The sequence below is a fragment of the Salvia miltiorrhiza genome, chromosome 8 (genome assembly GCF_028751815.1).
Source record: "Salvia miltiorrhiza cultivar Shanhuang (shh) chromosome 8, IMPLAD_Smil_shh, whole genome shotgun sequence".
Classification (NCBI taxonomy): Eukaryota; Viridiplantae; Streptophyta; class Magnoliopsida; order Lamiales; family Lamiaceae; genus Salvia; species Salvia miltiorrhiza.
In genome coordinates this window covers 6,653,418-6,710,277 of record NC_080394.1, presented here as the reverse complement: position 1 = coordinate 6,710,277, position 56,860 = coordinate 6,653,418, and the positions used below count along the sequence as shown (strand labels likewise).

The following is a 56,860-nucleotide window of genomic DNA, read 5'->3' as shown; positions in this document are numbered from 1 at the left end:
TATTTTTGTATGACTGGCTGTATGATTAATGATGAAGTAGGAGTATCGATCGAATTGAAATGATTTCGAAACAAGTTGGCCTCTTGCTATCTGATTGAAATGAGATGTCAACGAAAGTATAAACCGAATAGACTGATTATGATTATTAACGTTGATATACACGAATATTTTTGTCTAAATTTGATGTTGAAATTGGGGAATTTTGCTTCGTCTTTGCAGTGATAAGAGGAGACAGGTGGTAAGTTAAAGCAGTCGTTTGTGACATGGAATATGTGTGATTTTTTCACCCTATTAGATGTAGTAAAAAATAATAAAATCAAACTTATAATTACTAGTTAAAATTTAACTTGCCGACTTCAACACATATTGGGATGAATTACTGTACATTTTTCAATGACTAAATTATGTATTACTATGTTTTATGTTCTTTTATGTAAGTAAAATCCATTTTTAGAAATTGCACGAGAGGTCCAATCCGAAATGAGATACAAAGCTCACATACATACATACATACATATAAGAAAAACAGAATCATAATATTATCAAAACAATACCAAAATTTTGCTTTAATAATCTTCACCAAATCCTCATCACTTGCCAATATATTCTTGAACACCTTCCGATTTCTATGGCTTCCAAATATGTCAAGCAACACAAATTCGAAAAGCTTTTCAAATCACATAAGTACTTTTTTTTTTCTTTTTCTTTTTTCTATTTCTTGCAAGCCTCGTATCAGTCGTATGTTGTTCAAATTGATAAATTGGGGAATCATGACCAACGTAAGTTCAAACCAACTGTAACATCTAACAAAAATTCTGTGCAAATGTGCATGAAAGAAAATAAATGTTCAACAATTCACATTCAATCTAACAAAATGAGCACAAATTACGACGAGTTGAGAATCCTATCCAAAAGAAATTTCCAACAAAAAGTTGTGGCTTTATTTGGGGCATTTTTATACCAAATTTTCTTCAAAGTACCATTGCTCAAGCACCATTGGTTAATTTGCATTCTTTTCAATCTTCTTATAAGCCGAGTTTGAGTAAAATTCGTTGCTATTTGCCAACCTTGACTCTCTACTGCGGATGCTCTCAGAAAATATATATATATATATATATATATATATATATATATATATATATATATAGGGAGCAGTTATTCAATAAACCATCCTTATTTTAAGAATTACGAACTAGCAAAAATGCATGAATTTTATGTATAACACGCATGAATAAACTGTATAAAGGCATGAATTGCGAAAAATAATTTTTTGCTACCTTTGGGATTCGAACTCAGGACCATGAATTTATCCAACAAGGTGATGAATCAACCGTAGATCTTGATGATCTAAGGGCTGAAAATAGATCCTAGCTAATTTATATTTTAAGAAGTGTTCTTATTTTAGCCTTCCCCTATATATATATATATATATATTTTTTTTCTTCCACACAAATAACCAAGATATAGACAGAACATATTTACATACCTCTCCCCACCAAAAAATATCTTCTTTTTATTTTCCAATTTTCAAGTTCTCAAGCATTACTCACATACCCTTCTTGCACTTATACTTTGAGCTAAACACTATGAACCGAAATGACTCTTTCCACCCTTATTCTCCATCCCCATTTTTCGAAAAGTGCCTTGTATACTAAACCTATCAACTCTTCTAACACTTAAAGCTTCGTCTTCTTTTGATTAAAAGATTTTATTCCAAGCCTTCCACGCAATCTTTTTATTCCACCTTCTTACCCTAGAGAAAGTCTCTTTAAAGTGTGGTAATTTTCAAAATAACACAAATTGTGATAATTCATTAGTTTTGATACTTGTATATAATGTGTGTGTTTTTCACCACACGTGTTAATGTTGGTAAAGGAAGTAAAAAGTAAAACAAGTGGTTTATAATATACTTCATCAGTCTCTGAAAAATATGCACGAGTTTTAAGAAATATTAAATGATTGTATTGTGAATAGAGAATTAGTCTTATTTTATATAGTGTTATGTTACCTTTAACAAAAATAACGATGGATCATATATAATGATTTTTTTTTGAATAAGTATGAAAAGTAGAAATAAAAATAAAAAGATTTGTGGTGGGATAGTATTCAAAAATGAAAAGTGCATGTTTTTTAGAGACGATCAAAATTGATAAAATGTGTATATTTTTCGGAGACAGAACGAGTATATAATTTAGGGTGAGATTTTTATGTAGCACTTTGAATAAAATAAATAAGTTAAGTATCACACCCCATAAAAATATAAGTTTAGTAGCACATTCTTGTAAATGTACAAATATATCCCTAATGGTCCCCACATATATATATATGACTTCTCTCTCAATATCTAATAAATAAAATTTAAAAAAAACGTCCACATCCCATCCCCACAAAATCTGCCAAACAGCACTTCCAATGAAAAAGTGGGTCAAATTTAGAATCTTCTATCAAAATCAGTTTTGTCCTATATTGTCTCTCTCTCTCTCTCTTTGTACACGAAATCAAAATTTTGACAAACCCTAGAGCCGTGTACTCCAAAATCTGCGAACTCTCTGAATTTCCAAGGGAACAATACCGTGTCTCTCTTGTACAAGCTCAAATCGTGTGAGGTAAACGATAATATTCTATCTTCAAACAAATCGTGTGTGGTTTGAAACCGTGTCTCTCTACAAACAAATCGTGTGTGGTTTGAAACCCCACACAAATCGTAGCCGTGTACTCCATAATAGAGCAAAAACAACTTGGTGAATTATTCTATCTTCTCAATTAACAATGAGTGAAACTGAATCCGACTACTCCAGAGAGGAAGAACAGCCTGTAGAACGAGGCCATCGCCCGAGTACATCGAGGAGGGAAAAATACCCGACGCCGAATCCGGTAAGTAACCGTGAACTATATATATTTGTTAAAATTTGAATTTATGTGTTTTGTATTGTTAAATTGTGCACAATAGTTGATTATTAGGTGTTTATGTATGGCATAATGTTGGTAATTTGCGAAATTTTGAATCTGGAAAGTAATTTGAACAACCGTGTACAACCGTGTATGGTTCTTCAGTACACGGTTGTACACGATTAGGTATTTATGTTACACGATTAGTATTAAATGATTTAATATGCCCTAATTATGTATTTTCAACGTATAGATGTATTTTTCGTGCTAGATTTAACCGTGTACAACCGTACACGGTTGTACACGGTTGTACACGGTTGGTCTATAGTCTGAAACGGTTGTACACGGTTGGTCTATAATCGTACACGGTTGTACACGGTTGGTCTAGAATCTGTACACGGTTGATATTTTTTGATACTGATCATCATTTTGAATTAATTGCAGCCTCCGAGGCATGCTTGGTTACGTCCGTGCATGCAAGGTTATGCCGGACGAATCAATCACTATGTAAAGGACACGACACTGAAGGAAGTGGAGACCTGTCTGACGCACTACCAGCGTTTAGAACAATTTAAGAAAGGTCCGTTTGGGCATTTACTTCAGTTGAAGAGGCAGGATAGTGCGAATGCCGCACTGCACCATCTTCTTGCACGGGAGTTGTATGACAAAGCATTCGGTCCGTGGGAGAAGTGGTTCCACGTTGGTGGACACGACATTCGATTCGGCGCAGTGGAGTATTGTCTGGTGACGGGGTTGTGTTTCGGGCCATCCCCGCAGCGTTTTGATCCTAATGTGGATCACCGTGTTGGGAAGCAGAGTCTATGGCACGGAGTTTTGAAAGGCAAGAAGGTGGAAGTGAAGGATCTGCGGAAGCGGTTCGTTAACCGCAGTCTGGGCAACAGTGCCCAGGATTATTTGAAGGCGGCCAATATTCTCGTGGCGTATGATCTCCTCTTCTGTCGGGATTATAAATACGTGCACGATTGGGTGTGGGCACTGGTAGAGGAAGATCAGAAATGGTCCGACTTCCCGTGGGGCTCTTACTCATTCCAGATTTTTTGTCATGGGATGAGTGTGTTGAAGAAGCATCCCAACGAGATTACCGGTAATAGGAAGACGTACCACTTCTATGGGCCCATATGGGCATTACAGATTTGGTCGTACGAGGCCATTCCGAGGTTGGGCCGCGCGTGTGGGATGCGTGACACGAGGTTGCAGATGCCACGATTGGTGAACTGGACGACTTGAAAGTCGGCTTCTGACTTCACCCACTTTTTTGATGCTCATGAGGTAATTATTGTTGCTTTTTACAGTTTCAATCCTTTTATTATGTTATGATTAACGAATAATGAGAAATGATCGATTCATCTTTGTGCAGGCCGAGTGTCACCGGACACTCGAACCGGTCGAGGAGGAGAATGATTCATGGTATTTGCAGACCCTGAGGCATCCAGAGCCTTTTTCTGTACGATACCATCCTGGAGGGAAATATGCCGGCTTGACAGAGCCAGTTGTACCGGAGCCGCCTCCTCCTGTTAGGCCTCCCCCTGTCCCGAGGAGTAGCTCACGAGCAGAGAGGGCTCGTGAGAAGCAGCCTGTCCATGTTGAGCGGCATAGACAGACGTATGTTGATCCGACTGGTAGCCCATCGAAGCGGCCCAGGCCGCAGGAGTTCGATGATTCAGTGCCTCGAGCAGATCCAGATGCTGATTATTGGAGGCGACGTGATGAGGACTTGATTGCCCGTGTCACTGAGAGCGTGACACGGGAGCAGATCGGACCGTGATCCCTGAGGTGCGGCGGGCGATTGTAGACGACGACTCCGAGCATGGACTGGTTGCCAAAATTACACGGAAGGTCGTGGCCGCTGTGAAGGATATATTCGGTGGGCGATCTTCTTCGAGGAAGCATAGATCATCATCCAGCCATGCCAGTCGTCATAGACACGGGAGTGAGGAGTTGGACCAGTCGAGACCCAGTCACAGACGGTCTACATCTCACATTCCTAGTCCTGGGCATCGGGGTCATGAGGATCCGCCTCATGTGAGCCATAGGCACTCAGTTGGAGACCTGGATCGGCAGCATCGGGGTCACAGTCGATCACGGCATGGAGATGATCCACCCCATGCGAGTCAGCGGCGATCTGCCTCACGTCACAGTGAGAGGGAGGCATCTATGAGGCGATCAGCCTCACATCATGCTGAGAGGCAGACATCTTTGAGGCGATCTGCCTCACGTCACAGTGAGAGGTCAGCTCGTCAGCGGAGTCCAGTGACGCCTATGCATGGAGAGGGAGATGACGATGTCCAGTTCAGCTGGACTACTGACGAGGAAGAGGCCCAGGATGTAGGGCGGCCACGACGCCCGATTAAGCCGTCTGCTCTTCTATAGAGTCCGTATGTGACCGATGGCCCACTTGACACTCCTACGGCAAAGAAGGTTGCTTTCCGCAGATTTAGAGAGATGGGCGACGATGCATGTGTTGCTGTAGTGGAGACTGGATATATGATGACCCAGGGCTTTTTTGGGCGTATTTTAGATCGTCGGGCTGAGTTCGATGCTGAGGTATAATATATTCGTAATATTGTATTGTTTAATATGCGTTGTGTTACTAACGAAGTCATATTATTTTGGATGCAGATTATAGACCTCTGGATTTTGAAGCAAAATCGAAGGATCAGAGTCAACCAGGAATATATAGTGCATCGGGCTCGGACTCAACTCCAGCCGGGTATTAGTCGAGTTAGAACTCCAGTGGCTGCAACCGATTTATATGTAAGTTTAATGTGACTTTGATTTATTTTGAGGCTTCCAATATATTGTTACATTCATCATCTCAATTATTCCTGTTCAGGATACCCTATACAGAGAGTATGGTAAGCTGCATCCAGAGGATCCCCAGGGGAATCAGCGGCCACAGCGAGATGCATACACACATTGGAATGTGCCCTACAATCTCATCACAATGTTCCAGGGCACTGATGCAGATCATACGTGGCATTGGTTGGAGGCTAATGAGGTAAGCTTAGTAATTCTTAAGGGCAATGCGACATTACTATCAATGGGGTTTAGTTTCTAAGTTTTTATCGAATCATCACTATCAATGCAGATTCTTACTATTTGCAATGTCAACGCGAGTCATTGGTGCACTGTGGTCATTTCTATCGAACGATGGGAGGTTCGAGTGTATGATTCTCTATCACATGTTGAAGGGATCACACAACGTCGACAAGCTTCAATGAGGTGCATAACTCGTTTGATGCCTAGATTGTTGCACACTGTGGGGTATTGGGATAACAATCCCAACAGGTTTGTCCATGCTGCTGATGCAGAGATGGCGTTTGTGATGATGCCCCACAACCAGCAATTTATGCAACAGGACAGCATTAGTTGTGGTGTGTATGCATGTGCTTACTTAGATCGTCTGATATGTGGAAAACCGAAACGGGAACGGATGAGAACCAATAGGGATGTAGAAAAATATCGCTACATGGTAGCAGTTAGGATATGGGAATTGTGTACCCCAATTCCCGCTGCTTTGATTTGATTATCATTTTGTCATTGATTTGATTATCATTTTGTAATTGTCATTGATTTGATCATTTTGTTGGTGTTTTTGGGGTGAATAAGGGCTCCCTGGGCTCTGTACACGGTTAGGCCCTAACCGTGTACCGTGGCTCGAAACCGTGCACGGAAGAACTCGGAACCGTGTACCGCACACGGACAGACCCTAACCGTGTAACCGTACACGGTTGCGAGTTCTTCCGTGCACGGTTGCGTGCACGGTTTCGTGAAACTGTACACGGTTAGGGTCTAACCGTGTACAGAGCTCATTCAGCCCTTGTTCACCCCCAAAACCCCTGTTTTTCGAATTTTAAAGCAAGTTCAACAAATACCAACAACAAAATCAGACCCCAAACAACAAGTAAACATCCAACAACATTCCAACAATTATTTTGAAGATCAAAGATTCAAAATCACTCACGACCCAACATTTTGAGGACATGCATTCCTAGTGTGTGTTCCACTCCTACAAATGCCGCATTTCTTCTTTCGCCGCCTTCGTGCATCGGGTGGTTGCTCGACACCTTCCACCGGCACGTTCAAGTCCAATGGTCCCACTTGCGCTTTGCATCTCCGGGCATTGTGACCTCCACCCTTGCAACGTGAGCATACTTGAGGTCGAGAATTAGGAGTACCCGAATTAGGAGGACCCGAATTAGGAGGACCCTCAACTGCTGAACGAGCCCTACTCAACTTCGGTCGTCCCGCATGGACCGTGATATCCGGGGGTTTCACAACATAGGCTGATATCTCATCGGGCACATTCCAATACGTAGGATGTGGAACGGGAACAATACGCTCCATATATGTGGCCAACAGCACGGATTGTTTGAAATATCCTCCAACAAAATCCGTGACTTGCAGTCCTGCACGCCTAATAAAATGCAAAGATCAAAAGATAAATTTACAAAAAATTAATTCAATATGCAAAATTTGTAATAAATGAGGTACCTAATAGCGGCACAAGCATGACGACACGGAATGTCATCCAGGTCGAACTGAGCACAACTACAAGTCCGATTCTCGAGATCGACAATGTAGAATGCATGATCATCCTCAATACTAAACATGTGCGTCGTCGTCCCTCGAACGGCCAATTGTCGACCCGCTTCGACAGCCACATGAAACTTTCCCTCTACTACCTCAGTCAACTCATGTGACCTCGATGCAGCCGAGATGCGTCGCCTATCGAACCATTTCTCCATAATGGCTCGATAGGTCTCGATCAATGAAGCAACCGGGAGGCGTCGTGCCCACAACAGTCTACTGTTCATCGTCTCGGCAGCATTCGACGTCATGAAGCTCGTGCGTCGTACAAGGCACTTGGACCTGGCCCATCTCTCCACACCAATAGTGTCGAGGCGTGTGTGCGCGTTGACTTTCAGTACTTGAAGCGCAGAAAAATTCCTTTGAAAGTCGTCTGATCGATAGGAATATGCCGCTGCTTTGAAGACTGCAGCTACATGCTGCCCATAATGCGCGAGATTCTTCTGGATATGGTAATAGCACAACCCGTGAGGGACGTTCGGGTAGACACACTCCACAGCATTTCTGATGCTCTTGTGCTGATCAGACACAATCAAGAGATCATCCGGCTGACCAAAGCAAGTCCGCAGTCGGTGGAAGAACCAAGTCCAAGACCCGTCGTTCTCGATAGGACCAAGCCCAACTGCGAGAGGAAATATTGCTTCGTTCCCATCCTTTGTAACAACGACGAACAAAATGCCGCCGTTCCTTCCCTTCAGATGGGTCCCGTCTACGACGATGACCGGCCTCAAGTAACCCTTCTCAAAGGCAGCCACGCTCTGTCCAAGTGCAACAAACATATGATGAAACTTGCCATCGTCCTTCATCTCAAGGTCGTATAATGTGCCGGGATTACTCATTCTCAGCATATACAAATACGATGGGAGCATCTGATACGAGTTCCCAAAATCACCATACGTCATCTCAATCGCGATGTTTCTTGCACGGAGAGCGAAGCTGTAATTGATCTCAATACCGAATAAGCGCTGCATCTCTGAAATCATCTCCTTCGGCTTCAAAACGACCCCCTCGCCTACCAATTTCTGTGCAAAATATCTTCCAACAACCCTCGCCGGAATCTGTCTCGGGGCAGTGCAATTCAAATCCGTGTGGCAGGTATGATCCATCACCACCTTGATCACTCTCCAGATCGATGCACTCTGAACGGCTCGCAGCATGAACGGACAACCGTTGCCATGCTTGCAAACAAACCACAAACGGGTCGTACTGGAACGATGCACGGCGTACTCCACGTGATTCTCCATATGGTACAGGCCAACAGCGATTGCCAAATCATCCTTCGACCGGAATAGAGCCCCCACTGATAATATCCCGCTCTCCAATACGTTAGAATCCTCCCAACCTAATGCCGGCGCATCATCAAAATCGAGGACTGGAATCCCCCAGTCACGTGCCTCAAGCTGCTGAACTCCAACACGAGGCTCGACATCGGGCTGATCATCCGATGTGAAATTCTGAGGCCCTGTCTGTCTCCACGCTTCCTGTTCAGTCGACACTGAATCCAATATCTCTCTACGTCGTATCGCCTCTTCTTCCTCATCCGAAGACTCGGACTCGTCTTCCTCCTCCTGCGACGATGAATCGTCCCTACTATCATCATGTGTAGGGATACTTCTTCCAACGTCCGTCTCGATAGGAAACACAGTAGACCGATGTCCCTCATAATATACCCGCTCTTGAGTCTGAGGAACCGGAGCCGCAGATTGTTTGCCCTTCTCGATCACGTAAACAACGGGATATTTCTTATGCTCGGAAATCAGTCGGTTCAAATCCGAATCAGTCTTCAAAGCCACTTTTATTCTTCGCCCTTCGTCCGTGGTCGATGTGTAGAAAAGCATATAAGTGGATCGACCATCCTCGTTTAATTGATCGTGCACCTCTTACATCAACTTCGCATGACAAAGGTCTTCCTTAGACATGTACACGACAACCTCATCGCCTCCTTCATACTCGGTTAATTTCCACTGACCACTGTGCCGTATAACGATTGCTTGAAACGACATCTGCTTCAAAACGACAAAAATACAACATTTAAATACACAAACAGGAAACCGTGTACCCCAATACATCAACTGAATATACAAACATGCTAAAAATAACCTCAAAATCATATTCAACCCAACCGTGTACAGCAAATTCGACCACCGTGTACAACCGTGTACACAACCGTGTACACAGAAACCCTAACCGTGTACAGCAGAACACTAAGGGTTCAAAAATAAGGTAATTTGCGTACAGAGTGTTTTTTTTATGCCGTTTTTTAGTCCAAAACATGTAATAAGTCATATATATAACATAATTATTGAAATAAACAACAAAAAATCACTAAAACTCAAACCGTGTACAACCGTGTACTCTAGAACACCAACCGTGTACAGCCGAAAATTAAAAAAAAATATGTATTTCACATACCTTATGTAATACAAGCCTTTAGATGATTTTTTTTTGAATTTTTGAGCAACCGTGTATGAGTCGTGTATGTGTATTGAGAGGATTTTCTTCTTCTTTCTTGTTCAAATGTCTGATGAATGAACATTTGGTTGGTATCCTTCATTAACTACCCACAGCAGCCGTGTACGGAGCATTTAATTTCGTGAATTTAAGGTTGTTTCCTTAACAAGTGTTTGAGTTGGTGTAAATGCACCCAACAACCATAATATCACATAAAATCACGCCATAAACGTGAATAGAGAGAGAGAGAATCAGATTTTGCTTATTTTTAAATCACATTTTAACGTGATTTCGGTTATTTTTAAATCAAAGAGAGAGAATCAGATTTTGATCACATAAATTCACGCCATAATGCCATAAGATATGGTTTGCTTACTCAGTTTTAATTTTAACGTGAATAGAGAGAGAGAGAGAATCAGATTTTGATTTTATTTGGTTATTTTTAAATCAAAAATAAGTAATATGTCACTATCATTCACTTTATTGACTTGTACTTATGTACTTTAGGTCAAATGTGCTACAAAACTTATTTATTTATGGGGTGTGATACAAAACTTATTTATTTTATCAAAAATGCTACTACTATTACTATGTATTGTCACTATAATTTACTTGTATAATTTTTACATATTTATAATTCATTCTACATATTTTTAGAAGCAATACTTCACGTAAGTATATACGTAGCTAGCTAGTACTAAATCTGTAAATCATATAGACATACAATGTACGTTGATTAAATTAACGTAAGAAAATCAATTAATTTAGGCTCTCAAACTATAATTAAATTAAGAGATATTTGTCGTAAAATACATGAAATTTCAATAAATTCTAATTTTTTTCTATGATCTTTAAAATTTGAAGAAAAAAAAATACACTCCATTTCAATTTTTTCTGATTTTATCCACGAGTATGAAATACCTCCAAATAGAAGCCGATTTTAGGACTTTTGATTTAGATTTTTTGATACTTAAGCCTGAGAGATTTTCAATTCACAAATACCTCGGCTTTATTATATATACCATCTTTATTATCCCTCACGCTTATGTATTAAAAAATCGTCTAAGTCAAAATCCTAAAATCAGTTTCTATTTGGGTTATTTCATATTCGTGGGAAAAATCAGAAAAAATCGAAAGATAATGTATTTAAAAATAAATAAATAAAGATCACGAAAAAAATTAAATTTATTAAAAATTTGTGTACTTTACTACAAGTATATTAATTTAAGATACGTAATTATAGATTTCGTAGGTGTGGTTGCATTTAAATACACAATAAATACTTTTCTCTTGAGACGAAATACACAATAAATACTGATCTTGAAAATAAATGGGAAATACATTTGACCAATGTTGCTCATTTAAATAATATTACACGTGTCTTCTCTATATTATTGATAGATGGGTGCCAATATCAAAGTAGATTAATTTAGAGGATATTTTATGTCGACAGGAATTTTTTAATTTTTTTTAATTTTTTTATGTGGACGTGAAAATTGACTATAAAGCAACTTAAAATTGTTTTATTCGAAACGCAAGTCATGTGAGCTGGAATACCAAATCTTTAAAAATATACATAATTTCGTTTCAAAAAAATAAAATAAAATATACATAATTTAATTAGAAAATATACATAATTTAATTAGAAAGCTTTTGAGCCTATTTTCAAAAGGAAAAAAAAAAAAAAAACAGCTTTTGAGCTGATCATCAACCATTGTGTTTTGTTTGATGCACTTGTTGATGCTTAGTGCTCTTTTCTTGGCGGCGCGGAGAGTCCGAAAATATTTAAGGGGGATGGTTAGGTTGGAGCTCTTGAAGTTCTTCCCCTCTTTTTTACCGCGGTGTCTTTTTTTTGGCTTCTTTTGTTTTTCTTTTCACTGTTAGACGAGTACTATTTTTCCTGGTTATGAATTTTCTTATTTCTGTGCATTCAAGAGTTTTTTCTAGGTTCTTTTTTTTCTTTTTTTCCTCCTTAATAAAATCGTATATTAATAATATTTGTTACACACCCAAAAAATGAAAAAGATAAAAATAAAAAAAATCTCATGATAAGATACACCACACGTTACAAAATCTAACTTTCCGTGACATATTGATCTTTTTATTTTCTTCTTTTATTGTTTCAGTTTTTCTCAAGTATATGTGTCATGTATGATGTATGGTACAAATCAAAAGAGATTGATGCGAAAGGAATTTATCCGACGCCATATACTGATATTGTGCCGATGAAGGTGCACAATTAATCTCATTATAATTTTTATAATAATAATAATAATAATAAAATTAGATGGCGTGACCACATAGGGATTGTTGACCAAATAAATAGGTTTATTGAGCTAATACAATGCATGTCAAATGGTACATTTTTTTTTTTCCAATTATTACCCTAAAGAAGAAATAACACACTCACACCCTGATTCTCTATTCTTTAGGTAATTCAAATCTCCGACCTATTGATTGAAAGAAAAACGTCTTACCAACAGACTGTATTTCGTTGTCCAAATAGTATTGTAATCGTGTTGCATTTCCATTTAATTTGAGTTATTATTTTAATTATCGATTATTATTATATTTTCAAAATTGATCCAAATCATTTACTTCAAATTAAAGCCCCTATGTGAGTGTACTTTTTGTTGTTATACTACGCCACCTAAATTGAAATAAGTTCAAATTAGAAGGAAACTGGACTTTTTTTAAATTCATGCACCTTTCATTTTTCTTTCTTGAATTATGTTTTGTTTTTATTTGTATCGTACAATTATTTACATTAAGATTTGGTTCTTTATGGGAAGCTGTATTTAAGAGCCAAATTTTTATGCAAATAAAAATAGGACTGAATCCCTACACAAAAAATAAAATCAGAAAAACAAAAAAAGGACTAATAAAAAATACAAAGATACACACGTTGATACATTGTTATATTTTCAGAAGCCCAAATTATTTTGGGCCTTAGGTCGCTTATTAATTATAAAATTGGGCCTAAAAAATGCAATTTTTCTCTATTATACTCCAGTGCAAATTTGCAAAATGCTCTTGTAGTGATTCTTGTAATTACTTAATTACAAGTCGGATGGGGCCTTCACGATGTGATGTGAGTAAGCTGATTATATTAATGAGCAAGTTGCCCATCGTCTTCAAGAAGAGATTAGGTTTGTTGTAACTGCTAACTTCTAACATTACTTTATCCGATCAAGAAAAAAACAAAAACAAATAGACACAAGTAAATGCAAAGTGCTAGGAGACCGAAAGCAAAGGTAATTTCGGTCACAATCGTTTAACCCATGGATCAATTTAAGGTTAAATGGATTCACCTGTTTATCAGGTGTGTACACGTTAAACATTATATGCTCTTTTACTTTCTGTTAAATTAATTATTATTAAATTGTCATCACTTAGCTCACCTTCACATCAACAGACCACATCAATTGATCAAGTCTCCATCAACATCTCTCATCAGCTGACCATCTCAGTTGATCTGCATTAAACTGACTAATCTCCAAGCTGATTAAATAACTTAAAGATTTTCAAACAATGCGAGCAGTGCTTAATCACCACATTCCGCACAACATCAGTATATGTTCAACTTATAAGTTTTCAAGCTGTCGGTAGGTTAATTAATTGATATGACTCTAAATAATGGACAAAATCAGTTCACTCACAATGTGTTGATCTAGTCACCTAAGAGCTAACACTTCAATTAATTGATCAGTCCTATCAGCAAGTTAAAAGCAATCGAAAAAAATTAATAATTAGTATATTTACTCGTATGAGACCAACACTACACCTTCACTGCATTTTCAATTTAAAAATCGCTTAACATTCAATTCAAAAAATATATGTCGCCACATTGAAATCCAGCCTTGCTTTCTCCATTCACTCCCTCGCCTCGTGATCAGGTTTCTTCACGTAAGTATCTTCAAGTGTTGAAAGTATAAGCATTTTTGTTTAACCTCTCTTCTAACCAAATCGTGCATCAATTTTCTTGCTTTGTCGACTTTCTTTCTTTTACACAATCCATTAATAACCAATGTCATCAATAAACAGTAACAACTTTAACCATGGTTCAGACCGCCCAAAAATTCAGGTTGGGTCCATTTTGTGACGCGACTTTTAAATTTCTTTATTTAATACTGATAATTTATCAAAAAAAAGAAAAAAAAAAGAATGAGCCCTCTATTTACCATTATAAAATATGTAATGACCATTATATAAAAATACAATAAGTATATTATATTAATTACACGAAATAATTTTTCCTAACTTTTTTACTTGCAAAGTCATTTATAATATTATTTGTTTCAAAATTTTCTATAAAATCATTTTCAACACATAAAATTGTCAAACAATTAGCATTTGAATTTTTTATTTTTTTGGGCCATTAAAAAAATATTTTAATTAAGTGGATATAATTTTTTGGACCCAAATAATACCTAAAAATAAGCAAATATAATTTCTTTTGACTCAAATAACATATATAATTAAAAGAGTATAATATTTTGGGGCTCCTTAGAAATTAGAATCATGGACCCTGGGCGGTCACCTATGCCGAGGGCCGGCCCTGCAATTACATTATTACTACAACTTGGTAATTAGGATAAAATAAACTAAATATATATTATTGGTCAAGATTCCTGATTTGTTCCTCACAGAAATATATGATCAAGATTACAAACATCATTGATTTTGCCTTGTGTTTAATTTCTGGTTATCTTTTTGTTGCAGATGATGATCATCAAGAAAGAATCTTATTGTAAAGCTGCAGGAGTTAGCATAATTCTTGCAACACACTTGTCATCTTACATATCTAAATGCGCATCACACATCAGATGCTAACCTTTGTGATTGCATTTTGTCAAAATATATCAATCTCTATTGGCCCTTATCTACATTCCTCAACAACAAATCATTTTGAAAAACATATTAAGTTAGGCATGTTCATTTCATATATAGCAAAGTTATTTGATTCTTGATTTATTCTTTAATCATTTTTGGACATTTTCAATTGTGGGTTATACAATATACAATCTATGGGCCTCTAAGAGTTACAAGCCCATTTAAGCACAGATGGTAGTATATTTTTTAATTTTCTGTATTTTCAAGGTGTGATGGATTATATGATCTATTCTAATTAATAATAATAAAAAAATGAATTATTTGGAAATGAAAGATTGATTTATGGGGTTGTACGATTATTGAGCGGTCAGCAATGGAATTATAACCGCTGCTTTAATTTAGTGGTAAGAATTAGGTCGTTTGCTCTTTTACAAGTGAAACCTATATTTTTTTGTAATCTAAGTTTAGAGTTCATAATTTCTGCTACCCTTAAATTAATATTAAATTACAAGCCATGTCGCCTAGTTTATATTTGAAGCAGCAATTTCGTGATTGGAAGATTACAAGCTTGAATAGATTAATGTCTATTGAATTAAAATATCTTACAACGGTCATATTGTTATCTCTGAAAAACCTAAATACTGAGAGGGAAAAAAAGACATTGGCTATAGATAATTTATGATTATGTCTTGACTCGACGCTAGCACTCTCAAAGTAAGACTAACAATTTTATTTTATTTTTGAAATGAAATAAATTAAATATAGCAAAAGTTCACAAATAAAAAAAATCAAATATTACAAAGATATATACTTGCATGTCAAAAAGTACTGGGAATGAAAACAGCGACTGATTACAATTTTACATCTTATTCTATTATATCACAAATTGTTTATATAATGCATTGTTTCAAAATAATTAAATAACTACAATATTAAACTCATCATTGCGAATTTGCGAGGAAACTTTAACCGGTCAATAATCTTAAGAGAAGTCAGTACACGTCACGACTTTAAGAAAGTAAATTAGAGGTACAATTATCTTTCAAAGATTGTGGTCTTTAATCCTTCGCCTTACATAATGCGAGAGGTTAATTATTCTAATTTACTCTCTACTTATCCACCACTAAAATTCTCCACTAACCATTTATTAGAGGCCAAAAATGAAATTCCCCCACATGTCATCATAATAATTTCTTGTCACTCATCTACCTATATTTAGCATCCTCGAGAGGCAAAGAATCTTGATTTATTAGGATAACTAAGATTGTGTTAATTTTAAAAAAAAGTATTACTTCTTTTACTAAACAACCGACCAAAACTAATCTTATTATAAATCTATGTATTACAAATTCTGACTTGGTATAGATAAAATCACCGGCATTTGATGCTTAAATATGCCCACTTTTTCACCAAGAATCACATTAGATAAGGATGTATATTTATTTGGTAGCATTTCGCACATTTTTAAGTACACTAATTATTTGCCAAGAAGTGGAGAATATTTTTTTTCCCTTTCGATGAATAATTTTATGTCAAAACGACCACTAGGAAAGAAAAGGCTAGCTAGTTGCAAACGTGTTGTTAACCCTAGCATTAATTTTATTTATTAAATGATCAGATAAATATTTAACGCAACTTTTAAGTTAAACAATGTGATGAAGCAAGAAATTACAAAATCCCATTAAATATAAAATTATCTAAAGAAATCATTAACCTGGTGTTGTGAACAATAAAAAAGATGAAGAATAGTGTAACGTACAGCTCTTAAAACCCACAAATAATCCAAGGACTCTTTGCAGAAAACTTGTATTGAAGAGAATAATTTCAATGTATTCAATGCACGTAACCCTTACAATTTACAAATGTTGCTTATTTATAAATTATAATACTATCATGCGAGGGCAAAATATATAGCTTTTCTCAATTACCATTAAATTTAAGCTATATTGACTAATAACTAAAAATTTTGTTTGTTTCCACCTTAGGGCCATAAAGCTTGAGCATGTTGATCCTTATTCTTTTCTTTACCCTTTTCGTTGTTGGGAATCTTTTTTCTCAGGCGAGATTTCATATACTCCCTCCGTCCATGAAAGAACTTCCTAGGAGGGAGTGACACGGGTTTTAAGAAAAAATGTTGTTGAGTATATTAAGAGTGGATAAAAGGTAGTTAAGTGTATTGAGAGTAGTGAAAATGTGTTATAATTAATATTGAGAGTTGTGAAAAGTGAAAAGTGATAGAATTATAAGTGGTGTGGTATAGTCCAAAAATAGGTAGGAAGTTCTTTTGTGGACGTCTCAGAAAGGAAAGATAGGAAGTTCTTTCGTGGACGGGGGGAGTATTTGGCAACCGTCTCGCTCCTCAGCTCTACCAAGGCAGCATTCTAAGCAATTAAATAATAATAATAATAATAATAATAATAATAATAATAATAATAATAATAATAAATTTATGATTCCCCTTTCAAATAAGTCGTCGCTGGAGATTTCATGATTCACTTAACGCTGGTGAGTAATATTGATCCCATGATTTACTCCTCATCATGACGAAAATGAGACAAAAGAAATTGTAATTGAACTCATTATGCTACAGACTCTTTTTGTGGAGCCCATAAAATTTGAGCTTATATAATGTATATTTTGTAAATAGGAAACGCAATAATTAAATAGTGTGTGTAGGGACATAAATACATATCATTATAAATAAAATAAAATTTTAACGATGAAATTTTTGTTGTTATATCCCACTTTTTCCATCGCAAGTTTGGCTTTGGGACAGACTTCCGATAGATTGTGGGCCGACGTTGAAATCATGATCGTAAAAGAATGTTGTGACGGGTGCCACGTGTCATTGCTAGGCTTGAAATGGAGTCCACGATGGAGATATCATCGTAAAATCAGTCGGTAGTCGTCATCGCAAAATTCGTATTTGTGAAGTTTCTACAACGGCCACCTCCATTGCTAGCTAGCAATGATAAAAATTTGTCGCTATGTTTGCTGGCCGACGAGAAAGGTTGCAACGACCTTGGAATGTAAGTTGCGACAGAAACTCCGTTGCAAGATTTTTTAAATACTTCTTTAACTTTTTATATTAATTATTATATATTTCTAAATATTGCTACAAAATATACTACATTTTCTCGCAATTGAATCGAATATTAATTACATTTTCTTACAACATGTATATTTATTGCTAGCTAATTAAATTTTTTATATATTTTGCAACAGACGGTCGTTGTAAAATATTTAGCAACAACTGACCGTCGGAAAAGACGTCACAAAACCTCAGTCAACCGCAACCCACGCTCAGAGCAACCATTTTTTATAGCGACTATATTTCCTAATTAAATTAATATAGGGTAATTAAGATTCAAAAAAAAAATTCTTCTTAATATATTCATTTCGTTTTATTCTACAAACCCCACCACAAACTATCAAGAAATTCTTGATATTATGTCTTTTCGTTTTATTCTACAAACCCCACCACAATCTTCTCATCAAAAAAGTTCTATCAACTGTAATTTTGAAGGACAATTCAACCAATTATAATTTTCGAAAGGCTAAAACAAAAATTGGATATTCTTTTTTGCATGGAGGGGCCTTGAATATAAATAAATAAATAAAGGGAATCGCATTAAATAGGAAAAGATGGCCAACAAATGGATAATACTGCCACCTTGTTGATTCTTCAATCAAGCCCAAAGTTTTTTTCTTTTGCAGTATATATATTGTTTATGTTCAAACTTACGTGGCGGCGGATCAATCAATTTCGGTTGATACAATTTACTAATGATGAATGTAATTTCTCAGTTATTAAATTTTCTTAGAACTATATTACAAGCGTTTATCATAATAATAATAAGAAAAAGTAAAGTTTGCACTCGTACATGGATACGATGTATATATTGATAACATTAGTTTTTCAAGAGTAATGTAAGTATAGTGTTTGAGTAAGTGAAACCAATGTATATACAAGAAAATTTGATTTTGCTGATATGAAAGTGATTGCCTTCTTTTGCAAGTATAATAAGTTGGTCTATATGTATGCACGATAAAGATAGATATAGTCCGACGCGAGTGGATACAATGTACTCCCTCCGTCCCACGAAGCATGACACAGTTTTCTTTTTGGATCTGTCCCACGAAACATGACACGTTTCTAAAAATGGCAAAAAAGAATACCCTTTATTCACATTTCATTTTTTCACCTACCACACTTACACACAAAATACCAATTTCTTAATTCCCGTGTCGAAAAGAAGTGTGTCATGCTTCATGGAATGGAGGGAGTATATATTGACAACGTTAATTTTTCAAGCATAGTGTAATGTACGAGTAAGTGAAACTAATGTATATCTAAGAAAATTTGATTTTGTTGATGTGGAACTCATTGCCTTCTTTCGCAAGTATAAATTGGTCTATATGTATGATGAAGATAGGTATAGATCAACCAATCATAAATTATAAGAATCTATGAATTGTCTTTGCGAACAATTCATCTAGGCCACCTTTTTTTTTCCCTTGCCCTTTAAGTTAAAACATAGGGCCAAAATATATACCCTTTGATAGTGGCCTACCAATGTAGTATGTAGCTATAAATGTCTCAAGTTCAATTTCATGATTTTTCTAAACTCGATACTCACACAAAACACACTCTCCAAGTTCAATTTGATATAAATATCAAATTCGTATTTCATTTTTAGTTAATTTCATTAATATAATAACCATGACATGTTTCAATCTCTTATTTTATTTCACTAATACTTAGATGTCGCTAGTACAAAATAAAACAATAAATGGAAGACGGTGATGAAATAAAAGATGTGGCATGGTGGAGCCCACCAGCATGCACCCTCTACTCCTATTATATAAACTCTCACAACCGAGCAAGTTTTCTCCAAAGCACCAAGAAAACAATCAAGAAAATCTCCATCAAACCAACGTACATTACCACCTCACGTGCAAAAAAACTAGGTTTCCGCCGCAAAATGGAGGCGATCAATAGGCTGACGGCGGACAAACCGGTGGTGATATTCAGCAAGAGTACTTGTTGCATGTCTCACACCATCAAGACACTTATCTGCAGCTTTGGAGCCAACCCCACAGTTTACGAGCTCGATGAGCTGCCCAACGGGCAGCAGCTGGAGAGGGCACTCACGACGGCATCGGGGCGGAGGACGAGCTTCCCGGCCGTCTTCATCGACCAAGAACTCGTCGGCGGCGCTAACGAGGTCATGAGCCTCCATGTCAAGGGAGAACTCGTCCCACTGCTCAGGAAGGCTAGGGCTATCTGGGTATAGTAGCATTTTCATGATCACAAATCTTAGTGGGAGAGAGTAATCAGCTTTGATGACTGATTTTCCATGTAATCTTTTTTGTATCTCTTCCCCGGCCCTCATAATATAACTATATATGGTATTCCTACTTCCATGCCATATTAATATACATGTAAACGTGCCTTCCAAAAAAGAATATGTATATATATATACACATGCAAACGTGCAATAGTTTTTTTTTTTTGTTTTTTAAAACAAACAAACAAACAATCTAAGACAACCAATAGATTTTGACTCTTCAGATGGGCTTAATTTCTCTCCCAGAAAAAAGAATTATATATATATATATAGATTTTTATTATTTTTCCCACATTTCTTTTTGTCAGGACTAACAACAAAACCCCACTTGAAAACAACTCCAGCAAGAATCCAGAGCCACACAGAAAGATGAGGTGGTGAAACCTCTGCTCCTGGTCTGAATTCTGAATCCCAAATTCAAACTAGAAACAAACAGATTTTCTCCCTCCTCTCTCATGGCTGCACCAACAGCAGCTACCCCTGCTTCCTTCTCACTTTAAGCTAGTAACCACATCACCAAATCAAGAATTCCCCATTCAACACAAAGGGCAAGAGAACTCACCGGCCATGGACGCTGCTGCAGATTCCAGGCCCTGGCCGTGCAGGGCCCAACTCCAAGCAGCGATAAAGAGGCAGCAGGCGCCACCTGGAGTCGACACGAGAATCCACTGGGAGAGCGATGATGAAGGATGGATAGGGGGCAGTAGCTCCAGCTCAACAAAGGAGCAGGCCAAAGAGGAAGACAGGTCGCTTGGCGAGAAGTTCTCGGAGCTGCTCAACAGTTCATCTGATTCATATTACCAGTACAAACTACACATCAATCATCTCATTACTCAATCTTCTTACCTTTTGATAAGTAACACCGAATTGATGCTTCCAAGCTTTGGCCAATCAGGTTTCTGGGAGTACCTACGAACGCTGACATGGAAGAAATCAAGGCAGCCTACCGGAGACTGTCAAAGGAATATCATCCCGACACCACTGTACTTCCTCTGAGAACAGCATCAGAAAAGTTCATGAAATTAAGAGAGATTTACAATGTACTAAGCAACGAGGAGAAGCGCAAGTTCTATGACTGGACACTGGCTCAGGAGGCAGCAAGCCGAGAAGCAGAGAAGATGAGGATCAAACTGGACGACCCATACATGCGAGAAGTACAACAATATGAGTCGGTTCCAGACATGGTGGATCGGTTGGGGGGGAGGAACATGGAGCTCAATGACCAGGCAACACAAGCTCTAACTTTTGATATTTTGATCATTATATTCTCTATATGTTGTCTAATATATGTTGTCTATTTCAAAGAGCCCTATTAGTTGGACACCTTCAAAGAAATAGAACAATTTATTTATACTTCAAAAACAGATCATTGTACATGGAAATTGCATATATCTATACATATTCTACTTTCTTTGGAATGTCTCAAGAACAAATCATACCAAGTACCCAGTGATTCAGGATTAACAGAGAAATATAATCCAGCAATTCACATATACGACGAGAAATGGGAAAACTTCACCATGACAACTCTAACAAGTAAGCCCTAATAACACTATTCCATCATGAAATTATAAGAAATAGACTGCTTCAGATCCACTGGCACAAAGTCCTCAATTCTTGCATCCTTGATGCTATAAAGTTAAACACATGTTCAAAGAGAACACCACACAACACAATTCAGAACAAGAGGTACCTTTTCATTAACGTGATAACTGAGTTTCAAACAAACATTTTCCTATTTGTGGTCTGCAAGCAACAGACGCACAACAAGAAAGTAAAGTAATTTGACCTATAGTGAAAAAGAAACATCTGTGGTAGTGAAGTAAATGATAGACCAGCTTACAAATTACACCGATCATCTAGGGGTTTTGGAAAGTAAAAGTCTGGACATCTATGAAATCTTTCATGATAGGATTATTCCTTTCACAGTAAGAAGTCCTCCGCCAGTTCTCTACTGCTCTCTTTACAGTTGAATTGGCACTTTTTATCTCCTCATCAGTGAACTTGTGTTCTACTATTCCCAAAGGTCCGGGCTGCAGCACCTTAACGACAGTTTCCATGTCATGCTCCAGCTGCCTGTGAATAGAGGAAACAGAAAAGGCGTTACAACATCAGAAACATAGTTTATCAAGAGATTCGTATCGAAGGTTGTTTGGAGGACATGTTCGGTCCTAGTTCAACTAAACAAAAGAAAACATAAGGTAACCACTCCACAAAGACTAAAAGGGATGATAGAAAACGCATAAATTTCTGAGTCCAATAACGGTTTCTGAATTTCTGTATCATCCGAACTTCTAAGTTTTCAATTAAGAGGAGAGGGATTCAAAGTTCGGCATTCAACCAATGCTTGTAGACCTTCTAAATATTCTATTATGACAACAGGCAGTCAAAGTTCGGCATATTAGCCAGTGCTAGTGAGCTCAGAATCAGTGCAGTCTTCTGGAGGAAATAAGCAATTTTAACAAACAAGAAAACCTGGAATGTTTGCTCTCATCAAATACTAACCAATATGAATTCATCATCAGTCTTCTCTCATCAAAATCATTAAATATAAACTTTGCTCCACGAAAATTCAAGATTTTAAAGATAATGAAGAGAATGTCCAGAATTATTCAATAGCTTAAATTACAGTACTAAGTTTACCAAAAAAAAACAGTAAAGTCTCAAACATTTATCGATTCCTAACGGATGAAATTGAAATCCACCAGAATTCGGCAGTCATACACATGCAGTTTACAGCAGCAAGAGATCAAATGGTGGGGGGGAAAAAAAGAAGAAAAAGAAAAAGAAGAAGAAGAAGAGAAAGAAACAAACGATGAGTACCTGAAGAATCTGGAGAAGGGAAGCCTTGACAAATTAAGAGCCATGCTCCTATAAACTGCACGCCTCGAATCTGCACTGATTCAAAGATTTTCAGAGAAAGCCTTTTACTGTGGAAGATTTGGGCATGGCGTAGATCACTTTATGTCGTCTTTAATAATAAGTCGCTATTTGACACACACGATTTTATGGAGTGTGAAAAAGAATGGATAGAGAGTAGAGAGAAATGTGGAAGATTGTAAGAATAAGAAGATGAAGAGCGGCAGATATAATCTATATATATAAGCCAAATGCAGCCATGTTTTGGCCATTTTTCCACCAATAGAGTGTGAACTTATATCTGTTGTGCAATTTGTAAAAGTGTTGGCTGAATTTGGTCCCTTGGTTAATAACCATTGTTCATGTTAACAACTCAAAAAGTTAAAAAGAATCGGCTATGTTTGAGCTTGAAGAAAGAAGTTCCCGTTTCATTTTTTAGAAAAAGATAAGGTGATGAAATTGTGTATATAGAATCAACTCAAATATATACATTTACTTTCAAAGACGATGAGCACATCTTTTACCAATGCAGAGCATTCCATCCTTATTGTGTTAAAACAGTTGTAAAGACAAACCTAAATTTAAAGTGCTATGCATATAACTCCCTGAATATCTATGTTTCCACATATCATAGTATGCTGGTAGCTCTTATCTATATATCTATAATAGCCAACATTCATCATTCATCGAAGAAAAGTTTATTCTAGAAAGAGTAACAAGTTTGCCCCAAATTACAGCGGAAAAAAATAAAATCAAAAATCGAACTTCTAAAACATACAAATATTGCCGGCTTACCTGAAATACCGGAAATTGAGCTTTGGAATCTGCTGCTACTGCGAAGTCAGAGGACGGAGACGCCGATGCCGAAGGAGGCGGGCGGGGCGACAGGGAAGGCTAGGCGAGGGCGGCGGCGCGGCGCTAGTCGCGCACTGCTGCTTGTTGTGAGAGAGAGAAACTGGATAGAGAGATGAGGGTGATCGTGGTGGTGGTCGACGGCGAAGAGACGCCGGGTCTTACGGAAGGGAAGGGAGAGAAGCGGTGAGTGAGAGAGGGAGAGAGAAGCATGCAGGATAGAAAAGAAAAAGGGAAAAGATTTTAATGGGTTTATATATCGGGCCTGCTTACTTAAATAGTTAGGCTTATTTATTTATGTTAGGCCCATATTCCTTTACTCTTCTAACCAATTTAACTAATGGCTTATTTGTATTGAATTTAGTTAGATAATTTTTTAATAAAATGATGGCTCTTAAAAAGATAAAGAATTTTTGAGAAATTTGAGATAAGAATTTTTGGGAGTGGAGGAAGTGGTAAAGTGTATTGATAGTGGAAAAAAAAAATGTGTTATAATTAGTATAGGAAGTGGTGAAAAGGTGAAAATTAACTACAACTTTTTTACCCAAAAAGAAAAATGAGTCTATTGGAGTGGAACAACCCAAAAAGGAAACTGAGCCTATTAGAGTGGGACGGAGGGAGTAATTAGTATTGAGAGTGGTGAAAAAGTGTTATAATTAGTATTGGGAATGGTGAAAAAGTGAAATGTAAGAATAAATAAAGTATTATTAGTGGTAGGGTAGTTGTCCAAAAATGGAAAGAAAGAAAGAGAAACTAATTTGGGAGACGTCCCAAAAAGGAAAAAGATGAACTTATTTTAAGGACGGAGGGAGTGTATTTTTTTTCCACATGTCATAAATATGCCACCATGTTAATTTTGGCTGCCGTCGTGTCATTTTCAACGCCGACGTAAGAAAAAATCGTTCACCGAACTAATTTGAAACGAAAATGAAACGTTATGGATTTAGAAGTCGATTTTTTAGATTTGAAGCAGAAATCAATTTTGAAAAACGTTATGGATTTACGGACAATAATTACCCATTTATTTTATCACACAATCAATCATTTATTTACTTATAATATAATTAATTATTATTATTAAATTTTCGTTTAAATGAAAAATATTTTTCCACCTATAATATATTCAGTCATTTTTACGTATTAAATTCGGGGGAAGTATAAAATTATGTTAGTCAGTCACCTTAGTGAAATTTAAAAATTCCCACTGACTTTGAAAACTCACACCAACTTTTAGAGGAAATGTCCTAAATTGATTTCTCACAAAAAAAAAAATGTCCTAAATTGCTATTAATGCAAAAGACAAATCAAGAATAAAATTTAAAAAAAATAAAATAAATTGGAAACCTTAAATCCCAAACTCACCCCCAAATGTTTCCCCACCTCACCTCCACAGACGACGACCTCCGCTGCTATGCACAGTGGCGGTAGAGTAGGAAACGCCGGCGGGATGGACCGCGGAAGCGCCGAACAACAATCTTTGCATCTCCTTGAAGAAATGATTGAAGAAATACTGTCACGACTTCCGGTGAAATCGCTCCTGAGATTCAGGTGCGTTTCGAAGTCATGGCGTAGTTTGATCGACACCGAGCGATTCGTGAAAACCCAACTTCAAAATTCGAGAAAAAAACAGAGGCTTCCACCACCACATGGCTATTTTCCAGAATGGAGCAGATGCAATCAAGCAATACTCTCTGCCCCCATTGTTGAATGAATTATCTTACAAACCTTGTCCCATCTACTCCCCAACCATGAAAGCCGCTGTTTTGCTGCGTGTCAATGGTGGTGGGCAAGGACGAGCGAATGGATTATTCCTTGTGGAACCCCGCCAATCTCCACGGAATTACCCCAAACAGGGCATGTTTGGGAGCATGCATTTGCGAAATTTGGGTTCGGTTGGGATGAAGCGAGCGGTGCATACAAGGTGTTTGCGTATTTGCCGTCTGCTCTTGATTATAATATAGGTGTGGGTAAACTCTATAGTTCCAAGACAAATTCATGGAAAACGGTGGATGCCTCGATTTGCACCATTGTGTATGCGTGTGGAAAGCTTTACTGGTCCACGACGAATGATGAGATTGAGTGGTTCGATTTGGAGAGCGAAGAGTTTGGGAGGATGGAGCTGCCCTTTGGTGACAAATACACGTTGGTGGATGTGGAGGAGAAGGAGAAGGCGGGGCTTCACTTTCTGTTTGAAGATGACTCTGAAATTGGTCATTATCGTGTTGAGGTTTGGGTTATGAACAAGGACCAATGCTGGTTTAAAGTGGTGAGTCTCCCTCTTGTTTATGATGATAGTTTTCACTCCACTGGTTCGCTGCTGTGTTTGGGTCCCAATGGAGAGATTTTGGTTGTGTATTTTGGGAATTTATTTGTTTACGACCCCAGAGATAATCTGCTTCGGACAGCCAAGAACACCCTTGATTGCACCCGAGGTTTTGTCTACGTTGAAAGCTTAGTCTCCCTGCTTCCTCGCAGGAATGTTGCAAATCTTATCCAGCATTAGTGTAATCTCATGTTGTTTTATGTTTGAACTGAATCTCATCTTCTTCTATTTTTTGGTTTGCTGCTATTCTAGATGTGTCATTTTATGCATGTTTGATTTGGAATATTGGGTTTCGTTTAATCTCTACTACAATTTCTGTTTCTACTAATTCACCCTCTTGTGTGTTGTATTTGATGGTAACTTTCCATCAACAAGAATATTTTTGTGATATTTGTTTCATTTTCCAAATTTTAATTATAATTTTCTAATAAGCTACCGTCTTTCAGTCTCATATTTTATTTCATCACTGCATATAAAGTTATCTAACCAAACTCAATAGGAGGTTGGAGAGTCTATTGATCCGAAAATTGGAAAGATATGAATTTTAAGGGGTCTATGAATCTACACGGGTGTGTGTGTGTGTGTGTTTTTGTTTGTAGTAAGTGTTGTGGCTGAGCTGAGTGTTGTTGAATATTTTACTTCATAAGAGAATTTTGAGTAGACTCCATTTCTGATCTCTTCCATTTAGAGAATTGAAAAGAAATCAAGAGTTTTTCACTAGCTTTTGAGTTCTTGAAGCTCGTCAAAACTTTTTCCCAATCAAATACTCCATATCATTAGAAAAAATTGATTAGTTACTACGACAGAATAACAGAAAGGTTTTGGGCAAGCTATATTCATATTTTGACAATAGTAAATGTTTAAGATATCACACATAGTTTTATATAATGTTCCATTATCATGCAATACTATGTAACCCTTTTTCCCTAAACCCTTTCTATGTAGTTTTGTTACTCATAGTATTAAGTTTTTATGTAATAGCATCAAACAAATTCTGCATTACAGTTCCAGTAAAGTCTCTTTTCTTGATTTTGGACAATAATCTACCAACTAACCAAACATGAGCAATCAATAGGGTAGCAAAGATTGCAGTATGTAAATTTTCTACAAAGGCAAGAATCAGAAGTGATCAAATAAACAGGCAAAGCATTATCACTAGACAATGAACAAAAAGATAGGGATAAAAAAAAAATGAAACACTATAAAACCTCAAAACACCAAACAAACAAAAAAAATCAAAAAATCAAAAACACAATGAGTAAATCTATACAGGTTGTGGTATTTACGAGCAAAAGCATTCAAGAAACAGAATGGCGCCTCCGTTTCTGAAACAGAAACCTGGTCTCGGAGCTGGCCTTCCCCCCCATAGGCTTCATGTCTTTGATCCTGAACAATGAGTTGAGCTTGCTGAGTTTCCTGGTGAAAGATTTGAACAATCTGTTGGCCGGGTGCGATTTCACGAGCTCCTGCTTCATGGAGACGTGGTCTTTCTCAAGATCGGTGAGCCTCATCCTCATCCTTGCCACCTCCAGCTTCAGCTCCCGGTTCTCCCTTCTCACTGAGGCGTAGTTGTCTCGTGGCGAGATGCACCCGCTCCCTGCCCCACTCCCTGACCGCTGTGGGAAGCCATTCATGGAGCCGAAGAAGAAGTGGCTCTGCCCTCCCACTCCATTCATGGCGTTCCTCAGCCTTATCTGCTCAAAGTAGAGCACCTGCACCGCCATCTGCACTGGCAGCCGCTCGTTCTGAGCTGCAGTGGCTGCACGCCTCTTGAGACAGCTTCTGGCAGTCGATGGTCTTGCAGAGGCGGTACCGCTCTGAGTCCTTCATGTTGGGATGAACCTGTGATCGCATTCAGATAGTGATTGCTGATTAGTTACTATTTAAAGAGGGAGATGTGGAAAAGGCTGTGTTTTCTTCTTGCCTTGAGGAAGATGTCGACTGCACGGTACAATCCATCATAGACCATACGAGCGTGATCAGGGAGAAGCTCTGCGAGAGAGGTAAGCTTTGATGGCGCCAAGTTTGAGTCAAGTGCTACCTCTGCGAGGTAGTTGTCCAACAGCTTCGAGACCTTGATGATCGAGCTCTGTTTGGGCGAGCCGGGGCTGTCAAAGTCATACACCATCTCGCTCTCGTCTCTAAGCTGAGTGTCATCATCATCATCCTCATCAAGGTTCAAGAAAATGGAGAAGATCCTCAGCACTGAGTCAGGTGTCATACATAGGGCTGTGGCTGTTTCCATGGGGATTCGCGGGGATTAGTATGTCTTCGAGGATCGCCTGGTCCAGCTGCAGCCCAATCCTCCTCTCCAGATCAGACCTGCAAGAGGTGGACTGCCGATGCAGATATGGCGGACTTGAGTAAGCTCGAGAGGAACGCCATTGGCACCGAGCTTTTCCTGGACTGTGAAGGGAGCAAACCGGTGATGGTCTCCACAGTGATCCTTTGCTTCTTCTGCAAATCAAGATCTGAGATGTTGCCTTTCACAAGGCCTTGAATGGAGTTTTGAGCATAATTTATCAGAATCCTACTGATCAAGTCCTGCTTCAGCCCTTTCGTCTTCACAGACGAGAGAACCCTCTGAAAGAGATCAAGATTCAGCTGTGAGAGCGACTTCCCCCACCAGTCCAAGGGCGTCTCAGCCTCCGTGGCAGCAACGGGCTTCGAGGAAAAATTGTGCTCCAATTTGGACAAACCAGAGGTGAGCTGCTCTTTGCATGCATTGTTTGCAATGGCATTGATGATTCTGCTCACAAGGTTGATTTCCTCAGCAGTTGGCAGCAGGCTCTCGCAGTGATGGAGCACCGAGATTGAGTTAGGTATGTTGGTTAGGACTGCGTCTCTGAGGTAGGCCTCGGCCCTGGCCTCGAGGTTTTTCTCGGAGAATTCCTCTGTCATTTCAAGAAAATGAGATGCACACCTCAGCATAGCCACATTTGACAGTGTGATGTCAATATTCACCCCATAACAGAATTTTGCAGCCTGCTCAAATGCCTGTGGTCCACCGGGAATGCCGGAGAGATTCAACCTTGACACCTTGGAATCCTTTGCTTCGAGCAGCAGTTTTCGTATTCGTCCACTCCGGGAAACGAGAGGGAACTGCAGAAGCCAACGAAATCATCAGAATATGTTGATAGTAACTCATCACTGCTATCAGAAATCATCACTACTTATAGCATTATCTTGATGTCTTCAATTCATGTGATCTCTTGAATAGCCCTAACATAACATTTTCCTAAACTTGATGATTTCAACTACATGAAATAATTTAGAAAGCGTCGACTAATCAAAGCTGTGTGAGTAAAGCAATAATTGTTCTCACTTTGTGAAGAGCAAAACTTGCTGTTCCGACTTCAATGGTTAGATCACTAGAGACGTCGGAGATTGGCCTGCAAAACAGAATAAGACCACTTCAGCACCACCAAACCATAGCCAACATAATCTGAAGTGGGAAAAGAGGATCGCATCTTGTTCCCTACACATCCATGGTGGAATCCAAAGAAGCTAGAACGCGTTTCTTGGAGAAAAAAAACACTAAAACTCGCGCACAGTGAAGTCTTGAAACCTGTGGACTCAGTTATTCATATCTTTCATCACCTATTATATGGATGGCCCAGTAAAAATACATGAGACATTAAGACAGCAACACCAACTCAACCTAGGCGGCTTATGTGATAAGGCCGGCTGTCGTTGCAAGGGTAACTTTCCCAATCGAAATATACAAACAAGCAAAGATTTAACCCTATCTGTCTCCTTCAACTACATTGTTAGGCTCTTTTGTTGTCAAACAAGCTATGTTAGTCTTTGTTCTGTCTTAGCAGGAAGCCAAATATCTGGGGCCATTTAATACATATTGTTCCTTGCAGACAAGGAAATCTATTTGCATTATTGATCAGTAATAAGTATCCAATCTTCAAGACATGTGCACATGTTGTAATAAACACATTATGAAATCTAGTACTGCACCATGAAACTGATGTCTGATTATTAATAGCTAATTCTTGGCTGCTAAAAAGTTGAGTGGGTGATTGTTCATGGGAATTGAGAATGTGAATGTACCACGCACACACAAATCACATCAGAAAAGGGGTTGATTCTGAAACTACAATGAATTTTTGAAACTGGGATTTTTGTCTTCCATTCATATTCAACTACAAAGAAGTCAAGAGCAGAAAATACAGTGCCCAACAAACTTTCTTGTTTGGTGGCCCAATCTTAAATGAAAATCCTAAATCAGCACACATTCAACATTCAGCACAAATCCTAAATCTACTAGCACACATTCCATATCAAAAGAAACCAATAAAATGTATTAGTAATACCATAGATTCATAGTCATCATCAAACATGAAAATGGCAGCTTTTTTTTTTTTTGGAAATCGGAGGTGCTGAAATTGTTGGTAAATCACTAAGAGTATTACCATTCAGTAACTTGCCTTGCACTTGAACTGGGACGAAATGACCTCTTTCCTGATATGCTTGGCTTCAGTTCAGCAACTGTAACAACTCCCATTTTTTTAATTATTTTTAAAAAATTTAAAAATAAATCAAGATTTCAGCTTTTTTGAGAAAAAAGTTGGAAAATCCTCTCCCCTAATCAAGAACAGAGTGCCTCCTAGAGCAGGAGTTCTTGCACAGGCATGAGTCCACACACATTCAGTGTGTGTAAACTTGAATGTGAGAAACAGAAAAAAGAAAGAAAGAAAGAATAAGAATAAGGAGTGAGGTTTTAATACACAGTCTTCTCTCACACACACGAGCTCATGCAAGATTAAAGAGTAAAGACTACTACTTCCCACAAAGGCAGTTTGATTAGTGAAAGAGGGTTTAAATTTTAAAACAAAAGTCAAGAATTGTGTTTGCATTGGTGTCAACTTTTCGGTGAAAGGTGGAGAGTGCGACTGTGTAAGGGACTTTTTTTAGAAATATTTTTTTCTCTGTTTTTTTTCATCTTGGAAAAATTCACAGGAATCGTCAAAGAGTGTGGAGCTTTTGGGGTTTGTAATGATGGCAGGTGAAAGCTACATCTAGCAAAGATTAGTTTTTTTTGTTTATATATATACAATAGAGGAATTGTGTGTAAAGTTGATTAAAGTGGAAAGTAATTGTGAGTTGGGTTGCATACTTAATTATAATTACTTCATTAAATTATGGTAGCTTGTCGGAGCCATTGCCAAAAACAACCTTAATTACAGGACATTTTGCACAAAATCTTGGTGCTTCTTGCACTACTTCCCTTTCATTTCAGGTCGTGTTTCGTCTCGTATTTTTTTAACAATATTTTTATTTTTGTAAAATAAGTTTAAAAGAAGTGAATAAAATTTATTCTTTGTTATCATAAAAGGGCGCAAGAGCAACAAGTATTTAGTTCCTTGTGTCTTCCACAAACTTTGGATTTATTAAGTGGGTTTATTCCGCATAATATGTAAAAGTATGGGCTCTTAATTAACGTGTGGCATAAAAAAATTTACACAAAAACTTGGGTACAATCGATTGTACTGTATAATTGGGTTGCATCCTGACCTGCATCCTAATCTGAATCCACATCTTGATCCAAATTGTATAAATGACATTATTCGGTTATACAAATGACAATGCCTATAATTAACACTATGCAGTTATACAAATGGCATTGTCTATAATTGTCACTATTCGATTATACAAATGACACTGTGTATAAATGACACTATAACATTGTAAATGACAATATTCGATTATATAAATGACACTATGACATTTTAAAATGTTAGTGTCCTTTCAAAAAAAAATGTTATAATGTCATACTGAATAGTGTCATTTACACAATTAGTGTCATTTGTATAACTGAATAGTGTCAATTATACATAGTGTCATTTATACGCAATGTTATTTGTATAACCGAATAGTGGCAATTTTTTTTTTGTAAGTGAAATCAAATTAAAATAAACGCACGAGGGGTGCAACCCAAGAACGAGGTACAAAGTCCAGAGTATACAGCTCAATCGCCAAAATCACAACTTAAGACACACAGACGGATTACACAACCAATTTCTCAAACTATAACAAAAGACAATGGGCGAAAGAGTAGACAACCAAAACCAAAATCTCACTTTAATCAACTCGACTAAGAGGGTGTTTGGCTAAGCTTATTTTAAAGAGCTTATAAGCTCTTGGAGCTTATAAGATGTCATTTTTAAGAGTTTATAAGTTGTCAAAGTGTTTGGATAATTGAGTTTATAAGCTAGAGAGAGAATTTTTTTAAAGAAAGAAAATCGAAGAAAAATGAACTTAAGTGATATATGATGAAAATAATAAATTATAGTTGAAAAATATTTGTAAAAAAATTATTGCATATGAGATTATAAAAAAATAAGTTGGGATAGAGGAACTTATTTTTTGGGGAGAGCTTATAAGCTGTTGAGGAACTTATTTTGCCAAACACTTTGAAGGAGTTTATAAGCTCTTAAACAGCTTATAAGCTGTTTTGATGAGCTTATAAGCTCAAGCCAAACACCCTCAAAGTCCTCACAACAACTTGACAAGTTCTTGAACACCACCCCATTTCGATGATTCCACAGATTACACACAATACATATCCAAAGAGCTTTCCACCTACTCAGATGAATGTTTATGCCTTGCAAAACCCATGTGCCGCTTAAAGTGACAAATTGGATCAAAATGTCCAACATAACTGAGTCCGAACCATCTATAGCAAGACGACCAGATCTTGTATGCAAACGAACAAGAGAAGAAAAGGTGCTCCACACTTTCACATTGTACCAAACAGAAAACGCACATGTCATCCTCCAATGATTGCAACACTCGTCTTTTGAGTTAGTGTCAATTACAGGCAGTGTCATTTGTATAACCGAATAGAATCATTTACACAATTCGGATCAGGATGTGGATTCAAGTCAGGGTGCGGGTCAGGATGTGAGTTAGGGTGCAACTCTGTTGTACGGTATAATCGGATGTGCCCAGGACCAGCATGTGATATATATTATAAATTTCAATTATTTTTGTTGTAAAATATTATTCCGTTGCTCTGAATAAATTACTCACTCCGTCCCAACTTTTAGTATCCAACTTTCCTTTTTTGGTCGTCCCACATTTTGGTATCCATTTATATTTTTGGTAAAAGTAGGTGAGGCTCTTACTCCACTTTAATTATTTTAACTCTCACATAAAATGTGGGACTCTTATTTCACTCACAATACATCAATCACTTTATTAAAACTCGTGTCGTTCTCAACTGGATACTAAAAGCCGGAACGGAGGGAGTATTACTTTAATATCTTCGTATCTAATCAAGACAAAGTATATAAACTTTTAATAAGGGCCTTAAATTTTAATTAGAATAGTCGTCACATTATTCTTCTCTTTATTCCACTATAAAAACTTTCATTTCATGTCCTCTAATAGCAATAATTCCCGTATTAATTTATTTGTTTTTTTTGTCCAACAATACAACCTAGGATGCAGCGAAAGGGAAAACATACAGTAATTTAGTACTCCACAAAGAGCCATTTTCTTGGATCACTAACTGAAAACATTATTTATTAATTGTACTACAAAAAATACATAAAAATAATTACACCAAAATCACCCATGTCCAATCTCTTGAAATTAGTTACACATGATGTTTTTTCTTTCCTCTGCAGCATATCTCTGAAAACGCAATTGATTTCTTCACACAATTCAGCAAAACCTGTGTACAAGAATCTTAGCTAGGTTGTCAGAAAAAAATCTGAAGTGGGCATGATGAAAAAAAAAGATGAAAAATAAATAGAGATTTTTTTTTCGACGATAAATAGAGAAAATTAAATAGTAGGCAGATGGGCCATTGGTATGAGCATGCTTCATTCATTCATAAATAAAGAACACATGATGATTCTTTAGACTAGAAGAAAGCTATAAAGATGAAGCTGAGCTAATGATAGCAGCCAATGGATTCATGTATCTTAATTAATTTGGTTATACACAAATCCTTTCATCTTGATTTGACAACTAATTACTTCTTAAAGCTTAGGTTAATTAAATAAAGATTAAGCAATTAGCTAGCTGGGAGTATCCTAAGATAATATATGTCTATTCTACTTTGATCGAGTCTCATGATTATAACCATGTAATAAGATTAATACGAAATTAAGTTGAAGAACCACAAATAGGTAGCTCGAAAGATGAATATTTACCCCTGGGTCAAAGTATAGGTAAGAATTTTATTGAGATAATTTATTTGTTTCATTACATTAATTATGCAATATATGGATAACAAAATCATTCTTTTCAACTTTTATTTAAAATTCGGTGTCAAAGTTGGGAATCTTGAATTATAACTTAATCGAACTTTTTCATTATGAGAAACATCATCTCTTCATTACGAATCGCACATATGTAGCTAGAAAGATGGTTCAATTTTCCAACAGCATTTACAGCCATTCTTTCTAAACAAAATAAAAATAAAAAAAGATGAAAAATACAGCAATTTTTATGTTCATTAGTAAAACATTGGACAACACAATTTTTGTGGGCTTTTGGTATTAACAACTATTGGATGAATGATGGTTGAAGCCACTCTAAAATTGTAGCAGTGAGGTTGCAATCATGTTACAATAGTTGTGATTTAATTTGTTTGCATAAATGACACAAGATAAAAGTTATATTTTAGCAAAGCACTTTAATTCGACAGCCAAAATTCCTACATTAATTAGTGGGTGGAATCATATCTGCCAAATTGCTTTCTGCCCCATCTAATATATATGTTGTTTAATGTTATTGTTTCGGGGTTATTTAGGACCACATTTGCAGGCTTTTTCTTGCAACAATCCACATACACCATTTAAATAATAGGATAAACATTATATATAAATCCAAGTTTATATAATGTCATTATATATATATATATATACGTATATGAAATATCCAACTCTTTATGGACCCAAATTTTAAGCTTCTGATAATTTTTTATTTTCTGTTAGCTCGATGTTAATTCTTCTATAAGTCGGAACAATATTGTGATGTTTAAGTACTAATAATCCTTTTACCCAACTAAAAGAAAAGTACAAATAATGTTAACTGGTTGAGGATTTATTACTTTTTTCATTTAGTATAGTTATTTCCTCGAGCTTCATTCATACTTATATTTTTTCCAAAAATAATTATTATTAGGTTATAGATGATGAAATAATTAATAATAATAATTAAAATGAAATGAAAGGTGTGAGTTGCCAGTAGGGCGTCGGTAATCTTTTCCAAAAACAATAAAAATGTAGTGTCTCTAAAGATTATCATGATTGGAAGAAATAAACAGGAAAAAGAATAATATAGCTATTATTAGAAAAAAAAAAGTATTTAAGTTATTTCTTCAATTTTTTAACCCAGTTTACTTTTTCACCCTTAAAAAGTGGAACAGTTGTTTATCCAGAGAATGATAATGCCCCCACAAACATGCGAGCCCACTTCTTATTACCAAGTAATGAAGTAAATGTTGCATGTCGCCATATTTTTACTTTTACACACACCAGAGCAACCAGACTTTGAATTTCTCTTCAAATTTTCAAATATATTATTTATTATAAGTTGTTAAATTCTAAATATCTTTCGTAAGCAACGGGGGGCAACATCTCATCTCATTATTTCTAAAAGAAAATACAACTTCTCATACTCGAGTCCTTTAATAATTTATTATTTTAAAAAAAGTTCTTTATTAATACTACTACAACGTTCACACCCCTTAGTTAATTAGAGTTTTAATTAGGATTTAGTCGTACATGATTAGGATTTAGCATAACTAGAGTTTATTAATTATTATTTAATTATTTCTTAATTTGGATTTAGTAATTTATAGTAATTATGATTTATTAACCCATAATTAAAATGTAGTAATCCTCATTGAGTATTTAGTAATTCATAATTATAGTTTATTAATATAAAATTAGGGTTTAGCAATTAATTTAGTTAGATTTAATAAATTAATTCAAGGAAAAAAGCATCATGCATACGTCCAAATTATCCAATCTAGTGATTGAATGAGAAGCGTCCAACTGAACTACGATTTGTTATCTGCCCAACAAATAAAATTAAGGGCTGTTAAATTAGGATTTGAGGAGTCAAGTCACAAAATCAAATATACAATCCCTCAAGAAACAATTTTTTTTTCTCATTTGGGTTGGTTTGGAAGATTTACAACTTTGGGCTGGCCATAAAAGACACAGCCCAAACTGAGAAATATTTTTTTTTTTACTAAATTTTCCTATTTGTGCTGGGTTCATTTTTTTAAGCTTAAAAATCTATTCCGTATTTCACGTTTTAAAAAAATTAGTTATACCAAAAAACTTAGTGTTAATAGTGTCAACTCGATAATAGCCTGACACACGATTAATCAGCCTTGGTTCAGGGCTGATAGGTTTTATTATGTGAAAATGATAACACAAAAGTATAGCGTAAGTTTTGGGCAATTTTACAAGTTTTTATAAGAAGGGGGCATTTTTCCCTATTAACACTTATTATAACAACACGATAAAATCAAACACGACACAAAAATAATAGCAATACAATTTGAATCGTATTGATACGACACGATATAGTAACAATCATATTAAATACGGCTAGATAACAATATGATAAATATAAATGAGTGACATAAATTTTGTGTTGCTTGGTGGCGGAACAAAGTATGGAATTAAAAACAAAAAACAAGGTCTCCAAAAAATATACTCCATCCGTCCACTAATTCAAGGCCTAGGAGGCAAAACACGGGTTTTAAGAAAAAATATACTTTTATTAGTTGGGTGGAGAAAGGGACCCACAAAATATATTGTTTATTGGTTGAGTGGAGAAAGGGACCCACAAAGTATATTGTTTATTAGTTAAATGGAGAAAAAGTGTATTGTTTATTGGTCCCACCAATTAAAATAAGAATAAAAACTTACTAAAAATAGATAGGCCTTGAGTTGGTGGACGGACCAAAAAGGAAAGTAGGTCTTGAATTAGTGGACGGAGGGAGTAAAACCTTAACTCTAAAATAAATATTTATTTAATAAAATTAGTAATATTAATTATAACGGTTACACTAACCCGATACGAAATTATCGTGTCCTACATCAAGTTGACACGATAAGGACACGAACCCGATAAAACTTCACACTAACTCATTAATTTTGTGCAATTTTGTATCATGCTTCCATGTCGATGTCGTATTGGTAAAGGACAGTGAACTCAAATTATTTTAAATCAACACGTTTACAAGAAAAACACAACAAAACAAGTATACATACATGAGTTCACACAAAATGATACATGGAATCATGGACCAATATCATACCAATATATTCATGAAAAGAAAATCAAATGGAGAGTACGAGAGGAAAGAGGGAATTTAGGGGGCAAAAAAAATCAAATGGTCTGAAATCAAAAATGGTGATAAAACTCTATTAATCCAAAAACAACAAACATTTGATAAGCCAAACACTTCCAATAACTTACAATGTAAAATACACATACCATAACAAGAATCCAATCAACATGCTATCAACCTAGCAATAAATGTTGAATGAGGCTTAAAAATGTCTCAAGCCTAGATGATATGTAACAAGGGCATATATAAATATATACATCACATGGAAAACTGCACTTAATTTTTACCATCTTTTATTCTGCTCATATTCATACTTGGTGGTGGAGATTCTCCACCTTGAGAATCAGACGTTGATTTTCATGAATCAGAAACCATCTATGCTAAAGCATTAGGTTTGCGGAATCACTGGAAGAGTTTCCAGAATGCCACACCCTGTTTATGCCAGGCTCGACGCTAGACCCTGCAATGCGTTCACCCTGCACCTCTTGAAATGAATAAGATGGTAACAAAGTCGTAGCAGCAGTTAGCCCAGGCCTGTAACGAGTACCTGGCATTTCAGTATAAGATGAAGCCGGACTGTATTTCAGAGTTGCTATGGGGTGGTCGTATTTGCATGTTCGTCCGAACTTGCACTGGCCTTTCTGCATGTAAAAAGAGCAGGCCTGCACCCCCTGTTCATCAGCAGAAAAGTAATATAAGCATGTTGAGAGATTAGGCAAAAATCTTCAGAAATCGGGACAAAGGCTGAGATCATCAGCATTACAACCTTTAATAGTTAAGGTAAACATGTGACATGTCTACAACACATTCAAGAAACTGTGGTTCTCATAAATTAAAAATTCAAGAAGTAGAATTCAGAACATTTAGTTTCAGATGTATACTGAAAAAATGTACACGTCTATTGTCATGTATAGGGATTTCAAAATGCAAGAAAGGTTAAGGTCTCAAATAATTTCAAAATATTTCGCTTCAAAGATGTCTGTGATGAAGAGAGAAATGGATTCCAAACCTCAACAGTACAAACAACTCCAACTTAATGAGATTAAAAGGCAAAGGTATTAAAGAACAATATTATCATACAAGGTTCAATAGCAAGTTAGTAATGCCCCTCTCTTTTCTTAAACTGTGATTGCATAACATATGACAGTAAAAGAAAGAAAATGTATAAAAATATCACCATGATAAATAGGGTGATTGTGAAATCACATCATTGGGAGACTACGCCATGATAAGTACATATCTAGACATGTTACTAGCAATACCACTTTGTAAACAAAAAATCCAGAAAGTTAAAAGTAGCAATATGAGAGAGAAGATTTTTTTTCTTTAGAACTCTATCATAGATCAGTAATAGGAGGATTAATTGCACAGAATGAGAAGGCTGGCTTTTCAGACTTTTATGTAGTCTACTGATAATCTAGTAGGCAATTAACAGACAAAATCAACTTCAAACAATTAAAACAATAAAACTAAGACTAGCTGTTGAAACTAAATGATGCATCAGTTTAATGTGCACAGATTGCAGTCATTACCCACAAGTAAATGACCAATCAGGAAACCAGCCCTGCTGATTTTAGTGGAAAATTTTTTGTAGTATAATCAGAGTGCTAAAAACTAACCACATTTGATATAAAAGTCAAAAGGCCATTCAAACCATATTTGCTAAATACTAAAATAATATTCATATCCCAAACCATAAAAATAAGAGGCACACGATTATGCTACTGAGCTTAGCAAAATCATACATAGGATAAAAAGTTGGACCAATCATACCAGGCGAAGAGGCAGCCCTAAGAAACATTAAGTAAAAACAGATAGATAATGCAATGAAAGGAACAAAATAGAATACCGCATGAATGGAGGGACAAATCATACCGGACGAAGAGGCAGCCCTAAAGGGCTAAGACCACAACTAGACTTTGCAACAGCCCAATCCGGCGTATGATTATACCTACAAGATGATCCGTATTTACAGTCTCCAGTTCTCATGTAGTACTTGCACTCTGGCTGGCCGGGTCTTTCTGGAAACTTTTGTTCATGTACTATACTGCCTGAAGGGCCAGCAGATGACGGTAAATGGGAATAAGCTCCGACAAAGGCAGGGGGAGAAGAACCTAGTTGTGACAGTCCATACACTGAAGTTGCTCCAACTGATCCTTGACCACCCGGTGATGGTGCGGGGCTAACTGGTCCCTACATCATGCAAGCCATCATTACACTGGAATCTAAGATAGTTCCTATTTCAAGCAAATATACGAAAGCACAAATTAGCAAATAAACTCAGATAGAGTCCCAAGTAAATGGTCTTCAAACTTAAGAAAAAGAAGATAAGAAGGCCTACTGAGTGTGGGTTCCAGTTTGGAATGGGAACAACTCCAGGGAGTAGCATGGGACCATAAGCACCAGCGACATATGAACCAGGTAACAAAGAAGGCCTTGCAACCCTGTAGCTGGATGTTGTGCTGTCATATTGCTCATGAGAAGGGGAAGAAAGAGACTGCACAGTCGGATAAAATGGACGTGCAGATGCTGACACAGATGTTCCATCTGATTGAGGATGATCAAATTTACAGGTTATACCGAATTTGCATTGCCCCGTTTTCAAATAATAGGAGCACTCTTTCTCTCCCTGTTGGAAAGGATGCTATCATGACCATCAAAATCGTTATAACATAAAAATGTGAGTTAATATACAACAAATGATTACCGGTCGTAATGGATATCCATAACTATTTAGAGGTGCACTTGTCAATGAGCCACCAGCATTTTTCGGGTGGTTAAACTTGCACGACATACCAAATTTACAGGTCCCTGTTCTTAAATAGTACTGCACATTCAGGGAACAAGTAAATAAACATAGAAACTCCATCTAAAATTCAGACATAAATAAAATAAAAATCCAAGTACCTGGCATGGAGGCTCCCCTACTCGCTCAGGATACTCTCCCACTCCCAACTGCACAACATAAAGAAAGACAGATGTATGAAACCCCATTCCAGAAGAAATAAATTCAACCACCCCTCTCATAATAGTAATCAATAAATATAGCACGAAAAATAAACAACCAAATCAACTTCAAGAATGCTTAATCCCAGGCCAGCCCCCACCCCCTGAAACAAACCCCAACTTGTTCCAACTGCCGACAATAACACATAACCAATGGCAAAGCAACAAACACAGTAATTGGCGCCAATGAGAGTAATTGCTACACAATGATGCGTGTAATGTGGTGCTAAACACACTAATAAAGTGGGATCATAAGGTTTTACTACTACAAAATCAAAATCGTGATTACTATACATAATCAAAATCCTTACAACCAGCGACATTTCTCACCGAGCTGCTACGATCCCGAGGGTGATTGTAACGGCACTTGGCGCCGTATCCACACGACCCGGTTCGCACATAGTAGGCGCAGTCGGGTAGACCCGGCCTCTCCGGGTACACTTCTCTCTCCCATAAACTCAACCTCCGCATAGAGTCTACATGGACACAACACATTATCAGCACCACTAAAACCCTAGAAACTCACAATGCACACACAGCCGAAAAAGAAATAATCCGAAGTTCAAACCCAAACCCACCTTCCAAACCCGAATCCTGAGGCCATTCCACCTGCTGCTGATCCCCGTACAACGCCATTCCAGCCCCACTTCACCGTTCCTGCATGACACAAAAAGGGAGGGCCAAACACCAAAAAAATCGCTTCCGTACACAACGTCTGATTCTTTCTCGCTCGAAAGGATCGGAAGAATATAGTGATCAGGGGCGTTTTACTATGCAGTGCTATGGAGGTTTAAGAGAGAGAGATAGGGGGATTTCTCAAAAAAAGTGAGATTTGAGAGCGGTTGCCCTTTTCTGTTTCTGAGTTTTTTTTGCGTGTATTTTGTACAGTGTCTGAATTCTGGAGTTGTAAGTATAGTGTTCGTTCGTACGGAATGGTATTTAAGCTCACTCTATCTCTTTCTCTCTCTAGAGTTTGGTCTGTGCTTGTATGATACCCGCCAAAGTGTGTGCAACAAAAGCATTAAATGAAAAGTTGCTCGTGGGAATGGGCTTTTTTAAAGTTTTCATTTTTTTCTACGGCGTTTTCCTCAAAAAACGGGGTTATGTATGTCACAGCCGTAACCGACACTCCCTCTCACCCCCTCCCAATTACTTTTATGTCCTTGTTATTTATTACTACTACTATAACTTAAATTTTCTTTATGGCTACCTCTTCTTTCTTTCTTTCTTTTTTTGAAATATTAATTAAGGAGAAAAATCCTTTGATCAATAGTCGACATGTCACTCGAGCCCTAAATATGTAGCTAGTCCGAATAGATCGATAATATGAGAGACTAGGGTTGTCTAAACGGTTATCCGAACCGAAATTTTTTATTATCCGTACCCGAAATATGCTCCACTAACCGTTTTAAGTGATCGATTACCCGAATCGGTTATTTGGGTATCAGAACATCCGTTTAAAAAATTAAAATTTAAAAATTTTGCTACTTAGAAGTTAGAAGAATCAAACTCTAGTCTTCAACAATACAAAGAGCAACTTATCCATTAAACCAAAGCTTGTTCGTGTACTTCTAATACAATATAATTTTATTTTACCAAAAATTTGATTTTTTTAATTTTAAAAAAAATATTATAATTGAAATAATTATATAATTATTTTAATTTTTAAAATGTATATAATAAATTATTAATTAAATATTTATCGGTTATTCGAACTGATACCCGAAATTTTTGGTTATTGGATAACCAAATCCGAGCGATTTGGTTCGGTTATTGGATTATCCAAAATCTGATACCCATTTAGACAGATAAACTTAGAGTTAAAAAATTTCGATCCGATAAAATTTCAATCAAAATGACCCGTAATCAAGTAGCCTGACAACTCGATAGGATTAGCCTGCATTATATAGGGTTGGCCTGGAAAAAATCAACTTAAATAGTCAACAACTCAATATATAGGACTGACCCAAAACTTGATGAATTGACTCAATTGAGATCTCTAATCAATAATATGACTGCGAGCAATTAAACCAAATTATGCTAATCTATAAGCAGTTGCATTAGCATTTATCGGATATCATTTGACGCCTCTTCATTAGTATCCGCCAAAAGCCTAGACGAATATGAGTCCATAAAAATTTCAAATTGCGTCCACCATGAGAGCATTTAACGTTGGCATTGTGCCTTCTCGTCTCGGATTAAAATCAACTCGAGTTGACCCAAAATCACGATTGCTGTTGAATTCCTTTCTAATCACCATTGCAATGTTGAGCAGAGGCATCATAGGTTGGTGAGAATCAGGTATTATGAAGTTCCTTGTATCTTTTAATTGGCTAATTTTGTCATTTTTCCCCTTTTCCTAGTAAAATATATAGAACTTTCGATTGATTTTGATTATAAACGTGATTTTTAAATCTATCTAGCTAGGGATCTTTTGAATTTTTGAAATGATAATAATTGCATGTGTCGTTTATAGTGCTCAGCCATACATACATGTATATTTAATCTTACATTATATAGATTTCAATTTGTCAAAATTGTGAATTATATATTGTGTACTTCCATATATTTGGTGGTCAAAATTAATCGTATGCAAAATCAAAAATTATCTCAAGTTTGTGTATTTTAAGAGCATCATTCATTTTCTACAAAAGAAAACTTTGTCATTTTTCATTTTTTCTTTTCACTTCAACGAGGGATAATATCATCATACGAAAAATATAGTGATAATATTATCCCTTCTTCGAATGAAAAGAAGAAATGAAAAATAGTGAAGTTCTCTTTTGTAAAAAATAAGGGAAAAAAATACATAAATTTTTGTTATATCTCCTTTCCACGTGATAAATTTATCAATAAAAAAGAACACAATCTTAATAGAACAATAAAAACTCTCTTCCCCTTCATATCTTAAAAACATGTGATAATGTAGTGACATGAATTTTAAGAAATGTTAAATAAAAGTGTATTATAAATAAAAAAATGAGTCTCACTTTATGAAAAATAGAGATACAGTAAAGAGATTGTAGTTGGATAGTGTTCAAAAATAGAAAATATGTATTTTTATAAGACAATCTAAAATGGCGAAATGTGCATGTTTTTAAGAGGCGTGGGGAGTACTATATAGCGAAGTTTGAGAGTAAAAATAAAGGTTAATTGCATATAATATCACGAACTTTGCTCGAAATCCATTTTCTCCACGATCTTTAAAAATTCATTTTTTAATCAAATACTTTGACATTTGTTCAATTTCCCCACGATTTTTTTTTTCGATGACCGAAACAATGACATAGCAGTAATGTGAATTTAATTCTACACGTAACACTAACGTGGAATATATATGAATTTTAAAGTACACATATAATATTAAATAATAATAATAATAATAATAATAAATCCTAATTTCTTTTAATTGCTCTTTTTTTTTCAGGCAAAAGGAAATTAACGATTGCTTTCAGTTTGCAGAATCCAGCGTCGAAGGGTTCCTTTCCAGACCAGTGTGGAAGTCTTCGTACGTGTACTGGTCTTCTAAACCAGTGGCGCCAATTGCTCGCTCATATACCTCATAATTAATCTTCGTGTTTCCAGTCTTCCAAACCAGTGCGCCGATTGTTGGCGTCGGTGACTCGGTGCTTCGCCCATTGGTGGCGCTAATTGGCAGCCGGTGCTTTGTCGGGCAACACGCCGATTCTTCGTTGTTTTTAAAATTTCAACTTTGCTACTTGTTTACACCTACAAACAATGAAATTAGAGGAAGAACTAAAAGAGAAGGAAGAAGAAGAAGATATCTTGTAGATTGAAAAAGGAAACGAGAAAAAAGAAGAAGAGGGAATACTAGATGGTGCGATAATATTGCAACAAGAGGAAGAAGAGGGACGCTGCTTATAATTTAGAAACTAGGGTGTTAATATTTAAACTGAAACATAACGTTTAATTTACCGGAATGACGTGTGTCAGCGAGTCACATTAGCGCCACATCCCTTTCGAGTTGGGGCCGGGAGGGGGGGAGGGCAGTCGTGGGAAAATTAAACAAATATCAAAGTATTCGATAAAAAAAATAAAATTTTAAAAGATCATAGAGAAAATAATTTCGAGCAAAGTTCATAATATTATATGCAATTAATCCTAAAAATAACACGTTCCCAAAAGATTAATCTAATTTTGACTAATATAATAACATGGCCGACATTTGTCTCATGGTGCTCTACTTCCTAAATTTCATGATTAATATTAAAGAATCGTTAGTCGAATTACTTGTAATATTCAACTTCTGTATGTAGGTTATCCTTGACATCATCCAATGATACGCAGCGGAAATAACAGTCAAGGATTAGATCTAGATTTACAATTGATTCATGTGTAGACATTACAAACGTACACAACAATAAAATTAACTTACTCGTTGTGTAGTAAACGTGCATCTCGATTCCTGCGAATTGAATCCACCACTAGAGGTATCCACGTGTATGTCGATTCGATGCAGGAACAATTCCCAGTGCATGTTTCAATCTTCGACAGCTAGGAAATCTCCGATTGAAACCATAGTACTCTCTAGGTGTTTCACAAGCAAAAGCTTCTAATGTTTTCGTATATATCGATTCGTAAGACCAAGCTCCCTTATTTATAAGCGAAGATGACAATTCTAAATTGTCTTGTCTTCCTTAGTCAACAATTACGACTAAGGAATTCACACTTGAGTCAACAATTACGACTAAGGAATTCACACTTGAATTGTCTTACTTAGTATTAGAATATATCAAATATATCCTAATCTAGTCCATAATATCTTTCAATCTCCCACTTGGACTAGCATTAGATTAAACACCAAGCACTAACTTTGCACTCTTGAGCGAATCAACAATACACATAAAGTGTGACCCAATAGGCCTCCATTATCGTCGATAATCAAATTAAAGTCTACACAAAACTCCTAGACTGCGTTGTGTAGCGAACTCGATATATGAAGAACGTTTACGTGGATTCTGTAAACAAAACCTTTATGCGAAGATATAGTAACATCCTTTCATTCACGAACCACTCGATAGAGCCTAGAATTTGCCATTGTGTCTTTCTAATAGCTCTATCAATTTATCTCATCTTTATTAAATGACCTCCATCGATCATGTTCAACTTTTAAAGTTCGAACATATCAATTGCACTGGCCAGTGACTTAACGGTCAAGTAATATAGAGAAACTGAGTGTTCTTCTCGAAATGTAAATCGAGGAATGAATCCTATCTTGGCACAACTACCACCTTCCCTTATATCCCGATATACCCAACACAAGCCGTATCTACCCCTTTGGTTGGAGTGCAAGCATTGTACTTGGTCAAAGTATATCATTCAATAAGTAAGATAAGCATTGCCCTCAAGTCAAATGACTGTCACAAACTCCACACACCAATAATCATAGACACCAAAACAAATGATATATTGGTTGGGTATGCCAATACTCTCTAAAGTATCCATGCATCTATCACGAGTATCTAATATCTCATAGTCGTGGGAACAACTATATTCTCTAAGAATGTGATACAGATCGCATGCCAACTTATAACATATCATCAATATCCCAATCTTCATGATCCTTAGTTGGGGCTCTTTAAGAGTTATACTCTATTGCTAACCTCCCACTAAATTAGCAACAGTATTAACTCATGGGAACATTTAATTGAATGAAAACAAATAATCAAAGTAATCAATCAAATAAATGCATAATGCCATTAGTGACATCAAATGTCATAAATGTGATCAAGTAATAAGTCTCAACACAGATTATTTCTAGACATATTACTTTTACTCCCACTGACTAAAGCCAGTCTCGAAGATATCCAATTCCCAAACACTCAAAGTGTTTGTTATGATTCACAATGCATAACAATTGGTCAAAATGATTAGCAATGTCCTCTTATGTGGGAACATGCTCTAACATAATCTATTGTTTCTAATATCTCTTAAAATCTGCCAACGATGCTAAACACATACACTACACCCTGTGTAATGAAAATCATGACATTCATGACCATCCTATTGCCCTAGCGTTAGGATCATTCTTTGTGCATTAAATCTCATTGTCATTAGAAGGACAATCCTTCCTTGACAAAAAGATGCCATATTCCATTGGTAGATGTCATTTCGGACTTCTTCATGGAATATCGCCTTAACATCTTGTCTATGTAAGTGGATTTTGATAGCCTAACAGTCTATTAGCTCAAACTCAATAGATCTGGATCCCAAGGATATAATAGGCTTTATTCAAATCCTTCACCATGAAGGAAATTAACAACTAGTCTTTCATGGATTGCATCATGAGTACAATAATTTTCATTTTCGATATGTCATACATAAATGATGATGAAAATTGTGTTCTCATTCTTGTGTTTCTTATAAACACAATACTTTCTTTACTTTTGACCAAAATCAAACGATTTGATTTCTTTGTCAAACATTTGTTCCATATTCTAGAAGCTTGTTTTAGTTCATAACAACAAGTAACATCTCAATGGACTTGACTTTTGCAATTGGCGAAAAGATTTCATCATAATCAATGCTCTCGCACTGACTATAATCTTTTGCCACTAACCTTGCCTTGCAGGTTTGCACATTATCATTAGCATCAATTAGGTATTACCCCAAATGATAACTTATTTATGGTCTAACCGGTCCATTCAGATTTTATGGCTTCTTGCCACTTCTAAGAATCTATGACTATCATAGTTTCGCATAAATTCTAAGATCATTACCAGTTTCAAATTCTTTCTCGTATTGATCTTAGACCAATAGATTAATTCTTTGACTGGTTTACATTCTCTAGAACTTATACGACGTTGCATTTGTGCAGGTTCTTCGTTATTCTGAACTTGAGGAAGTTGATCCGCTATATCATGATAAAGAATCTTCGACATCCAATGCCATATCTCCCCCCCGTATTGAAGAATCTTGCATTTCTGCAAAATCTTCAATACTGGTCTTATTGGATGCAGATGACGCTCTAAGTAGTGCATCAATACCAATGAGATCATGAACAGCTCCCACTAAATCCTTGTTTAGACCGTCTAACAAGTTTTCTTCCTCCATGTTGACTTTGTGTCTCTCAAATCTTGTCAAGATCTAAGTCATATCGATCTTGTTCTCTATAGACCAAGTCTTTTCAAGAAACATCGCAATCCTAAAATTGAGAACTTATATTTTCCAAGAAAATAGCAGTATTCTCGTGTTTTCTTCGGATATCCCACAAAGTAACACTTCTCACTTTTGATTCCAACTAATCAGTGAGCATTTTCTCTACATATGTAGTGTAACCCAAGGTTCACATATGTGTAAAACTATGCTTCTTTCAATACCACAATCATATGATATTTACTTAACTAATTCAAGTGGAACTTGGTTCAGAATATAAGCAATAATAAACAAGGCATGGTCCCAAAAATACACTGAAAGTTTTGAGAAGCTCATTATGGATCGAATCATATCTAATGATGTTCGATTTTTCCTTTCGGATACCCAACTCAGATAAGGTATCCCTAGAGGAGTCCATTGTGAATGGATTCCATATGACTTCAAGCAATGGACGAACTCATGGCTTAAGTATTTCTTTCTTGATCTAATCGTAGAGATTAAATACTTCTCCAAGTTGTTTCTTGACTTCTGACTTAAACTCCATAGATTTCTCAAAGTTTCTGATTTGTGTTTCATAAGACACACATTTCCATACCTTAAGAAATCGTCTGTGAAAGTTGTGAAGTACGAAAATCCACTTTGTGCTTGAGTTGGAAACGGTCCACATATCAATATGTGAATCAACTCAAGTACTTCTTTAGCTTGTATTCCTTTTCCTAGAAAGTGGCTCGTTGGTCATTTTAACTTTGAGATGTGATTTCACAAGCACTTTAAGACTTTACGTCAAAAAGTGTGAGATAGTCTAACTTTCTCGATCTTGTTATTCATTTCTCATTAAGTGACCAAGCCTATATGCCAAAGTTAAGTCGGACTATTCGCATTGCTTGTGATAGTCTATTTTACACACTGAGGATATTTTGTTCGCATTGAGCAAATATAAAGTATTCTCAAGTGAAATATTTTCATCTCCATTAAGCAAAGTAGAATAAATTCTATAAGCAAAATGGAAAGAAAAACTTCAATGTCTAACACGAGAATGGAAATTATATTCCTCGTAATTCCAAGAACAAAATAACAATCTAACATGTCCACAAACCCAAAGATAGATCAAATCCATAAGACATTATGCATTTAGCAGCAACTATTGCTCAAAACAAATGCGTAAGTCAAATTTCCTTGGTCCCACTCTCCTGTTTTAGTTAGACAACACACATTTTAACAAATGTGTGAACTATAACTCGTATCTAATACCCAGGAGTATGAGTTGTTACATGTTCACCTCAATGAAAAATATACCAAATTCTGCTATCAAAACATCCAATGTTTTGAACATCAAGCAGTATCCCTTCCAGTGTCATTTTATCGACAAAAAGTATTTCGTCTTTGGGTAACTTCTGCTTCTTTTGGTTTCCACCTTAGGATGCAAAATTTAGTTATTTGATCATTCTTCTACCTTTTCTTTCTTTTTGGGTTAGAATTGGCAGAAGCATTAATCATAAGAACTTATTTGTCCTTAGTGGAAGACGATTCAAAATCGTTCTTAACACGTCATGAAACTCATGGCAGTGTCACTGTCCTATTGTTCATTTTGAATTTACTATGAAGTTCACAAATGAGACAGATCATTACTGCAAGATTAAGTTGATTGAGACAAAAAAACCGAATAATCTCGTTCCAATCGTGGCCATCCTCTCAATTAACTCAATCTTTTTCAAGACATCCATAGAGACATTGTCTACTCCATGTAGATTAATCCTGAAGAGATCCATGAGTATCTTATACTTTATGGTCTTAACTTTTAAAGCATTAACACTCTTCAGGTGTATTAACATCTCAATCGTAACATGTGATCATGTTGTTTATGTAGTTCTAAACTCATTGACACAAACATGACACATTTAGCAGAAGTTACATCATCCCTATGTTTCTTATAACTTTCAATGTCAAACATTTTGAAAGTTTCTAAAGTCACATTCAAGATGATGTGGATTGATTTCTCTAAGACATAATCAATCCTATCTAGCCTTAGCACCAAACGCAACTTGCGCGGTCAATCCAGAAAGTTTGACCTAGTCAATTTACCGTATCCAACAAACATAACAAAACAGTTGCAGATAAAACAGAGATAAAAGAAAGCAGTAAAAGGAATCAAATCAAAAAGTCACATTTATTTTACTAATCAAACAAGGCATTTTGTTTTGATTAGCTCCCACTAATTTTAACATATCTTATGCCCCCAACATAAAATACGGATTTATAATCAATATAAATCTTAGTGGTCCAAGATCCAAGTCAATATTATGCAGCCTCTGCTTTGCTGATGACTACAATAATATCACTTAGTAGGCCTCTAAGCCAATTGCAACAACAATTTTGCAATTCTTGGTTGATTAATCCAATTAATCTGCGTCCTTAAATTATTCTTGGTCGCTTTGCGTTCCAAAATAATTTAAATAAGTCAACCCCATCACACGGTGCCAACCTATGAATGAGCCTTGGCCTTGTAGATTAGAGCATACAATTTTATGTAAATACTCTTTGATCGAAAAGGATGGGTTGCTCAGACAATTATGATGGACGACGCGTTTTGTGCTCACACAAAGACTTATATTTAATGGGGATTTAGCATGTGATATTAATTGCTTATATTTAATATCCAATATTAAATAGCAAAACAATTACTGGGTGCCGCCTACCCAGGCATACGAAATGCGGACCACACGTATTGGGTGCCGCCTACCCATACATAGTAACGCGGGCTACATATATAGGGTGCCGCCTACCCAAGCATTAAAGCGGTCTCTAACTACTATAGTTAAAAATAAGCATAAAATCAAATAGCATGCTTATCACAAAACAACATAGAATCTCTACGAATAAAATCCATTAATCTAATTAAAATTTTATTCTTCAATTAAAATATGGGTTAATTAGTTTGTATTAATTCCAAATTAATACTCCAACATTATTATTTCAAAAACAATAATTTCATATATTAATTCAAAATTAATATAAAAACTCATCAAATATTATTATTTCAAAAATAATAATAATTCATGATTTATAAATCAAATTAATGAATTAGTCAATTTATATCAATTCCAAATTAATATAAATATACATTCAATATTATTATTTCAAAATAATAATACTAAATAAAATTCATTAACCTAATTTATATTAATTCCAAATTAATATAAACACACAATGATTATTATTATTTCTAAAATAATAGTAATCAAGATTTATTAATCTAATTAATAAACTTAATTCTGAAATTGGGATTAATATTATTAATTCTAAATTAATAACAGTTTTTTTTTTTTTTTAGTTAAAGCCCAATTAGGACATTAGAATAAAAGAAAGCCCAGCCCCTTTTATCAAAGCATTTCGCAGCCCACCAGAAATCAGGCCCAGACCGGGCCCAAACATCCAGCGGCCCAAAACCCAATCTTAGTAGCTAGGGTTTGGAAAAAGGAGTTTGCAGCAATAGCGGCTGCCTCCTTCTCCTTCCCGTCGCCACGCCCGGAGCCCCGGAGCCACGCCGCCGCTGCTTGCATCTGCGACGCCGACTACATCGCGTCCTACCGGATGGTTTCCACCGGTCGCCGATGCGTTGGCGTCCAAGCTAGCGTCGAGGAAAGACGTCTGCACAGGAGGAAGCAGAAGAGTTCTCGCCGCGGCAGAGCAGCTCCGCCTCGCAAGAACTCCATCGGCAATCGTCCTCCCGTCGCGCGCCGCTGCCATTCAGCCACCATTCCCCACACCCCGGCATTCAAGCTTTTGCGGTGAGGTATAGTTTCGAAGGAACAGAGGTGCGCCGGCTCGAAGCCGCGACACGACACCAACGGCAGCAAACAGTCGAGCACAGCACGACGGCAAGCCTCGATCCGTCTGTCACCGCCTCGTCTGAGGAAACATGACGGCCGGACGTCGTTTGTCTCGCCGCCAACACCACCATCACGCTTTCGCCTTCCACCGCCGGACTCCAAGCCCGAAATGGCGGGACTGCCATAGAGATGCAGCGGCGCGTCGGTTTGAAGCCACGACGCAGCTGCCGGCTGGTGGTCGGGCGCTGCACACCGGCGAGCCCCGAGCCACCGTCGCCGTTCTGTCCAAGAAGGCGGTCGGCCAAGATCCGGTGAAGGACCCAGCAACAAAAGTCCCAATTCCAAAATTCAATTCCAAAATCAAATTCTCAATTTAATTTTTGTAAACAGATTTCTAAAATCAAAATTTTAATTAACCCATAATTAATTAGAACACAATTACAATTATAAATCGAGCCCCGGGCTCTGATACCACTGTAGGTTATCCTTGACATCATCCAATGATACGCAGCGGAAATAACAGTCAAGGATTAGATCTAGATTTACAATTGATTCATGTGTAGAGATTACAAACGTACACAACAATAAAATTAACTTACTCGTTGTGTAGTAAACGTGCATCTCGATTCCTGCGAATTGAATCCACCACTAGAGGTATCCACGTGTATGTCGATTCGATGCAGGAACAATTCCCAGTGCATGTTTCAATCTTCGACAGCTAGGAAATCTCCGATTGAAACCATAGTACTCTCTAGGTGTTTCACAAGCAAAATCTTCTAATGTTTTCGTATATATCGATTCGTAAGACCAAGCTCCCTTATTTATAAGCGAAGAAGACAATTCTAAATTGTCTTGTCTTCCTTAGTCAACAATTACGACTAAGGAATTCACACTTGAGTCAACAATTACGACTAAGGAATTCACACTTGAATTGTCTTACTTAGTATTAGAATATATCAAATATATCCTAATCTAGTCCATAATATCTTTCACTATAGGGGCAAGAATTCGGTGTTTTTGTTTAAGGGGAATTTTTAAGATAATTCAGATGATTATTAAGTTTAATCTCGATTAATATTAAAATCAAATAATGAGCCATTTACGATCACAAAATTCAATAGTGCTCTCCAGCCTTTCACACACACACACGCGCACACACACACAAAAACTCGATCTGGAAAATCCTTGGCATTTAATGGCAATCAATAATAGATGGATCCAACCGAATATAATTGAGAAAGAAAATACAAGAGACAAAAAAATATAGAAAATGAAATGTAGGGGGTAGATTAAATATCCACTGAGAGAGAGAGTACAAAGTATACACGGTCAATGACATATAATAAATACTCCTATCAGGCAAAAAATTATGCATTTTTTCTGAAATTATACTCTAAGGGCGATGAAAAAAAGGAGGGATAACAAAAATTTAAGTCTTAAAATATCCCCTTTCTTATCTCAAATTTTATACATACAAAAATAAGTTCGTTATTTTTTCTTCTTTTTTTTCACTTCAAGAAGGGATAATATTATCCCTCCATTTTGGTGTGATAATATTATCCCTCCTTGAAATGAAAATAAAGAAGGAAAAATAGTGAACTCCTCTTTTGTGTAAAATGTGGAATAAAAAATGAGACATTTTAAGGCTTAAATTTTTGTTATCCCTCATTTTCTCATCCATCAAAGTAAACGCACCCTAACATTGTTAATAAATTACTAAGAGCATCCACAGCCCTTGTGTATTAGGTTGTGTCTTATATGGTTATCCCCACATAAGACACAACCCTTCACAGCCCTTGTGTCTTAGCTTGTGTCTTAAATCTTCATTTCCACAAAATCCTCAATTCTGCACTTCTATTTTAAAATTCCAAATTTTCATTAAAATTATTAATTCAACATTACAATAATTAAAACATAAAATTTTAAAATTAAAAATATTACAATAATTAAAAATTAGGTAAAAAACTAAAAGAATTAAAAAAATTAAAATTTAATGCTTCAAAAAAATAGAATTTTTAAAATTTTAAAAAATATAAATAAAAATAAAAAAAAAATGAAACCAAAGCCCAAACCCCCAACCCCCCACTTTTTCTCTTTTTTTCCCTTCCCACAGTCCCACGATTTCCTCCATTTTCCTCTCTTTTTTTTCTCTTTCCTCCCTATTCCCCTCATTTCTCTTCTTCTTTCCCGATCCCTTTTTCAACTTTTTTGTTTTTTTTCTTCTTATTTACGGCGTGTGTAGCGCATGAATCCCCCTTTCTTGCCATTGACCCGTTTCTTCGCAGAGACCTAGCGTTGCACTTGGGCGTGTCTCCAGCGCGAGGGTAGCGAGGACGACCCGCGTCGATTTGGTGCACGAGGGGTGCACTGTGGATGCTCTAAGTACTAGTAATTGATAGTAAAAATTATTATATGTTGACCATAATAAGTTAATAACAGTTTACCACAATATATTACTCAAGTTTTAATTTTTTTTAAATAAAAATAAATAATCTTAAAGATTGCGATTGACTCAAATCCAAAAACTTTAATCACATTATCATTAGATCATTTCAACATCAAATAGGATGAAACTTTGAATCGGTTCCTCCAATCTATTCATCGCCTCTCCTACAAATACCGTAGGATTCGCATCAACAATGATTGCTGAAACTGCTAGGCATATACAGTGACGGATCCAGAATTTTTAAACTGGGGGTTCGAAAAAATAATATCATAAATAAATTATTTTTTTTCAGTAGTAATTTTTTTTTCTTAACTCCAAAACTCCGACGCAATTTCACCCTAAATTTAAAGTTTTGCATCATCTATGACTGTATGCGCAAATCGTCAAATAAATTATTTGTGTTTGCATTTAGTTTTTTAGTTTGGTTTGTACTTTTCTTTTATTACTTAATCATCGCAGTGCAGCAACCTTTATTAACTACATGAGGCTCCATTGAAAATAAAAAGGAAAAAATAAATTGGGCGCAACCATCCAAGCCCAAACAATATATAAAAATGAAGAAATAGTTATTGACTGATCAGTTTTCTCATTTGATTATTGGTGGGGGTACAAAATTATATTGAATAATATATTTTATATATATTATATAATACTCTGTATTACTATATATATATTTTTTTTTGGAATACGACTGTACTCCCACCGCCCCATGCTGGATACGCCCCTGGGCATATATCATGAGTATTTTTTGCAATGTTATACACGTGTAAGCTCATAAACTGCTCATATAGTGTGAATATTTTTTATAATGATATATTTTTATCTATTTGAATTAATTATAATTATTTGAAACTTATTTTATATACATTAATTAATTTTAAAGATTATAATTTGATGCCAGACACATATTTATCTATTTTCACATATTTTAATTTAATTATAAATGTATATTTTCTATTGTAACTTGAATTCATGTTTTTGTATTGGAAATTAATATATTAAGAGGTAATATATGGAATTGGCCACTTTCCTATAGTAAATTTAAAAATTAGCCTATCAAATAATTTTTTTAAAAATTGACCAATTTTTGTGTAAAAAATAGAAATTTACTCCTAATATTAAAAATTTTAAAGTTTGAATTCACGACTAGAAATAATTCTAATCGTGAATTTGAGTTTTAAACCTTCAATTCATGACAAAAAATATTTCTAGTTGTGAATTAAAACCTTAATTAAAACTTGAATCATGACTAACACTATTTCTAGTCGTAAATTCAAACTTTAAAACTCAAATTCACAACCAACAGTAGCTATTTAGTTGTGAATTCGAGTTTTAAAGCTTTAATTCACAACTAAAATTAATGCTAGTTGTGGATTCGACTGGTTGTGAATTTGCGGATAATTTTTAAATTTTTTATATGCAAGGGTAAAATGGTAAGTGTGGCCAATTTTTTAAATTTTTTTTTTATCTTAGTGACCAATTTTGAAATTAGCTATTCCAAAATGACTATTTTTAAAATCTACTCTTAATATAAGTACACAATAGGTATTGACAGATCATATTGCCATGTACTGCAATTCGACAAGTCGATGAAGATGGTGAAGCTAAACCACAAAAGATTGGAGAGTGAAGATCTTGAAGCGCTTGTGTTGTTAGTTGGCCCAATTTTGGCCCAACAAGCCCATGCCCTATCCTCCTTATTTTGGCAGCCCTCCCATTTCCCCCTTTCAGTCGAAAATTAGTGCCCTTTTGGGGCTGTGACCCCTGCGCTTCTTCTCCCCCATGAACCTCTTCACCTTCCTTCTCTAGATCCTTCTTTGGTAGGCTATTTAAAGAGCCCTTGGTCTGTGGCTGTAGAGGAGACGAAAATTGCTTAGTGTTCTTCCTTTGTGTGGAGGTGCTACCGGTGAAGGTGTAAGGCTTGTTGGCCGATTGTGGTGCCGGCGAGAGCAACGTCCCCTTTGTGATTCTTCGTGGCTTAGTGTGTGCGTGATCGAGAGGAAGAGAGCTGTACCTGAGCCGAGAAGATCGACGCCCCTTGTTCCTCTCTTTGTGTGTTTTTCCTTGCAGGTTGTCGAGGCTGCTGCTACCTCGTTGCTGCGCCGCTGTTGCTGCTGCGTTGTTGCCGGAGGACAGCCGCCGCTGCTGCTGCCCCTGCCGCCGCCGTCCCTGCTGCTGTTCCGCCGCTGTGTTGCCGCTGCTTTGCTGCCCCGGAGAAGGAAGCCTTCAACAACGACGACGAGGGTCGATACTCAACAGCTTGGTTTATCTACAAGACTAATAATAGATTTTTAGCACCTTAGTTATTTAAATATTTTGGAATGTTTGTAATTGGCATATTATTTTGATTTTATGTAATATTATTTGATAAAATTTCTATGCTACAATCGTGTTAGATGCATTTTCATGTGTTTTTGGTATTTATATTTGATTTTTGATATCACGTATCAGATTGTGAAATAAAAATACAAAAGATAAATAAATTCTTACATAAAATATATTCTATACACAATTAAATTGATATTTATAGTCACAAACAAATAATATTTTTTCCTAATATTTAAATACTAATTTTAATTGAAATTTATACCCACATATATATTATATCAATTACCTACACATATAAATTGTGACGTGTCAGTATCGAATGCCACATCATCATCTACATAATTTCCACGTCATCATTATATTATGACAAAAATATATTTATCTACACATAAGAGACACTTTTAGTGACATATATATGTGTCGACAATATTATTATATTTATCGACACATAAATATATATGTGGGTAAAAACCTTTCTCTACACTTTTATTGTGACACATGTTGACATTTGCATTATGTGTGGATAAGCATCTATACCTACACATAACAATACCTTTAACCACATTTACCTGTGTGGGTGAAAACTCAATTATATATTAAAACTTAAAAGGGGTTCGCTCCAATGAG

General features: G+C 36.2%; 9 protein-coding genes across 11 annotated transcripts; 4 read left to right on the top strand and 5 right to left on the bottom strand.

Moving 5' to 3' along the window:
- Positions 1-2,689: 2,689 nt before the first annotated feature.
- Positions 2,690-4,429, top strand: LOC131000493 (uncharacterized). Its single transcript, XM_057926416.1, has 3 exons — positions 2,690-2,874; positions 3,334-4,179; positions 4,268-4,429. Exons 1-2 carry the CDS (start codon positions 2,770-2,772, stop codon positions 4,135-4,137), a joined length of 909 nt encoding a protein of 302 aa, XP_057782399.1. The 5' UTR covers positions 2,690-2,769; the 3' UTR covers positions 4,138-4,179; positions 4,268-4,429.
- Positions 4,430-6,796: 2,367 nt separating this feature from the next.
- LOC131000492 (uncharacterized) lies at positions 6,797-7,764 on the bottom strand. Its single transcript, XM_057926415.1, has 2 exons — positions 7,405-7,764; positions 6,797-7,327 (listed from the first exon to the last, which is right to left on the bottom strand). Exons 1-2 carry the CDS (start codon positions 7,749-7,751, stop codon positions 6,871-6,873), a joined length of 804 nt encoding a protein of 267 aa, XP_057782398.1. The 5' UTR covers positions 7,752-7,764; the 3' UTR covers positions 6,797-6,870.
- A 70-nt stretch (positions 7,765-7,834) lies between these two features.
- LOC130997998 (uncharacterized) lies at positions 7,835-10,353 on the bottom strand. Its single transcript, XM_057923436.1, has 3 exons — positions 9,913-10,353; positions 7,917-9,503; positions 7,835-7,873 (listed from the first exon to the last, which is right to left on the bottom strand). Exons 2-3 carry the CDS (start codon positions 9,336-9,338, stop codon positions 7,835-7,837), a joined length of 1,461 nt encoding a protein of 486 aa, XP_057779419.1. The 5' UTR covers positions 9,339-9,503; positions 9,913-10,353.
- Positions 10,354-19,518: 9,165 nt separating this feature from the next.
- Positions 19,519-20,209, top strand: LOC131000490 (monothiol glutaredoxin-S1-like). Its single transcript, XM_057926412.1, has one exon. It carries the CDS (start codon positions 19,578-19,580, stop codon positions 20,079-20,081), a length of 504 nt encoding a protein of 167 aa, XP_057782395.1. The 5' UTR covers positions 19,519-19,577; the 3' UTR covers positions 20,082-20,209.
- Positions 20,210-20,431: 222 nt separating this feature from the next.
- Positions 20,432-21,497, top strand: LOC131000489 (NAD(P)H-quinone oxidoreductase subunit T, chloroplastic). The gene is made up of 2 exons (XM_057926411.1): positions 20,432-20,938; positions 21,031-21,497. Exons 1-2 carry the CDS (start codon positions 20,703-20,705, stop codon positions 21,449-21,451), a joined length of 657 nt encoding a protein of 218 aa, XP_057782394.1. The 5' UTR covers positions 20,432-20,702; the 3' UTR covers positions 21,452-21,497.
- A 314-nt stretch (positions 21,498-21,811) lies between these two features.
- On the bottom strand, positions 21,812-24,094 carry LOC131000491 (uncharacterized). 2 transcript variants are annotated; one of them, XM_057926414.1, is made up of 3 exons: positions 23,790-24,094; positions 22,959-23,033; positions 21,812-22,211 (listed from the first exon to the last, which is right to left on the bottom strand). In XM_057926414.1, the coding sequence occupies exons 2-3, from the start codon at positions 23,000-23,002 to the stop codon at positions 21,995-21,997; spliced, it is 261 nt and encodes an 86-aa protein (XP_057782397.1). In that variant the 5' UTR covers positions 23,003-23,033; positions 23,790-24,094; the 3' UTR covers positions 21,812-21,994. The 2 variants fall into 2 exon arrangements, with proteins under 2 accessions (XP_057782397.1, XP_057782396.1); XM_057926413.1 differs by having other exon boundaries at positions 22,959-23,028; positions 23,790-24,091.
- A 1,528-nt stretch (positions 24,095-25,622) lies between these two features.
- Positions 25,623-26,349, top strand: LOC130997997 (uncharacterized). The gene is made up of 2 exons (XM_057923435.1): positions 25,623-25,704; positions 25,808-26,349. Exons 1-2 carry the CDS (start codon positions 25,623-25,625, stop codon positions 26,347-26,349), a joined length of 624 nt encoding a protein of 207 aa, XP_057779418.1.
- Positions 26,350-27,295: 946 nt separating this feature from the next.
- Positions 27,296-30,838, bottom strand: LOC131000487 (BTB/POZ domain-containing protein At1g03010-like). The gene is given in 7 exon segments (XM_057926407.1): positions 27,296-27,923; positions 27,925-28,011; positions 28,094-28,381; positions 28,383-28,505; positions 28,507-29,271; positions 29,495-29,561; positions 30,594-30,838. Coding segments are annotated over 7 exon segments (1,878 nt in total). The 5' UTR covers positions 30,686-30,838; the 3' UTR covers positions 27,296-27,467.
- Positions 30,839-37,583: 6,745 nt separating this feature from the next.
- On the bottom strand, positions 37,584-41,543 carry LOC131000488 (zinc finger CCCH domain-containing protein 32). Of its 2 annotated transcripts, XM_057926410.1 has the most exons (8): positions 41,092-41,542; positions 40,844-40,989; positions 40,415-40,462; positions 40,215-40,334; positions 39,849-40,136; positions 39,383-39,700; positions 38,055-38,178; positions 37,584-37,983 (listed from the first exon to the last, which is right to left on the bottom strand). In XM_057926410.1, exons 1-8 carry the CDS (start codon positions 41,147-41,149, stop codon positions 37,979-37,981), a joined length of 1,107 nt encoding a protein of 368 aa, XP_057782393.1. In that variant the 5' UTR covers positions 41,150-41,542; the 3' UTR covers positions 37,584-37,978. The 2 variants fall into 2 exon arrangements, with proteins under 2 accessions (XP_057782393.1, XP_057782392.1); XM_057926409.1 differs by having other exon boundaries at positions 37,584-38,178; positions 41,092-41,543.
- Positions 41,544-56,860: the final 15,317 nt, after the last annotated feature.

Coding starts and splice junctions, on each gene's coding strand:
- LOC131000491 (XM_057926414.1), bottom strand. CDS start 23,002: ATGGCTCTTAATTTGTCAAGGCTTCCCTTCTCCAGATTCTTCAG. Junction 22,212..22,958: donor CCCTTCTCCAGATTCTTCAG/GTACTCATCGTT, acceptor CTCTATTCACAG/GCAGCTGGAGCATGACATGG.
- LOC131000489 (XM_057926411.1), top strand. CDS start 20,703: ATGGACGCTGCTGCAGATTCCAGGCCCTGGCCGTGCAGGGCCCAACTC. Junction 20,939..21,030: donor TCATCTGATTCATATTACCA/GTACAAACTACA, acceptor TTGGCCAATCAG/GTTTCTGGGAGTACCTACGA.
- LOC130997998 (XM_057923436.1), bottom strand. CDS start 9,338: ATGCTTTTCTACACATCGACCACGGACGAAGGGCGAAGAATAAAAGTG. Junction 7,874..7,916: donor TCGCGCATTATGGGCAGCAT/GTAGCTGCAGTC, acceptor CCTATCGATCAG/ACGACTTTCAAAGGAATTTT.
- LOC131000492 (XM_057926415.1), bottom strand. CDS start 7,751: ATGACGTCGAATGCTGCCGAGACGATGAACAGTAGACTGTTGTGGGCA. Junction 7,328..7,404: donor CATGCTTGTGCCGCTATTAG/GTACCTCATTTA, acceptor GCATTTTATTAG/GCGTGCAGGACTGCAAGTCA.
- LOC130997997 (XM_057923435.1), top strand. CDS start 25,623: ATGGTGGTGGGCAAGGACGAGCGAATGGATTATTCCTTGTGGAACCCC. Junction 25,705..25,807: donor AATTACCCCAAACAGGGCAT/GTTTGGGAGCAT, acceptor ATTATAATATAG/GTGTGGGTAAACTCTATAGT.
- LOC131000488 (XM_057926409.1), bottom strand. CDS start 41,149: ATGGCGTTGTACGGGGATCAGCAGCAGGTGGAATGGCCTCAGGATTCG. Junction 40,137..40,214: donor ATGGATATCCATTACGACCG/GTAATCATTTGT, acceptor CCTTTCCAACAG/GGAGAGAAAGAGTGCTCCTA. Junction 39,701..39,848: donor CAAACTGGAACCCACACTCA/GTAGGCCTTCTT, acceptor TGCATGATGTAG/GGACCAGTTAGCCCCGCACC.
- LOC131000493 (XM_057926416.1), top strand. CDS start 2,770: ATGAGTGAAACTGAATCCGACTACTCCAGAGAGGAAGAACAGCCTGTA. Junction 2,875..3,333: donor AATACCCGACGCCGAATCCG/GTAAGTAACCGT, acceptor AATTAATTGCAG/CCTCCGAGGCATGCTTGGTT.
- LOC131000490 (XM_057926412.1), top strand. CDS start 19,578: ATGGAAGACGGTGATGAAATAAAAGATGTGGCATGGTGGAGCCCACCA.